This window comes from Hibiscus syriacus, unplaced genomic scaffold (genome assembly GCF_006381635.1).
Source record: "Hibiscus syriacus cultivar Baekdansim isolate YM2019G1 unplaced genomic scaffold, ASM638163v2 tig00111635_pilon, whole genome shotgun sequence".
In the NCBI taxonomy this organism is placed as follows: Eukaryota; Viridiplantae; Streptophyta; class Magnoliopsida; order Malvales; family Malvaceae; genus Hibiscus; species Hibiscus syriacus.
In genome coordinates, this window is record NW_024063141.1 from 288,978 (window position 1) to 361,066 (window position 72,089).

Sequence of the window (72,089 nt, forward strand, 5' to 3'; positions counted from 1 at the left end):
ATGCATTTGTCTTGTTAGATGACTATTCTAGATATACTTGGGTTCTATTCTTAAGTACTAAAGATGAAGCATTAGAAAAATTCATCACATTTTCAAAAGTAATCCAAAACAAAAAAGGTTACTCTATAACTAGTGTTAGGAGTGATCATGGAACTGAATTTGAAAATCTTGGATTTACTGATTTTCGTAATTCTAATGGTATTAGCCATATTTTTCAGTACCTAGAACCCCTCAACAAAATGGAGTTGTTGAGAGGAAAAATCGAACTTTAGAAGAAATGGCTAGAACCATGCTTTGTGAAAAAAATTTGCCAAAATATTTTGGGCGGAAGCCACAAATACCGCTTGTTATGTTGTAAATCGAGTAATGATTAGGCCAATCTTAAATAAAACTCAATATGAAATTTTCAAAAATAAAAGCCTAACATTAGTTATTTTCATCATTTTGGATGTAAATGTTTTGTTTTAAACAACGGTAAAGACAATCTTGGCAAATTTGATACTAAAAGTGATGAAGGAATTTTTCTGGGTTATTCATTAAATTCTAAAGCTTAACGAGTATTTAATAAAAGAACTTTAGTTGTAGAAGAGTTTATACATGTTGTTTTCGATGATAATCCTCTTCCGAGGAAGGATTCTTATTTATATGATGATATAGGTATTATAAATATAAATGACATTGAACATGACGTTGGAGAACCATCATCAAAGGAAGAAACGAAAAATGAGGAAACTCAAGATCCTCTCGAGAATCCAACCATTGAAGAAATGGAAGTATCTTACCCAAGAGAGAACAACTATGTCAAGGATGGTGAGATTATAGGTGATCCATCAAAAGGGGTAGCAACTCGATCTTCTCTTAGAAATATTTGTAATTATGTTGCATTTATCTCATGCATAGAGCCTAAGAATATTAAAGAAATAATAAAAGATGAACATTGGATTATGGCTATGGAAGAAGAGTTAAATCAAATTGAGAGAAGTAAAGTATGGACATTAGTTTAAAGGCCTAATAATAAATCTACTGTAGGTACTAGATGGGTATTTAGGAATAAACTTGATGAGAGTGGTAATATAGTGAGAAACAAGGCTATACTCAAGAAAAAAGGCATAGACTATGATGAAACATACGCTCCCATAGCTAGGATGGAATCAATTAGAATGTTATTAGCATTTACATGTTTTCATGAATTTAAATTATATCAAATGGATGTTAAAAGTGTATTTTTAAATGGTTTTATAAATGAAGAAGTGTATGTGGAACAACCTCCTGGCTTTGAGGATTTAAAATTTCCAAATCATGTTCTTAAGTTGACAAAAACACTTTATGGTTTAAAACAAGCTTCTAGAGCTTGGTATGAAAGATTGTCAAACTTTTTAATTGAGAAAGGTTTTTCCAAAGGGAAGGTTGATACTACATTGTTTTTAAAGCATAAAGGTAAAGATTTATTAGTAGTTCAAATTTATGTTGATGATATAATATTTGGTTCTACTAATGATGTTCTTTTCCAAGAATTTTCTAAGCTAATGCAAAGTGAATTCGAGATGAGCATGATGGGGGAGCTCTCATTTTTCTTGGGACTCCAAATCAAGCAAAGAAAAGATGGCATCTTCATCAATCAAGCTAAGTACGTCAAAGATATGCTCAAGAAGTTTGGACTGAAAAATGGGAAGCCACATAACACTCCAATGAGCTCATCGACAAAGCTTGACATAGATGAAGGAGGTAAATGTGTGGATGTTAAATTATATAGGTCAATGATTGGTTCTTTGTTTTATCTAACTGCAAGCAGACCGGACATTATGTTTAGTGTTTGCTTATGTGCTAGATTTCAATCATGCCCCCCTAAGGAATCACATTTACTAGCTCTTAAGAGGATCTTTAGATACCTTAAGGACACTCCTAGTTTAGGACTTTGGTATCCTAGAGATTCTAGCTTTAGCTTGCATGCCTTCTCTGATGCGGATTATGTAGGATGCAAATTCGATAGGAAAAGCACCTCCGGTACTTGCCAATTCCTTGAAAATATGTTGATTTCTTGGTTTTCAAAGAAACAAAATTGTGTTGCATTATCTACCACTGAAGCGGAATACATTTCAGCCGGTAGTTGTTGTGCACAAGTTTTATGGATGAAACAACAACTTTTTGATTATGGAATTGAAGTAGGTACCATTCCTATCAAGTATGACAATACTAGTGATATTTGTCTCACTAAAAATCACATCCAACACTCTAGAACTAAGCATATTGAAATTAGACATCACTTCATTAGAGACCATGTCGCTAAGGAAGATATAGTTCTAGAATTTGTTGATACTTTGCACCAATTAGCGGATATCTTTACAAAACCTTTAGACAAGAAAAGATTTTGGACACCTATGAGAGAATTATGTTTAACTGACCTATCTTCACTTAGTGTTTAAAATAATTTTATCACTTTAAGTATAAATGAAAAATGCTTATAATAATAATTTTTGATTGCATTCTTTGCTATTAGGTAGGGGGAGTTTATGTTGCTTGATGAAAATTAATTTTATGTTCAAAAGTAGTTTAAGGATTAATTTGATTGATTGAACATGATTAAAATATATGAGTTGCCAATGCCACTAGAGCCAATTAATTTAGCATTTTGAGTGTTTAAAACAAATTTTTGACATTTTTGTGCTTCATGCAACGATACACCTAACAGTGCATCGATGCATCCTTGAATGTGCATCGATACACCATGAAGATGCACCGATGCACGCCTTGAATATGCATCGATGCACAAGGCCATGCATCGATGCATCTATTGGGTTTTGGTGAAAAACCCTGATTCTTTTCTTTGTTTCAAAACCCTCAAAAACACTCCCTTACCGCCTCTCTTTCTCTAAATCTCCTTTTGCTCAAAATCATCAAAAATTTATCGAAATCTTCGAGCTTTACATCTCTATATCCCGCTACTATCATTAAATCGTGCAACACAACATCTCATTCCTCTCAAATCCAAAATTTTCAAGGTATTTTTCTAAAAACCTCTATTTTATCATATTCTAATTTTAAGACTAGTTTTAATTAGTTCTATGATAAACATTTTATCAGGCGTTGATTGTTTGATGATAACAAACTAGATTTTACAACCAATTTCATCAAAACCTCACAAATTTTCAAAGAAAATTTTGAATTTTCGAAATAAAAAAATTGAAAATTTGAATTTAAGTTTTAAATTTGATGTTTTTTATTTAATTATGTTGTTTTCATAAAAACTATACATATTATGATTTTACAAAAATTATTTTCAAATAGTTTTCAAAACCTTGCCCATTAGGATTCGGTTTAGAGAACCTTGAATTATTGAGGACTTAATTGAATTTTGGGATTGATTATTGTGCACACATGTGTTTCAAATTGCAGGTTACATTCCTTTTTCCGAATCTTTAAAACATGTCAAATCCCAAATGCCCTAGGACTTCATCGATTCGTTCTCGTTCAAACCAACCTCCTAATCCTGTTCCTCCTCCACCTACATCTCTATTAGGATCTTGTTTTAACATGCCTGAGCGTCGTAGAGACGAATTGTACTCTAGGTACAAAAATTCTTTTCATTCTTATAGAATCCAGGAAGAGCGTATTCCTTCTCTTCAAGCTATGATATATATTGACTTTGAATACCTTCCGATTCTTAAAGCTTGGAAGTTTGATAAAATGTTTCAGCTCAAACCTATCGTTTATCAACAGTTAGTCCGCATTTTCTATTCCAATGTGGTATGTATTCAAAACGAAACTCAATGTGGGACTATAGCCATTAGATCCTATCTTTTAGGCCAATATATTAATATTGACCCCAAGACTATAGCTTTCCGTTTTGGGTTAGATGATGATGGGTTATATAATGAGAATGAAAATGTGGAATATCCCTATGTTCCAAATTCTAGTGTTAGTACTCTACGATCTCATCACGATCATTTTCTTCATTTGATGATCTCTTGGTGGTTTAGAGCATCCGGATGTAGGTACTACACTCTTCGTGCTAGGGATTTATGGTGGATGCACTGTATTAAAAATAAGATCAAAAAAATATGCCCCACATTATTTTTAGTCAACTAGTGGATATCATAAACATTGTTCCTTCAAAACACGTTGAAACATTGATTTATGGATGTCTTCTGAGTAACTTCTTTATCAAACTCGGTCTAAATGTCTCTCTCGACAATCCTATCCCACTCTAAAATCAAATCAATCTTACTTCCTTGAAGAAATCGGATTGGAAACAAGACGAGGAAACCGGTCTTTGGGTATTTCGACCCGGTAAGCAAACTCCGGGAGCTAGTTCTTCACGAGCTGCTCCTAACTCTTCTCGTGCTCCTCCTCCGGCACCGGCTACTGACGATGATCCTGAGTTTCAACAACTTATTCAAGATATCGACGATCACGTTCCAGACGATGAGCCTGCACCGGAACCGGCACGGCAAGAAGATCAAATGCCACTATATTTTCGATCCTTCTTAGAGTCGTTTGATCTGAGGTTTGCCTCCATGGAGTCTCAGATTACCGAGTTTCGGCGGGAGATGCGTGAACGTATAGACGCGCTCACTCTTGAAGTTCGAGCTCATTATCCTCCTCCTCCCGACCCTCTGATGGATTAGACCTTTTCTCCATGCTTTCTTATTATTTTAAACTTGGATTGTTTTTTATGTTTTTAGATTGTTTGTTTTGGATTGTTAAATGCTTGAATTTGTTATGGTTTGGATGATTGGATTTTGAACATAATATATATATATATATATATATATTTGGTTTGGTTGAATTTTCTTATTTTTGCATCATTAGATATATATGACCAATTATGCCATTTCACATTTGTTTTTGAATATTGATTATCACTAGTAGAAAAACCCCTTTAATGACGCACATTACGCGTCATCTATGGGTGCGGATGACACACATTTGCCTGTTGTTAAAGCCACTGATATGAATTTAAGATGACGCGCAATTGTGCGTCATAAATTTATGACGCGTATTTATGACACTCATTTATGACGCGCATTTATGACTTACATTGTGTGTCATTGAAGCCCCCGTCATAAAAGAAGATGACACACATTTGTGTGTCATAAATTTATGACACGTATTTATGACTTACATTGTGTGTCATTAAAGCCCCCGTCATGATTGTATTTCGTGAATTATATATATATTATTTATATATATATTGTAGATTGACAAATAATCAAACTAAATCATATTTAATGCCTCATAATACTAAATATATATCATATTATATATAAGCAATCCATTTGTGTACAACATATTCACATTAAGTTATCAAAAATATTGTAATCATATGTCGATACAAAATATCACGGCATAATAAAGTTTGCCACATAAGATACCCATTCTTTGCGAATATTATCAATGTCATCATCCGTGTATTCTTTGCGGTGTCCCTTCTCATGTTGCTATAAGTGGCTTTCTTGTAATAGCATCCATGTAGAGTAAACATCTTTCATTTTCTTCATGTAACCTCATATGCATCAAAACACACAAATAGTTACATAAACTTACACAAAAATTGTAGAGGGATAAACATTCAAATTCCATATATATGGAATAATGTGACAAATTTAACATTCTTTTTAGAAGGATAAAACATGCACAATTCAAAATACAGAGTAACAATCACTGCTAACTGAGAAAGTGAAATATGAAGAGGTATCTCTACATGCTTCAAGTAATCTGGAACATCTGATTGTTGCATGTATTTCATTTTTCAGCTGCATAAAACTCGGATGTGCACTCCAGGAAAGGCTTCTCAAAACTTTCTGAGTAAATGCCCAAAGCAGTAAACATCTTCAAAATGACTAATTTTACATATGCATTCTTTGATAATCCAAAATCTCCGATCTGTAGAAACAACACGCAGTAGCCATACTTCAAGTTAAGAGCCAACGAAAACCTTTCAGAGACATAAGTCGTCCTAGTTCCTAACATGATAACTTGATAAGTTACAACATATAGAATAATTTGGTACAATGTTATCCTGAACATACCTATATATCATAACATCATCAGTAATAAATTTAGAAACACCCAACCAATAACGTAAGTAGGAAAAAGCTAAAGGAAGCTTACGTTGGCAGATTAACGCGGAAGCGGACATACTGATCTCCATGATATAGTAGAAAACCATGCTTTGGCAATCCTGCAGGAACTCACAAAGAAAGCGCATTTGTAGCAGGAATGGCAATATAAAATATATTCAAGCAACATAAAGAAATAGAGAGATGTGGTACAGTAGGGGAATGATTACTGATTAGACATACATTTGCCTCTTAGAACAAGAAGTTCTCCATGTTGGCATCCTTTTGGTATATGAGAACGCCATAATTTCAATACACAAAATGGTTTTTGTCGAATACAATGATACATGTAGATTGTTAAAAGTTAATAAATGAAAAATGAATCTATATATGGTGGACCAAAAAGAAAATGTTAGATTATCTTATATCAAATGACAAATTCAAGTCAGGTTTTACACATTAACAGGCCCAACTCTTGACAAGACTGAGGCTCATGTCCAATGACATTCAAAGATTTAGTACTTACATTTGCATAACTAGACAACCTCCTCTAATAAAGAAATATTTACACACTTTTTTTTCTTTTTTCTTTTCTTTTTTTCCTTTCAGTAACTCTCACCAAAGTGCAATGCACAAATAAATAAAAGAGTTGCATAAAACCAATAGAATTACTTTCACTTGAACCTTCCCTGATAATGTAGGCACCTCAACTTCAACACCAAGAATTGCCTGTAAGAGATCCAAACATTCATTACAGATAGAAATATTTGGATTCTGTTAGCTAATCTATAAGATTATTTGGCAACGAAAAGCTATATTCAAAAGGAAGCAGGCTTGGACACTCAGAAATCAACGAAGATATCTCCACTAAAAGGGATAATATACAGTAAAAGCCAAATAAATGACCAGGGTGAGACAAATGGCATCATGAAACAAAGAACAAATAGAAGTAAAGAGAAAATAAGATTCTAGCATCAAATGTTTTGAATGTAGGTGAAATATCAGATCTGGTCCAACTATATGGAACATAGTCAAGTGCAATAATTATTTTGCATAGCCCAGATTCTTCCCTGAGTAAGGCTAATATTAGAATTGACATAAACATCTGCACCATCTCTAGCAAAGACAGGATCATCTGTAACCTAGATTATAAAAGCAAAGTTCAGAAGCAAGGATGATATATAACTCGACCATCAAATAGTAATTAGTTATTTACCTCTCTGCTACCCAATTTAGCAACCTCAAATCAAGTTTCAAAACTGATCATATTCTAGTTTCATGAAAAGGTATTATGTATCCCAGCTCAAAGAAAAAGTAGAGCAACAAAACTGATAAGCAAAAATTTTCAAAACCAGAAATGAATCTACAGTTGCACATAACCTACTTTCAGTAATGCGCTTCTTAAAGATACAAGGCAATAGAAGGAATTGCATCTTTATCCTAATAAACAAGTTACCAGGTTGATTTCCCTGTCACTTAATATTACCAGCTTCTGGTATACGTATTGTATCTCCAGAATCCACACCTAATCATTTTATAGAAAATACAAAGGAGTCAATAAAATTAATGCTGCAATCTTAAGCTACATATTCTTTGTGACAGTCAAGTAGCCACCTATGCAGACAAAGGTTACATCTTAGAACTAGTTTGATATTTCATGCATCCATGCAAAATGCAGAAACTAAAAGTAATACTTTCATAAATATGGGTAAATTACCTAAAATTGTATTACTAACGAAGCATTGCAATAAAAAAATTAGGAAAAGGAAACGGGAAAATAAAAAAATTGAAAAAGAGAGAGAAATAACACTCTAAGATCTGAAAAACCAACCATAGGATGGGAGAGAAAAAAAAGAGCTACAAATTTGATCTCAAGGCTATATGATAAACCATATGAGGAATTCCTGTGAAACCCTTTCTTTATATGAACTGCTAAGAATCAAAGCTACGTCTCAAATCTTCTAAACATGAAAAATCTTTCGTCAAAGAAAAGCATCTAATATATACCTGCAGGTATTGTAACTTTAACTTCCTTAACACCTTCAACAACCCCGGATCCTTGGCATGATATACAGTATTCTTGAATCATATATGTAAAACCATGTTAATTGTTAATATGATATACAAGTAAAAGAAAATTATGGTTTTATTGAAAATGAAACCAGACCTTGATTATTCGTCCCAATCCGTTACAAGTGTTGCATGTTGATGTAAAAGGAGGAATTGTAACCTTGTTAAGAGTTAAAGAGTCAATAAAGTATAATAAATAAAAGGTAACATGTATTCTCTTCAAAAAGTGAACCCGTTTAGGAGGATTTATAAACTCACAGTCCCTTTGCCTCTGCAAATTGGACAAACTTTAACTTTGGCATTTGGTGGATAGCCACACTCATCTGCATTAAGAAATAAACAAGGCATGAGAAAACTACATATATAAAAACCGGAGGAAGAAATCCTTCACAAAAATGGAAAGATTAGAGAAATACATTTAACATAATGCTATAAAATATTAGCAGCAATAATACATAACAATTTTGGACAAACATAAATTAAGAAGTAGAAGGGTATTAACGCATGTAATTTACTATATTTGTGCTTGTAAGATTCTTAAATGTTTCATAATTCAAGAAATCTTTTTACTCTACTTACCATAAGAATCACAAGGAACAAATGCATCAAAACATAGATCCTTTGTGCATCCTTTAGCAGCTTCAGAAAAAGAGAGCAAGAGCCCTGTCTAAAAAATTCTAGACAGAACATATTATAACTTGAAGAAGTAAAGCATGAAACTAATAGAAAATTCAGGAGAGAAAATGTGTTGACCTGAATATCTGTTGAAGTCTGATCATTTCTCATCATTTCTGCCATTGAAACGAATGGTGCCAAAAGATTACAAATCACAGAAGCTAAGGTACAAAGGGAAGCAACGAAGAGACAAAACTTCATATAAAAGTTACAAATCACATAAGCTAAAACATGTTGGGGAGAAGAGCATAAAAGCACCTGTCTAGATCTTCCTCCATCTAGTTTCTGTCGTTTGAATGCTTAATTTTCTAGAGCAACAAAGGGAAGCGAGAAATGATGAAAATAATGGGGGGGAAATTAAAATACGACTTTTACAGATGACACACAATTAAAAGTGTACTCCGTGTTTTTACAAATTTTTTGGATTTTGACTATTAAATATGACACACATTATTGTAAGTCATAAATCGTTCATATTTTAAGAAACATGACATTTTTTTATGACACGCCTATTTTGCAAGTCATAAATTAGAGTGTGTCATCGTTCGTGTGTCATTAAAGGTATATTTTCTTGTAGTGTATGGAACTAATGGCTAATCTCTCTTTTGATTGTGATCTTAGCAGCTTAAGCTATATATATATTTAAAATCAATTGGCTAAGCTTTTCAAAACCTTGTTTAAAACATTTTAATGTCTTTTTGATTTAACAAAAAGGGGGGAGAAATGTAAAAGTGTTAAAGGGGAGAAGTGTTGTAGTAAGGGGGAGTAATTTTTCAAAATTGATTTCAAAATTTTAGAAAATCTTAAAATAACACAAATGTTTTGTTATATCAAAAAGGGGGAGATTTTCGAAAAGATTTTTGTGTTTCTATATAACAAATTAAGTTTAAATGAATTTTAAGATTTTACAAATGATTTTCTAAGTATATTCGATTTAATTAATCGAATATCAAATTATTACTCCAAGTCTTTCAAGTTCAAATTATTACTCCAAGTCTTTCAAGTTAAAATTCAAACCTTACTAAATGTGTAAAATTGTGTTTTATACTTAAAATATTTTTGAAACAATTTTCATAAAGTATTTTGAACCAAAATCAAGCCTAAAATCAATTTATCAAAGTGATGCACCGATGCACCAATCCATGCATCGAATAAAACCATGAATTAAATTGAACATCGAATGCATTTCATGCATCGATGCACCAGCCATGCATCGATGCACTCTGACTATTTTGAAACATCGAATGCACTTAATGCATCGATGCACTCTTAGTGCATCGATGCACTAAGGGTCCAACGGTCAAAATATTTTAATTTTACACTGATGCACCACGGTTATGCATCGATGCACTGATACTCCCAACTGCTTTAATTAATTGTTTTCACACTTAAACGGCTCTATTGACTCCACTAAGCATCCCCAACATTCAGAATTATTTGAAGGTGTATTTAAACAAGCTTAGAAGCCATTAATCAATAACAAGAAATAAAAATCAACAAGAATCAAGAGAGAATCAAAGAGAAAGCATCAAACCTCAAGTTTAAGCATTTCAAGCCTATTTTTCATTCAATATTCATTTTTCTTTCAAGAACACTACTTGTACTCAATTGTATTCATTTTTTAGTATTCTTTTCTTTGTTCTAGAATTGTGCAAACAATCTACCTTGTGAGGATTTCCTTGTAAGTTTGCAAATTTGTAATCTTCTCTTTGAGAAAGAGTGTTCTCAAGAATTGGGGTATATTCTTGAAGGAGCTGTAAGGTTATCTCTTTGGCCTCAAAAGAAAGAACAAATTAGTGAATTTGTTGGAAAATCCTTAGTGTGGATAGTTAAGGTAGTGGACGTAGACTTTGATTGAGAAAGTCGAACCACTCTAAATCGCTGTGCAATTACTTTTAATTTTCTGTAAAAGCTTCCACCAAAATTTTAATTGCCAATTCACCCCCTTCTTAGCCGATTTCGTCGATCGATTAACTCAACAGATACCCTCATCTTAAGTAGGGTCTCATCTCTAGTATCTTATTTTGTGGATTCAAGGTACTTTAAACTCCATAAATAAGATTTTAAGTGAGAATAACACTAATGTTTTAATAACACTTAGAAACGTTATAAATTAGGCAGTCATAAAACTTGTCTTGTTTGATGCTCGGGAAACAACAAGGACAACTGGTTACTCTAGTAGTAGGAAGGTTGTTTTTATGTTAGGAAAAGTTTCAGTTAGTGCACAAGGCACTTCAATGTTGATGGGTATAGATGCCCCAAGTACTCGTATGGAGTAGGTTGGTCGGGTGGATGTTTTTTGACGTAGAAATTCTGGATCCCACCCTAGGTAGGCTAGATGTGTGTGTGTCTCTAATATATAGTGAAACTCTCCGAACACACTATGATACCTACCTCTATATGTATGTTTATATTTCATTCTTGTATGCTAATATTTATGTTGCAAGCATGATCATATAATGGACACATGTAGTATGGTTTGGTTATTAGTGTGGTATTTAGCTTGTGAGCTTAGCGTTCATAACTTGTTTCTCTGCGTAGATTTGTAGGATGAGCATTTGAGGAGCTTATCCTGTAGTCTGCATTCCATACCAACATGAGTGTTTGAGTACGTCTTGGATATTCATAGAGGGCATGTATTGTATATGAACCTAATTGTATTCGAGTCATAATTGTATTTTGAAATATTTTTTTAAAATAATATGGATGTATTTTGGGGGTTCTTGTAATTGTAAACTTAAATACTATTATTCTTATTTTATATAATCATGATGAATGCTTTTAAATTGATCTTTATAATTGTTTTTAAAAAGAACTTTTTCGGTTTAGCCACCTTAGTGGTTCCATGTAGCGTACTAATCTATCGATCTTCGGATCATAGTAGATTAGGACGTTGCATAACTTATGTAACTTAAGATCAAATATGAGCAATAAGTATCATGATTATCCTGGAAGAGTCTTTTTTATGAAACCCAAGAGAAAGTCTCTACAAAATTAATGTTTTATTTATGAGTATATCCTTTAAATACAAGACATGTCTTATACCTATCAATGTCACCATTTGCATCCATCTTGGTTTTAAATATGCATTTGAAACCAATAAGTTTTGCACATTCAGGTAATGAGATAAGTTCTCAAACTTTATTATCTTGTATAGAACTTATTCTTTTCTTATGAGGCATTAATCCACTTTTGAGAGCCAGAAATTTTATCGCATGAAAAAAGTTGATTACATCATCTTCCATCATTCCAATGTCATCCTTATTTCTTCTAGAAACACAATAATCTAAAATAATATTTCTATTATCTTGTGGATCTTCTGAATGACACTAATTCTTTGAGGTTGTTCTTCCAGAATAATTTCTCATCTTAAATAGAAAATTGTTCAAAATAATCTTGTTGAGATTTTATATTCACTTCTTGATTAACAACGTGTATGATCATATGGATATCATCAAAAGTGACAATATGAATTGAGATATAATTCAATTTCTCCTAAAAATCAATTCTTCAAACCTTATTTCTCTCTCCAAACTCAACAGCCTAAAAAATAATGTTATAGATCTCACCTTAAAAATATTCCTAATTGTGTATCATAAAACTTATAACCCCTAATTGCTCAGAATAACTAAAGTTGTTGCTGACTATTGTAAAATTCAATTTCTCCTTATATATTCTAACTTATCTCAAAAGAGAATAACCATTTGTAACATATCGTTGTCTCTTTTGACCTAAACCCTTAACAACTACATTCTAATTTTATTTTTGTCATTATCTTTATATGCATTTTTCAAATAAGTACTAAAAAAAGTATTATGCTTCAACCTTTCTTCCTCTTGAACACAATGAAAAATGAGCTCATTTAGAGTTCATTTCTCCATTTAAGTTCACTACAAGAAAATATACCTTTAATGACACACGAACGATGACACACGCTAATTTATGACTTGCAAAAAATGTGTATCATAAAAAAATGTCATGTTTTTTAAAATCTGAACGATTTATGACTTACAATAATGTGTGTCATATTTAATAGTCATAATCCAAAAAATTTGTAAAAACATGAAGTACACTTTTAATTGTGTGTCATTTGTAAAAGTCGTCTTTTAATTTCCCCCCCCCCATTATTTTCATCTTTTCTCGCTTATTCCCCCCTCGATAATAAGTTCAAGCCGCGTGCTTCCCCCCTTTTTCTCTTGTTTCTTATTTCTGAATAGGACTTTTGGTGTTTCTAAACAATGGTGCTATTCAGGGCATACTTGAAACAGATTTTTTCACTGGATATGGAGAGAGAAGTCAATATCAAATTCATGAGATTATTGGGAAAGGAAGTTATGGGGTTGTTGCATTTACGATTGACAACCACACGGGTGAAAAGGTCAATGCTTTTCAGAATATTTTCCTAACCTCACCTCTTAGTTGTATTTGCTGAGTTTTTTTCCTTTCTATTGTTGCAGCAAATGTATTCCATCGAGATTTAAAACCAAAGAACATCCTTGCTAATGTTGACTGTAAGTTGAAGATATGTGATTTTGGGCTTGCCCGAGTGTCATTTAATGATGCCCCATCAGTGATTTTTTGGACTGTATGTTGTTCTTTCATTAAATATTGAAGCTTTCGCTTTCATGCTTCCTTAGTATTTCTCAAATGGCTTAATTTTCTTTTAAACGCTTCCCTCATTACATTGGGCAAGCCTCCAAAAAGGTTGTGCTAACTAATCTAACTTATTTAATCCATCTAGGACTATGTTGCAACCCGTTGGTATCGTGCTCCTGAACTCTGTGGATCCTTTTTCTCCAAAGTAAGTTCTTTTTAGTCTTCTATATATTAGGCTTTTCATCTTGATATTCTTATTTCCAATTGCTGAGATCACTAAAAAAGTAGGAGAAATATTTTTTGTTTCGGTAACCTAGTCATTATATGTGTATACATATATTGCTTTAATTTCTCAAAATATTTTGACTCCCCTAGTGTTCCCCTTATACTTTCTATGGAACAGTTAGTTGTTGGTATTTATCCAGAGTAGTACTTGTTTGGACTGCTGCTCATTTACTTAGGTGTAAAACCACAATAGGTATTTTTGTTTAGTTTTTGATGGATGTGAATTTGATGTTGTCAGTTGCACGTTTAAGTAAGTTCTTGGAATGGTTTAAAATGAACTTTTCATCTTTGAAGTAGTCCATACTAGATTCCTTTGCACATGTCAGTTAATAGTTCTCCTTATGTAGAATTTAAGTTTTTTATTATGTAACTTGGCTATCGGCCATTTCTGTAATCACCATATAATATTTCTTTTCTACATCATTTTCTAGAGGAAATTCTTGAAGCTTATCTTGCAGCTTTAAGAATGTGTATTGTTGTTACTGCGATTTGGAATAAGGAAGTTAATACCTGGAAATTGTTAAAGGTCATTAATCATTTTGATCAATATGTTTACTCTCTGTGTGCTCAAATCAAATCTCTTCTAATTAAGCTCATGGAATTGATCGTATTAGCAAAGTCTAAGTGCTAAAGAAAAAATTTTATGCGCTTTTCATTAGTTTCATCTGTATTCAGATATGGTTTTATATCATGCTTTGTTATCATGAATATTTAGCCACTTTTAATGTTATTGGTGCACCTATCATTATTTCTATGTGCCTTATTGTTAATCACTTGTTTTTATATATCTTTTGAACATGAGAAGTGCAGCATCTGAACTTTCATTTGCGTTTTGATGTATAATAATTATATGAAGTATGTTTTATTAGACTATAATTGTAATTTCTGAGTCTTTAATCCTTTTGTAGTACACTCCTGCAATTGATATGTGGAGTATAGGATGCGTATTTGTTGAGATAGTTACAGGAAAACCACTTTTTCCTGGAAAAAATGTGGTGCACCAATTGGATCTTCTGGCTGATATGCTTGGCACTCCCCCTCTGAATCTATATCAAGGGTTAGTTATCTTGTTTCTTATATTTCACTTGATTTATTTGCACTTCAACCTGACACTGATTTCAAGCTTTGTTACTGAGATTCTAATTGAGAGATTAGATATTGATCACTCACTACTTAATTTATCATTACCTGGCAGATTAGAAATGAAAAGGCAATGAGGTACCTTAGTAGCATGCGTAAAAAGCCACTGGTTCCTTTCTCACAGAAGTTCCCTAATGTGGATCCCGGGGCTCTTCGCCTACTTGAGCGCTTACTTGCATTTGATCCAAAAGATCATCCCACAGCTGATGAAGTAAGATTGAGAATTCTTAGTATTTAATTTTTTTCTTTCAAAAGCACTAAAAAGGAAACAAGGTATGCATACAATAGATAACCCTAAAATTTACAAAAAATGAGGTTTCTTGCTAACATATTTTTATATTCAGAAAACATAAAGGATATGCTTCCTATAGAATTGAAATCCATGAATGGGTGATATTGAATGCTACAAATTTTGATTTGATGTTTTGTCAGCATCATTTCATCAAAGATATGATAATTATTCTCATCATTGGCATTAAATCAACTACAAATTATAAATCTGACAGTTAGATCATGACTTACAAGCTTCTGATATTCCTAATGGTGTTGTTCTACGCTGGCAGGCATTAGCTGATCCATACTTTTACGGTTTAGCAAATATGGATCGTGAACCATCCACTCAACCTATTTCGAAATTAGAATTTGAGTTTGAGAGAAGGAAATTGGCAAAATATGATGTTAGAGAGCTAATTTATAAAGAGGTACTCCACATTTGTTGCTTAATGTCCTTTAAAAAATCCTCTTGTTTCTTAATATGATGTCCAAGATTGTCCTTATATAGTTTAGATACAACTTAGTAAAGTAATACTTTTTGAGTGGTTTTGTAGATCGAATCCTCATTTCAAGTTATGTAGTGCTTAAGCGAAATATAGGGGGGTGGGGGTCTGCAAATTCTAAATTCCAGTTGATAACATTTGCTTCTAGCATTGCAAATAACGGTATTCTTTTTCTTTTTTCAATCAAATAGTGACGTTGAACGATTCAAACGACAATTTGCACATTTGGAGGAGCATTATGGTAAAGGTGAAAGAAGTACTCCACTTCTAAGACATCATGCTTCTTTGCCTAGGTATGCTTTGTAAAATTTTAGGAATCATGTTAGTTCCATAATTTCTCCCCCAAACTTAGTTTGTCTAGTTCATGTGTCATATTTCAATTTGCTTGAATATCGTCTTTACAGAAAGCGAGTTCCTGCTCCCAAGGATGAGAATGATCAAGTTGATGGTGAGAATAACGCTGCTTCAATGACACAATATGGTTCAGAAAGTGCTACTACTTAAATGACACAATATGGTTCTGAAATACAAGTTACAGAAGCACTGGAAGCTTGGATATGGTATCTGGCTACTGTTTGATCATTACCGCACTCCATTAGATCAGATATGCAGAAGGTATGAATTGAAACTTGGAAGAATTGTATTGCACTTAGTAGTTTTCTAACTTATCAAAGTTCTGCAGAATCTTAACTAGTTAACAGACTTAATAGTATGCAATGAATCTTCCAAGTTATGTTCTTTTTGCTAGGTAGACAAGGTGTGAATTTGTCTGTTGTCCGCTTCATACCACATAAGATTTACAAGTATGGAGCAAATGGTGAAACTGATGATATGTTGGAATACCATGCTACTTTTGATTTTTCACAAAACACCCCTTTAGTAGAACTTGATGATGTTTTTTTGTGTACACGCCCGGATGGTGAAGGCATATTAGTAGAACTTTATTATGCCGTGATATTTTGTATCGGCATATGATTACAATATTTTTGATAACTTAATGTGAATATATTGTATGCAAATGGATTGCTTATATATAATATTATATATATATATATATTTAGTATTATGAGGCATTAAATGTGATTTAGTTTGATTATTTGTCAATCTACAATATATATATATATATATATATATAATTTATGAAATACAATCACGACACACGAATATGTGTCATCTTTTTTAATGACGTGTGCTTCAATGACACGCAATGTAAGTTATACATGCGTGTCATAAATTTATGACACACAAATGTGTGTCATATTCATTTATGACGGGGGCTTCAATGACGCTCAATGCGCGTCATAAATGTGTGTCATAAATGCGCGTCATAGATTTATGACACACAATTGCGCGTCATCTGATATTTATGTCGGTGGCTTCAATGATGCGAATTTTTGTGTCATCTGCACCTATAGATGACGCGCAATGCGCATCATTAAAGGGTTTTTTCTAGTAGTGGTTGATTAAACTCAATAGAAAGCGATACTGAAATTATAAGAACAAGTAATTCTTCAGAGAAAAAAAAAACTCGATCTTAAGTGGCTTAAGTCTTGAAGCAATATGAAACATATTCATAATGTACTCCCTCACATTTCCTTAACCCATATACTTTATAAACATCAAAGAAATCAAAAGTGATGTCATTTAAACTTTATAGTTTTTGAAAAAAAATATTTCTCATATTCGTTATAGAAATCATTGACCTAAGTAATCTTTTCAGCTCATGTGTCCCTAAAGGCTTCTAAAATGTTGTGCTTCATGACCATTAAACTTATGCAATTTGAACATATTTCACCTATCAAAATCTCTTATACCAATTAAGGATATTATCCCCATGAGAGGTGGAAATTGTTCTTTCCTTAGTGCAAAGTCCATGTTCATACAATCAAAACCTTATGTAAGCGCAATATGAGATTTGTTTTCTTAAGCATAAGTAGAAAATGTATAATAGCATATATTCTTATAACAATAAATAAATAATTAGCTGAATATCGAACAAAATATAAATAAAACTGAAGCTCGCATCTTAAGTAAGCAAATAAATTCAAAATAATGACTAATTCTCACACAAGATACCAAACACTACATCAATATTAAGTCTTTGGACAATAATATTAACAGTAAATGGTACTCTTGTTGTAGTAATCAAACATTGACTATAAGTTATGTCGAATAATAGACTAATATTTGGACTACTGTAATGTTCACATAAAGTACCTCATAATTGTCACATATTATTACCACAAGTATCGCTTGAAATTCGGCCAAATATTAACTTTTCTTTGGGCCAATCGATAAACGTATGAATCACAAGAAATACATAATCATACAGTCTACACAAAATGTCACTTTGACGACATTTTGTTTCAACTAATCCATCAAAATATTAGACTTATTCAAAATATGAATTAATTTGTTTCATATATATATATATATATATATATTCTAATAACCAACAATCAAAACTAAAAAGTCAAATTGAATATATACATATATTGCATTAACAATATAAATAAAATCATATAAATATTGTCAACCAATCAATTTCTCTTAATTTTATCTTTCAAGTAAACCGAAAGATAATCAAAATAATAATAAATTTGAATACGTTTAAACCTTATCTTAAGATATCAAATACTACATTAATATTTCATCTTTAGACAAAAATATTTATCTCAAGTGATATCTAATTCGATAATCAAACATTGATAATAAGAACATATTAAGCAAAAATATTCATTTGGGCCGATTTATCAATCACACATCAAACCAAATAATTATCACATGCTTATTATCAAAGTTGTACATATGATTATGTCAATTATTAATCTTCCTTTAGGCCAAACAATACTAACATATCTTAAGTTACATTATATAACCTTTATAAAATATTTTTCATAGCCGGTGACACTTTAATAACTTATTACCTTAATCAAGTCATCTCAAAATAAGTATTAATATTAAGATTTAATATTTCTATAACAATCAAAGGTCAAAATTGAAATTTATGATTGCATTACAATATCTGAATTAACCATAATAAGGTTACCTAAATGGTGTTATTAAAAATCGAAAACTCAAGTCTTTGATTGTTTATGATGAATCCTTAAACATGCAATCAATTTAGAACTTCTTAAATTACCAAAGACATGCCGAATTCAAAACAATCAACATTTAACCAAAATTCAAGATCAAAGTAAATACTAGTGAATTAAATCTTTAATCAAATTGAATCGAATATATCAGTACAAAATATATATTCTAAAATTCATAACATTTAAAAATCAATATTGAATTTTCTAATCACATCGTGATTTTCAAAGTAACTCATAATAAGGTTGTTTAAACAACGTTATTAGAAACTTAAAAACTTAAATCTTTGATTTTTCCTGGATTCACAAAATTAAACCCATGCACCATACAATAAATCAAAACCAAATAATCACAAATTGAAACAATAGCATGCCCAGATAAAAGCTAAAGTTAAAATCAAAATACCTAATAAGTAATATATGCTTTTTCAAAACCAAACGAAAACGAAATGCATAATCCATGATCTATGGCATTAGATATATATTCAAAAACTTAACCCGAACTTATATGGTTAATACTATATATTATTAATCTAATTTTATAATGTACATAAAATTATGTATGCTTCGTAATTCGTGGTTCTTAATCCATCTATAATCCAAACGATTTAACAATAGAATCTTATGGCATGTTATGAAACATAACGATTTTTCTTTCATAAAAAAAAGAAGAAGAAGAAGAAAAACTCAATAAATAACTCTTCATAAAATCATTCCAACAGGTGAAAGAAAGTTTCAATCTCTTATATAAAAAAAGGTTTCGAAACCCTAACTCTAGTATTGAACTTCAAAGTTCCAATAATCACATAATATGATGAGACGATGATATCAAACAAACTAAAAAAATCAATTGATTTTTAATGATCCAATATGATTAATTGGTAAATGAATGAATTTCAAATGTACGAATGAATATAAAAAAATCAATTAATTTTTAATGATCCAATATGATTAATTGATAAATGAATCTAAAAAATCAATTAATTTTTAATGATCCAATATGATGAGATGATGATACCAAACAAAATAGGATTAAATAATGTCAAATCATCAAAAATAAAAAATATTAGATTTGCGGAAGCATACCTAGATTGATTAATAGGTTAAAATTTTTAAGTTTTTTTTTTTTTTGTGATCTTCCAAAAAGATACAGTTCGCTTAAGTATAAATTCTCTAACGAGATAAGAGTAAATACGAGATGATTTATTTATTGGAGACAATAACCCTAAATGATTTAAGAATTAATTATTATCTACACCTATAACTTTGTCTCTCATTGAATATAAATACAACTTTAATAATATCTATACATTTTTACGATATTTTTAATATCGTATTACTCTTTTGAAGATTGAATCCTTAGCAAGTAGGTTTATTTTGTTATTATTGTTGATTCTACAACTATTTTTATGGAATAAACATGGTTTTTTTTAACCCCAAAGGCTCTGAATTGATGCCTTTATAACAACTTGGTATTTGGTGAATTGTCTGATATTGAAAAATTAAAGCCTATAGAGTTAGGTATTGCATCAAGACTTCAAAAGAGGAAGAATGTAATTTAGCTTTGATAGCAGCTTTGGTATTAGCTGAATTGTCGTTGACCAATAAAAGAATATTGAATTAGATATTACATTATTTACCTTTAAAGAGAAAGAATGTAATTAGCTTTACCCTAATGCTTGGTGGGTACTGGAGGCACTTAGTATATATACTTGCTGTAAATATAGACCAAGGAAAAATATGCAGGCTTTATTAGGTGGATATTCTGTGAGTTTCTGATTACCCACAAACGACCAATAAAATCATTAAGGATCTTATATAGTTTTAAACAAATGGAGGTGTTCCACTGACAAAAAATCAAATAATTTGCTCTAATTGCGGTTTGTGGGTCAATATTCTTAAATTTGTTTCAGTGGATATATATGGATGATATTTTGTCTACTTAACTGGTTTGCATAAGCCCCAATTAAGGATTATAAATATTCACACATATATTTCACCTACACTATTTTGGTTGTGTTGTGAGTTAAAAAAAACTCTAAGTTAGTTTAATTGATTGTCACATGTTTGTTTAAGTATGAATAAACAAGTTGACGGTACATTATTAAGGTAAAATGTATGCTTAAATGGACACGTGCCAATCAGTTAAAACACTCTTGTTGAGTTTTTTTCTTTTACTAAACTCTTGTAGAGTTTTTAAACTTTACTTCTCGTGTATAATATAATAGATTACAGTTATATATTTACTGCTTATTTACTTTTTGATCCTCCTAATGGGGAAAGAATAATAATTCATTTTTTAGAGTATATAGACTTTTATCCAAGTCATTGAGGATTGTGGGGTGCAAGAGGTCGGGTCTTGTGAGAACATCCTTATGGTATAGAACCTTTATATTTCAACTTTGTGATTTCGTGTTTTTCTGTTGTCAATATTTGTGTACCGTATTCTTTTTTTTTTTTTTTTGTTAGACAAAGTTAATTTTTTGATACCCATGTTAGGAGTATGTCTCATAATTTGCATCTTCCAGGTACTGGTTTATTCTTTAGATTGTCAATATGAATGTTAACATGCTGCATATTGAATATTTTTGGGTTGTAAAATCACAAGTTATCAATTTCCTTACTGTTGTAGGTTGGAGACTCAGAATTTAAGGGTCGTGAACGTGTGTGGTACACTAAGGACCAGGTCCTACAGCTTAGGAAGGTAATTGAGCAAACTTTTGCTTAGTAGTACGTTTAGCCTCTGCATCAGCAAACTATTGCTTCATTTTACTTCCAAAACAATCCAGAAAAGAACAAATCTATTCTTTTTATCTGCTTACTAGTTGTTCAAAGCTGTTAGCATCCTGTTTCAATTGTAGTGAGATGATCATGGAAATAAGTAGTTCAATGTTCATACCCCTTTTCATATATATATATATATATTGTGTTGAAATTAAACGTGATTATGCTTCTTTCTTTCTCTTTAGGCTATAGAAGTTGCTAAAGAGATTATTAAAATAAAACGAGATATTGAAGGACAAATCTTCAATGAAGATTTGGGCTTGTGGAGAAAGCAATGTGCTATCTAACTGCTCATTTGCATCTTACTTCTTAATATGTTAATAGCAATTAAGTTCCTTGATGAAGTTCTTGTATTTTCAATTAATTTTGCCAAGCATACATTCTTTGTTAACGCCTGTTACTTCATACTCTTTACTTTTGCGGTCCAGCAAGTTATACGCAGAAGTGTTACTCTGAGCCCGACTACCGTGATTGGTTTAGATGTTCGGCACAGATTCCTCCTGCTGTAGAGGGAAGGTCCTGGGAATCTCTTCGGGATAGAGATTTGGGGAACCAATTTGATTCCAGACAGCCAAAAGCATATAAACTAAATCGCCATGATCTATTCAACCCTCGGAACTCTGTAATTAATAGGGCTTCGCATTGGCTTTGTATTTATGGGGGGTGTTCATCATCATATAGGGATGTCAAATGGGTACAATTTCGTGGATTCTGCACCGTACCCGCTTCAATTGGGGCGGGGATGGGTATAAATTTAGTGGGTAGTAGGCGGGTGTGGATTTAGAAAGTGGTATCAGTCGCGGGTAGTAGGCGGCTGATGGGTTTGAGACCTTATCCGCCCCATATCCGCCCGCCCACTAAATACCCATTAAATTTTGGATCATTATGAATTTGGGTATAATTTTAGAGATTAATTTATACAGGTGGAAGAGTAATTGGTCCTTATCGTAGTCGATTACTTCCGAAGACGATTGAAGCATTAATGTGTGCTCAAAATTGGCTTTGGGCCGATATTAAAGGTAATATTATTATTTAGTCTATGGTAGTTGTCAAATTGTGCTTAATTATCTTATTAAAGTTTAGTTACTAACTTATATTAGTTTTGCTTTCTATTATATATAGAGGTAGTAGTGAATTTAAATTGGAGCGCTCTCAATTGGAGGAAATAGAGAATGATGATTGTAATACTGGGTAACAGATGCCACAAGTATTGCCTGAAATTTGAAAATGTTGTGTCAAATAACAAAAATATTATGTGTTTGTCATTTATGTTTCTAGGCTTAAATTATGCCTTTTATTATGGTGTTTTATGTACTTTAAGATCTATGTTAACACTTAACTCGGATAATCCTTTGTTTATTTTATTATCCTTCTTAATGGACGTGTTTGTTTTATGTTTGTTGCTTATGTATAACTTAAGGTTGTTGTCAGACGGGTCTAGTCGGGTATGTGTAACATCCTCAATACCGGGTTAGTGACTAAATTGTAAAACTTCAAAATTGAGTGATTAAAGTAGAATAGTTGAATAGCTCAATGACTTATTTGGAAATAAGTTATGAAGAGTTGTTAGCAATTATTAAAGGAATTAAAGGGCAAAATGGTCATTTGACTTGTAAATGGATAAGATAAGGATATATACGGGATAAGGTTGAGAGATTTCTCCAGAAATATCTTCCTTCTTCTTTTTTCTCTCCACCGTGAATTCAAGGGAGCAAAGGTGAGTTTTTTGATTTGTTGATTTTAAGTTTGAGTTTTGATCATTAGGTGATACATATGCTTAAGGAAAGCTTAAGTTGTCTTATAATCAAAAGATGAAGAAGTTATGAGAGATTAAAGAGAAAAGGTTTTTAAATGAATTTCTGGAAAAGAGTTGATAAGTTGAATTCGAGATTAAATTTGACTTGTCATCAACTTAATTAAGAGATACGAAGTGATAGAATTGGATTTAGAACATCTTGAAAATTTGATATGATTATTGATTTCTATATGGAGAATAGGATTTTGAGGTTTAAGATGTGATAAATGAGTATAAATTGGTTTAAGAATATGTATGTGAGTTAGGAACCTGAAAATGGAGGAAACATGAAGTGTTGAAGCTAAAAATAGTAAATTTTCGTGCTTAAAATACAATTTCTGGGCAAGGTGTATCGGTACACATGCAATATGTACTGATGCACTCTTAAATAAATAAACATCGAATGCAATGAGTGTATCAATACACAGGTAGTGTATCGATGCACCACCTTAAGATGAAAACATCGAATGTAATTTGTGTACCGATGCATAGGTAGTGTATCGATGCACACGTTAAGGAAATGTACCGATACACTATAGAGTGTACCCATACACGTCAAAGGGAAAATGGAAATAGATCTTTCTTATAGCTTAAGAAATCAAGTATCAAATCATAGTATTTGAAATACTGATACTATATACATGATTGTGTAGATGTCGATCGAAAGCAACGACCGGACAAGTTTACAATTGATAGTCATCGAGAAGAGATAAGGGATTGGTAGTGACTTGTGAGGTCATGTGAGTGCAAATTTAATTTGTACCTATGTTATAGAATAAACATTGGCTTGCGATGAGCCTGTGACGGGTCACTTCTTACGTTACTATGGTAAGAAGTAACTCCTAAAATGTTATTTGATTATGACGCTGCATAACATTATATATGGACGTTTTACATCATTGGGTAGGATTTGCGATAAGTCTATTTCCCATGTTGGAATACATGATTTCATAAGTACAAGCATGTGATTGATATGATGCTTATGTGTACATGAGTACATGGAAATGATTTACATAAATATGAAAATGATATCAGTTGTGTGATATATGACATGTTATTCTATGTGATATGATACATCTACATGATTACATGCAAATATGATATATGTGAAATGATATACGTGATTACATGCACTTGTAACATATGTTATATGACATGGACCTATGTTACTACATGAGAAAGAATATAAGTTATGCGACTATATGAACATGTGAATATATGTCTATGAGAAGACATAGCCATGTGAATATACTTGAATAATACATATTATATGATATGAGATATATGTTTACACATACATGGGGTATGTGACAGAAGAGAATGAACATATGATTATAAGAGAAATGATATGAATACATGAATTTATGCAACATAATGATAATGTCCATGTTATGTGATATGAGAGCTAGTGGTATAGTTGGCATGTCAAGAGTCGAGGGTTACCTATGTTCTGCAGGACATATGGACTGTTTACCTATGTTTTTCGGGACATATGGACTGTTTACCTATGTTTTTCGAGACATATGGACTGTTTACCTATGTTCTTCGGGACATATGGACTGTTTACCTATGTTTTTCGGGACATATGAACTGATTACCTATGTTCTTCGGAACATATGGATTGGTTCTTCGGGACATTTATACGAGCTGTGGTGACAGCATAATTGTGCACAACCTCAATGTACTCACATACCTTAAGTTCTCATAAGTGTACATGGGCTTTAAAGAGAGTAAATAAATCAATTGGTGTGATACTATGTGTGCTCTGTTGTGAAATGACATATGTGTTCTATGGGGTGTATAGAAATGTTCAATATATGCTTAAATGATAAAAAAGAATTAATGGTAATAATATAAGTACTGATAAGCATGTTAATGATATATGCATATGTGTATATTGGTTATATGAAAGGATCTATGCTTTTATCTGATATGATGGTATTAATTATTTATGCATTGATATGAGTAGAGTTATATTACATGTTTTACATGTCTCACTAATTCATAGACTTAGCGTGTGAGTGTTTCACACGTATGTTCCGGAAAGCTAGAAGAGAAGCGAAGTGGAGCAAGACAGGCCAACAACTCCTTTACGAAGTTCAGATCATAAAAGAAATGGAAATGATTATGTATTTTGTTATATTGAATATAGTTGGCATGTACTATAAAATTGAGTTGAATACACTCTGATATGTTTTGAAAAACCAATTTGGTTTTTAAATGAATGAAAAGCAACCATTTTATTGAACTGTGAATTTACTTTTAGTCATTTTATAAAGAAAAATGTTTAAAAAGTCAATGTGACACCTCGGATTCGGATCCGGGTTGGGTGTTATAGTACGTCTCTAGTTGGGTAGTGGGTGTGGGGATAGATTTGAGAATGTACCCGCGTGGGCGGGTGTGGATTTAAAAAATTTTTACCCATCATGGTGGTAGGCGAGTGGTGGATTTAAAAATATTAGGTAGGTATGGGGTAGGGGAGGGGGTATCCGCACCCGACCCGCCCGTTTGCCATCCCTATCATCATATATGTATTTCTGCTATCTATTCACAAACCATAAAAGAAACCTTGCATGACGCATTATGTTGCTCTAATAGTTATGTAACAGACCCATGGAGCAGGAACAACTTTTTTCTTATTAAATTAAACGGATGCAAGGCATTTCTGTGGTAAAAGATGCAAATGTATCAGCTGATCCCCTTATTAGCCATGACTTTTTTGTTAACTTGCAAACATGCCAAGCGGTTTCATTTTCAAGTAGGCTTGATAGGAAGAGGCAATCCTTTCCTTTGTTGGATAGTGAAATTACTGGTTATTCTCAATGTGTACGTTCTCTGTCTAGGATATTGAACAAACTGACTCTGGGGAAGTATGATCTTTTGAAGTGCCAACTAATTCATTCCATCACGTCGGCTGATATCTTGAAGGTTATTATTTCTAAATTTGTGCTATTCTTTTTTACATTGCCGCATATTTTCTTCTTTATTTATTTCTATGTATGTATATGTGTGTACATATATCCACACACATGTACATTTCACGTATGCTGTTGTATGTATGTATATGTGTTTATATCCACAGACATGCACATAGTAACTGCAGGTTAAATCACTGATGGTTTCAATGCTGCCTTTACAGGGGGTCGTTTGTCTAATATTTGAGAAGGCTGTGCTGGAACCCATGTTTTGCCCTATGTGTTTCTCTTATGTTCTGATCTTAATCATAAGCTTCCCTCATTCCCATCTGATGAACCTGGCGGAAAAGATATCACATTTAAGCGAGTCCTCCTGAATAACTGCCAGGAGGCATTCGAGGGAGCTGACAAGCTCAGAGAAGAAATGCGGCTGATGACTTCCCCTGCGCGAGACATGGAGCATGGGAACAAAGAAAGGATGATCAAGCTCCGCACTCTGGGTAATATTCATTTAATTGGTGAGCTTCTGAAGCAAAAAATGGTACCTGAGAAGATAGGCTATCACATTGTGCAGGTTATTGCTGATACTTTGCGATTAACGGATTTTGGAATTTTTGTAAGTTATGCCGAATCACTTTCTTTCCTTTGTGTCAAACAGGAACTTTTGGGCCGTGACAGTGGAGGATGCCCTGCAGAGGAGAATGTTGGAGCCCTTTGTCTGTTATTAATCCCTTTTAGTAAACAGCTTGATGGACAATCACAGTGCATAATGATGTTTGCTTCAGATTGACTACAAATTCTCAGCTTGCTCCAAGATTGAGAAGTATGGTTCGCCATGTTCTCAATCTTTGGGCAAACTTCAGCAGATTTAAGGAATTGATTACAAGTCCTCAGCTTGCTCTGAGATTGGGATTTATTGTTTGTGATCTTGATGTTCAGGCAAGTAAATGGGTTCCCAGACGTGAGGATGTAGCTTATAAGTTCCATCAAATTTTATGGGTTAGATTAGACAGATGTTGGAATGCCGTGTGAATGGGCTTTTATTGATGACTCTTTTTTTTCCGATATGAATTTCTGCAGGGAAAGACAACAATTACTGCAAGTATTAGAAACAGTAATGTTGTTTCTGTTGATCCTATGAGTCCTGGTCGTGGGGGTTTTCCGATCCCATGCCCTGGTACAGGAGATTTGATGCCTGGAATGCCGGGAACTCGAGATTTGATGCCGGGAATGCCGGGAATGTACAATGATGACTGGGGAACTCATAGGACTCGGTCAATGCCAAGGGGTGATGCACAAGGCATGCAGCTTGAATTTGATGGACTGTACGACATTTTGGTAGATGATACACCAGAGAAGTCTAAAGACATTTCTCCACCATCTAAGTCTGTGAAACCGAGTTCCCCGAACAGCAAGCGAGTTTCACCTCAAGCTCTTCACTAGCACTAAGAAATGGCCGTAAGTTCATGCAAAAAGCTGCGCCTTCAAAAGGTAACCGTAATGAGAGTAGAAGAAATTCTCAAGACATAGTAGCAACCATTAATGAGCAATTTTAATGGGGCCTTTATGAGGTGAGCTTTGTGGTCTAATACAGGTTTTTTGCTACATGATTCTGCATGCATACTATCTGCATTTTCGTGTTAGACTGTTTGCTTCTGTGAAATGTATAAAAGTAAAAACCCTAAAATCAGTTAAGACTTAAATTATAAATGAAAATTACAAACAAGAAAAGTTCTTGATAACAAGGTTCTTTTATTCTAGAATTTCTTTGCTTGCATTCAAATGCGTAAATGCGGTTCACAGTTCTGTATCTTATTGGGAAGTTGGCAACAGACTAAGCTCAATCAACAATTCAATTCAAAAACTGGCACAGATGAATGTTTAACCAGCCAAAATTAGGAAAAGGTGAAATTCATGGTGCAGTTCTGATATCGGAATACCATTCAACATGCAGTAACTACGAAATACGACTCAAAAACCCTCAAGGAATGGTTCGCTGATAGAGAGGCAATGCTCCCAATGCTTCACGCTCTGCATTCTCCTTCTTCACCTGCAAGATACAATCAAAAACTTCTTAATACATATACTCCAACTCTGTCCATTCATTTCATTTCACATTGACTTTCAACCTTTGCTTCAGTCGAAACACAAACATAACAGCTTAAAAATTCTAACACTTCACCATAAACAAAGTGAAACACAAACAGAAAATTTGCCAGCGAACATGATGAAGAACAATATGACTTATATGTCAAAAATTTGACACGCGCCATCAAGGTGTTGCACCTTGGCACCAGACAACAAAAGCAACATAGACCCTTCGGAACGAAGTGCATTTGATCAGGCACACGGTTTGTGCCCTTAGGTGCATTTTTTTGTAAGACTGTTTAAAATAAAATCACGGTCGATTCATCAACAGAATTTGTACTGTACAAGAACTTACAAGAGCAAGCATGTCTTGAAGATAGCTCCTAAATGGTGTCTGCATTTTCTGCAAAGGAACGATAAAATCCAATGACTTATGATTAATCTCAAAGCACAATAATGAAGCAAAGATGCATGTTCAAAAAAAAAAGTGAAAAGGGCGACTAACAAGCATGGATAATTATAAACATAAACATATCTACTAATGTTGACAAAAGTAGTCTTAATCTTAATGATAAAAATTCTAAAATATTAGTTCCTCATCCCCAAAGAGTTTTTTCGATCCTTAGACAGGGATTGAGCTTTTTATGTCAAAACAATTTGTTCGGCGTTGCAACTTCCATTCTACTGGTATTTACCTATAGATTTAGGAAGCAAAAAACAACTAACAGCAGAAACAGATCATAGCAAAGAAATCAAGATAATTATTCTACCTTTCTTTGAAAGACTATATTCATACGTACTCTTATCAACTTTTCTTCTTCTTTTTAATGATGCCATACAAATTTAAAGGTAATTGGATTTATAATAGGATTCATATACGGTTTCTGACATTTAAAAGCTGTTCCTTATTCACAATTACGCAAAAAGAAAATCAATCCTCCAAAATTAAATACTCAAATAAGATTCTCCAAAATCATCACTCAAAACTAAAAAAAAAATAGAAAGAAACCTGAAGATCTTGAGGGAGATACTCGTGCTTCATGGAGAGGTCAATTGCACGCTTAAGGCGTTGGTTACGGGCATCGACGATCTCACGAGGCAGCCTGTTCAACGCTTCCTTGATATCCAAATCGTAGTAAGGATCGTACAGATCGTCGTAACGAAGGCCTGAACACATTATCCAACAAATTTAATTGGGGGAAAAGTTTAGGGTTAAGATATTGAGGAAAATCGTACCGTATTTGCTGAGGCGGTTGGTAAGGGTTTTCATATGCAGGGATGCCAACCAGCTCTTTTTCGGATCCAAAAGTGACTGCAAAAGCGACGACATTTTGCTGCTTTCCCTTCCTCGGCTGAATCCCGAGCCTTTGAATGTAGATTAAGGGTTTGTTATTTGTTACAATTTTGTAGCAATATAGCTACCGGGTTACGAGACTCCCATGAGATATTAAATAGTATTATTTTTAGGGAAACAATGCATTTAGTAATTAAAGTATTAGTTTTGATCATTTTAGTATCTAAACTTTTATTTTTTAAATCATATATAATGTTTAGTTTTTATTTCATTTTAGTATTGCTATTAAAAACTTAATGGACGATCTGACTAATCTGAACGATGGACTACGAGAGAATGATGAGTCGACCAATATAGTCCAGTTTTAGGTCTATCGGGCGGTTGATGACGAAGATCAGAGGATAAAGAAGTCAAAGAGTCCATCTATTTGAGAAGATTGAGACATTTTTCGATAAAATAGAGGTCATAATCATGTTCAGGAGGTCGAAAAAGGTATGGATTTGAAGGTTTGGGCTTCATCGATCGATAGATGTGACAATCAATGACTATAAGTATGGCGATCGACGAGCTCGTCCGTTAAATTTTTAACAGCATAGTACTAAAATGAAATTAAAATTAAACGTTAGGTATGATTTAAAAAAATGAAAGTTTAGGTATTAAAATGAATTAAAACTGATAGTTTAGGTACTAGACGCATAATTTACCCTTTATTTTAACCAATAGTGATTTAATGTAATTATTTTTTACGTGATAAATAAGAGAGGTCTGGTATAATGCATATGTTAGCTCAGTGTTTCTTTGTTTACTTCTCGATCCAAAGGTACAGATTCTTGCTATCATATCGGACGGTAAGGATTATCGCTATTTTTATTTGGGCGTAACCTAATAATAACCTACGATCTCATTTCAGCTGTAGCGAGAGAGGAGATTCACTCCAGCCAAATGAGAGGAACCATCGACAGAACCCTGTCTAACCCTAACAATCAATACCTTGCTTCTCTTACCAAACGCACCTCTTTCCTCCTCCAATACTCCGGCTCCGGCGGCGGCCGTGGCCGTGGCCGAGGCCTTGCCGGGGGGAAACTCTCCTTTTGGTTGGTTCACTCCAGCCACCGGAAAATCTGAATCAGAGGGCAAAAGGTCCGACTCAAATGAATCACCTTCCGTCGGATTAGGTCACGGTCGTGGAAGAGGAACTCCCTTATCATCCGAATCCAAACTCCCCCTTTCTCTTCTCCTGTTTCCCGATATGGTTCCGGTTGAGGCCGAGGCACCAATGAGCCAGTGCCGCCTCCGAGGCAACCGAAAGTGCCGATATTTGTAATGAAACAGGATGAAATTGAAGCTGATTCCTCGGCCAAGCCGGCCACCGACTCGGTTCAGTCGATGGAGCCACGGCTTCCATCTAGTATACCCTCCGTTGCATCATTCTCGGGTGCTGGGCGTGGCAAGCCCTCTAAGCAACCGGAGCCTGCCTTGCGGATGAAGGACGAAAATAGGCATATCCGAGCGCAGCAGCAGCAACAACGGCAACAACTACCTCCATTGCCGCAGATGTGCAAGGGAGATTCTTTCGAGGAGAAACGAGGGCGATAAAAGGGAGGATATGGGTATGAGTGGAGGTAGAGGATAAGGAAGAGGTAGGCAGTCGGACAGGGGTAGGGGTAGGGGAAGAGGAAGAGGGCGGGGAGGATACTCAAGGAAAGAGGAAGAAGATGCTAAAGAGCTTGAAGACGATCTTTATTTACGAGATGATGGGAACTGGGAGAAATTTGCACGAACTATTGGAGCTGAAAATAAGGCTAAGTTGGTTGAAGGGAAGAGCTTTCCAGTAGAGCCATGCCTTCTCCTCTGGACGATGCTTACTTGGAAGCTATGCATACCAAATTTATGGTGAGTTGTGTTCTTTTCTTCGTATGCTATCAGCTGAAAGAGAATTGGTCTGGTGATTTGTTTTTAGCATAGAAAAAGTATAAATGAAAACTTGGGTTGGAGCAAACTGTTCTAACTTTCGCTAAACACCATTACGTTGAACAAGAACGTAAATTGGTTCTAGGGGTGACAATTACAATAATAGGCTTTAATCTGAAAGATGTGGCTCAGTGAATGGTGTATTTTAAATCTGCAAGGCTGATAAGTGGTAATACTGGTAATTGGTTGGTGTGTAAAATTATATTCACATTGCAGTCCTTGCATCCTCTGGTTAGCTTGACATAATTTAATGTGTTTTTGCTGATTTTAATGATTCATTTGTTCCACTGTTTGTAAAGGCTTATGTAAAACATTGCTAACAAATAGGATTATGTTGTTGTTGTGGTGGTGGATAAAACTGATAATGCACTTGTAAAAGAAGAACATGTGAAACAATATTGAACTAATTCAATCATTTCCTTAATTATTTTTACTTGTCAACAAGATTAGGCATGGGTTATATTGCCAGACTAGGATTTATTTGGGTTAATCTGGATCTCAAACCATTTATCTACTTGTTTGGCTTGCAGATAGAGTTTAAACCTGAATATTTGATGGCAGATTTTGAGAGTAACCTAGATATTGATGAGAAACCACCCATGTCTCTTAGAGATGCACTTGAGAAGGTGAAACCTTTCCTCATGTCATATGAAGGAATTCAAAATCAAGAAGAGTGGGAGGTATGTTCTATTGCTTTGAATATGGTTCATGGTTGTTTTTCTCATTGCTTTTAACTGGATGTATATCTTCCATATGAATGACATGGAGAACTAAAAATATTTATCCTTAGTCCTTACTGATAGATTCTTATTCAAATATTTAGAGGACATCCTGCTTCAAGTTAATCCTATAGTTGAACTTGGACAAGGCTGAAGTTACATTAATGGAGATGAAATCCATTTAGTTTCTAAGCCACAAAATCACCGTAAGGAATTAAGGCCATGGTGAAATTGTTTGAGCACACAAAATTTTTCTTAAAGAAATTGAATAGTTAACCTGTGAAATCCACATTATTTTGTGGTGTTAACATTTTCTGAAAAAGGACCCTAATTTTTTTTCTTGATAGTCTTTTTTAGATGACTTCTTCATGTGAATATCTTTAAACTATGTTTTCCACAATCTTAACTTTTTAGGAAGCCATCAAAGAAACAATGGAAAATGAACGTCTACTGAAAGGGATCATTGATCACTACAGTGGACCTGACAGAGTAAGTGCAAAGAAACAGCAAGAAGAGTTGGAAAGAGTTGCAAAAACTCTTCCCAAAAGTGCACCTGCTTCTGTGAAGAACCTTGCAAACCGTGCAGTTCCTTCTCTTCAGGTTACTATTTATACTCGACTAATTTTTCTTTCATGCACAATTGCGTCTGAGGATGATACTTTCTGGTGATGTACAATTGTGAGATATCGGTTTTTGAACTTTAGCTTCCTTGCATTCTTTTTGGACTTGTATGATAGATTTGACACATTATGAGACAACTTGTCTTCCATGGATATGAGAGGCCAAAGTACTGAAGTTTGTTGTGTTTTACTGGGAATGTTCAAAAGTATTTTATGTGTTATGCTACGATTGTCTAATTCAATTCCAATCCATTTTGACTCCCAACTTCATGTGTATTTGGAGATATGAGGAAAGAATAAGCTGAGATTGAGTCAAAATGATTCGGAGTTGAGTGATTAGATGAAAATTCCGTATTGCCGGATAGACCAATATTTATGTGTGATTTTGGGACTCGAAATATTCTTTTACTAGTATAAATATAGTGAAATAAAAGTTGTACATATAAAAACGACCACTAAAATATGAAACAAGCATCGGTATTTGGCAACTAAGTGGGACTGAAATTAGGGTTATAAATGAGACGAGACAGATCGTGAGTTATTAAAGATTGACTTGATAAATATTCGACGTGAGTTATTCAAGATTGACTTGAAAAATATTCGATTCGAATGGAGTCGACTCGAGTTCTTAACGAGCTGAAAAGAATTACTTTATACTTAACTTGTAAAGTTTGTGAGCAACTTGAAAGTATAATATATTAAGATTTTATTTTTTTTAAAACTAAATTATTAATAATATTAATAGTTATGTGTTGATTTTTTTAAAAATACAGTAGAAAATTTTTCTGTTTAGGTTCGAGTTTGAGTTTCAATTGAGTTAAGTTTAAGATTTTTTTTCATTTGGAACTTTTACGAGTTTTAATTCATGGTTTTAAGCTCGAGTTGAATTTGAAAATTTTAGGCTCACGAGTTTTTAAGTCTAGTTGAATTCCATTTTGACTCGGCTAGTTTATAGTCCTAACCGGAGCTGGGACTGGCCTAATTCAACTGGAAGTTTTCTTCTTACCACTGCCACTTCTTTTGGCAACTCTATCTCTCTCTCTCATCTAACTGTTGTTAAAAGTCAAGAACGAGAATTCAATATCACTATGACCGTTAAGAAAAACATCTTTTATATTATCATTTTGATAGTCTTATACGATTGTAATTAAGAAATAAAGCTATTCTATTATCTAAAACATATAGGGAGAGAAAATGGAAGAGGTCCGTACATATTAATTAATTTAATTGACAAATTTAAAGGAATGTGAAAATATATTACATCGTACGAGAGTTCAAGTATTAAGATCCTCAGAAGTTTCTTATTACGGACTAAGATGGGACTAGCCCACTCGACCAGGTTATGTTCTCGGCTAGGCCTGCTCTTGTCCATTGCTTTTCTTCCGGGGAGCTTCTCAAGTAACACTTCTCCAAATCCGTAAACATCACTTCTTGCCGTTAAATGGCCTGCTCATGTCAATACTGCAACTTGGTTAGCCTTTATCATTTCTAGAACCGGCAGTCCAGCATACCTAAATATTATGAGTAGCTTTGGAAAGGATAAAACAAAACAAGAGCATCACAGAACTGTTCTATAACACATTCTATCCGGCAATTGAAACGATTTGGTTGGGAAAATAAAGTTGAAATGGTTCCAAAATTACTGCAGAATTTTGTCATCTGATTTCATTTTTGGAATATCCCAGATGCATATACCACCAAAACACCAGGAACATGTTCTACAAAGACATGAGAAAGGGAACAAAGAAAATTGCTACTTCCAAATTCCACTGAACTGAACAAAAAGTTAAGAGAATATGATTCCATCCAATGCCAGGGGAATTTCGAACTCCGTTAGCAGGATAACAGGATGACATATATCGGGTAGACTAAAAATAATTATAGATTAATATAAAAAATTATCAGTCTTTTAACCGCGTTTGTATAAGAGAATACCTACTACTAATTGATTAAGATGAGCCTATCATTAAGACTTAAAATATTCCCCATTTTTGGCGAAGATGAAGATTTTCAGTTCCATTGTAACAGAATAATTAATAACAAACCAGTAATCACATATTCAGAAGCAGCATATCCATATGTGCCCATCACTCGTGTTGACACATGGGTCTTGTCTCCCATTGGTCCTTCCTTCGCAAGGCCAAAATCTGAGAGCTTTGCATTGAAGACCTACAGTTTAGATGCATATTTAGAAATAAAGTCCACAACTTCCTGAAAAGAAAACATGGAAACTTAGACTACGTTTCAATTGAACTCTAGATATGGATAATATTTGTCAGAAGGAAACTTCCACTGATTTAATCATTTGTAAGATTTTTTTACTTTTAGGAGCTATAATAAACTAAATTTCTGATTGTAGAAATTTCTTTAAAAAAGAAAATTGATCTCAGAAAAGGTCATATACAAGCTTATTAGTCTTCCCATTTTTAAAGATTCCATAAAATAATACAAACTTGAATACTTGATTAATGTGCATCCAACTGACGAATAACAAATAAGTGATGACTAACCGCATCCAGCAAGATGTTTGATGTCTTGAAGTCACGGTACATGATAGGTCTTTCTGCATCATGGAGAAAAGCAAGCCCTTTTGCAGCATCTAAAGCAATCTTCATTCTTTTTGACCAAGTCAAACAACAACCAACCAAGAACAAATAGGGTCAGTAAAAAAATTTCTTCTATTCTTTCTAGAGTGGAAAATAGATACCTCATTCCTTGATATGCATGCTCAATGCAGATTCTTTTACTAGTGCTCTTTATCTCCTAAACATATACCTAAAATTACTTCTTTTTTCCAACCACTTACTGCGGAAAAGATTTTTTCAAGGCTCCCACTTGCCATGTATTCATAGACAAGCAGCCGATTGATCATCTCCACAGCAATATCCAATGAGCTTCACGAGATTTGGATGGCTGAGTTGTCCTAGATAATTGACTTCAGCCTGCAATACAAGGATTGAGGTACAAACAGAAGCACATATATTTTGTCTTGATTTTTTTATTCTAAATAAAAAAGGAAAGAAAGGCACACAATAATCTAACATATCAACTTGAAAACACTTTTGTTCAGGTACCATTTACTGGTGGACAAGATGCAGTTGAATCTTGTAACCATCCATAAAATGAGAAATAGCAACAAAAATAGCTCTTTCTAGATGAAATAATCTCAAATATAAAATAATATGGAAAACCATATCAACATTTTAAAATCATTTGCTCAATTATATATGCCTAAAAGTATATGTATACCTATCGAAGATATTCATGTAATGATTAAATTATACTTCTCTATCTAACCCAAGGTAGCATAACAACTATATTAATAAGATAATAGGGTGTATTCCTTTAAAGTGGATTCTCATAATAGTTATACTATAACAGAATCTACCATATACTGAGCAGTCTTTCCCCAGCTAGATAAACTTGGCAAAGTTTGTATCCATAAGTTTGTACCACTGTTTGGCAATGGTATGACAAATTATGAATCCGTAAATGTACGTATGGCGCAAATAAAATCATAACACCTCAAGTTAAAGGAATTACATAGAAGATGCCAATTAAACAATACAAGGAGATTACCAGCCATTCTCTGTCACCTTGGAACCCGTCAGGATTAAGCTCCTTAACGGCAACAGCTGTAGATTTGTAACCAGGCCTCACATTTTCATCTGACTCCTTTATAAACAACCCCAAAGCCACCATCACCAAAAATATAGTCTGGCCACAATTGCTTTGTAGCCAACCTCATCTCCTCATACGTGAATACTGAATACATCAACGTTACTGTATCCGGGATTCTGCCGTAGATCTTTGACATCCTTTACTGTCAAAGCAATAAAGCTTGGGCTTCTGATTTTGAGTGAGTATAGGTTTTCTTGTTCTTTTGAGGATGCCATGGTTTTAAGTCCTCCATCTGAAGTTGTTCATAACAAAGAAAGATTTACAAGAATGGAACATTAACACCCATCTTATTTAATAGTCCTATTATGCGGTTTAGAAAATATTGGTTACACAAGGCACAAATGGAAAGCATTCAGAGTTCAACCTATAGCAGGTTGTTCAAATTCAACGCAAACAATTACTGTCATGATTCTCTTGTCTGCAATAAATTTTACGCTAGTTTATCAAAATGTACAGCATACAACAAGTTGTATACTTTTAATTTACTAAAAACATACCCGCATCATCTTGATTAAAATTTCTCATACTACAACTCTTCAGTTGAGCAACATTTTACAAATTCCAACCAAAAAACGAATCACAACCATAATCAAGAACAAAGTCTGAACAATGTCAAAACCTAATAAACTTCTAGCAATCAATACACAGAGTTTCAAATAGAACACCGAAAGCTGGAAGAGTAAGTAAAACAGGAAACTGACCAGAAACTTAAAAACCAAAGAAATTAAAAAGACAAAAATTCACAAGAAAAACTAAAAGAAAATGAAAAATAATCTGGGGCCTTCGTGTGAGATCGGTGCGACTGTTCTTCAATAATAGAACAAATCCCCATTAATCCGTCGGCCCACACTCTGAAAATGACTCTGGACTCAGATTTTTATCTACTCATTGCTCTATATCACATTATACTTAGTAGGAGGATCTTATCTCAGTCTAAATGAACAAATCTTAGTCGACGTTGTAAAAAGAAGAAATGGGATCAGCTCTATGACTCAGTCTCAACGAAGAAATGCAGCGATCAAACTCGGTTAACAAGGGAAAGGGACTGCGAAGAAGGAGAGTAAAAAACACGCAAAAACTATTAAAAAAGGTGGAAGAGCGAGATAATGTTTTACTCGGAGTTTCTTCTCTACGATTATTCTTTTTCATTATTCAGAAGCCGCGAAAAACGATTTAGAAAAATGAAACCCATATTAGATTTAAATTCAAATTCAAATAATCAATAATGCAAAAGGTTTAAATATTATATTTAAATCTTAATATAAAAACAAGTGCTCAAATTGTATCTCTTTTTTATTTTATTCATATGTTTAAATTATTTTTCCATTAATTCAAGTGTTTAGGGTTAAAAGTTATCATTTTAAGTGTTTTAACTATAATTATAATTGTCCTTAAAAAAAATTTATTGAGCGATATATGTCATGTTCTGATATTTTTGAATATTTTATTAAAATACAATTTTTAAAATATATTCTCCTTTTAAAAAAATCAAAGTTTTCAAAATTTTAAAAAATAAATTTTGAAAACATTTATTTTAATCTTTATATCAACGTCAGTCATTGCGTTTATTGTCGTTATTATCGACTGAACCTTCATCCGAACAAACTTTCACCATTGAAACATAAATTCGATGATACATTTATCGTCATTAAATTTTTCGATCGTCGTCATCAAATGTTAATCTTAGATGAAAGGATAGGGAGATGATAAGAAAGTATTGAGGGTTGAAGGGGGATGAGAGGGAGAGAGTGGATGGGGGAGGGAATGAGAGGATATGTCATTTTAATTATAATATTGGTTTAAGTATACAAATAGGGATGTCAAACGGTCGAGTCGGGTGTGGATACCCCTCCCCTATCCTCATACCCACCTAATAATTTTAAATCCACCACCCGCCCACCATCTATGATGAGTAAAATTTTTCAAATCTACACCCGCCCACGGGGTACATTCTCAAATCCATCCCCACATCCACTATCCAACTGGAGACGTACCCGGCTAAACCCTCCTAGACCCGCCTGACAGCAACCTTAAGTTATACATAAACAACAAACCTAAAACAAACACATCCATTAAGAAACATAATAATATAAACCAAGGATTATCTGAGTTAAGTGTTAACATAGATCTTAAAGTACATAAAACACCATAATAAAAAAAACATAATTAAAGCATAGAAACATAAATGATAAACACATAATATTTTTGTTCTTTAGCACACATAAATGACAAACCCTAAAATTATACATAAATTTATAATGGTCCAAAATTTAATGGTTATTTAGTGGGTGAACGGATGTGGGGCGGGCGGATGCGGGACGGGTAAGGTCTCAAATCCATCACCTGCCCACTACCCGCGATGGGTACCACTTTCTAAATCCACACCCGCCCACTACCCACTAAAATTATACTCATCCCCGCCCCAATTGGAGCGGGTACGATGTGAAATCCACGAAATTATACTCGTTTGTCATCCCTATATATAAAAGGTGTTCAACCTATGTACGTTTTTCTAGTTTAATGTCTATCGTTTATTTCGTTTCAGTTTGGTGCCTAACGTTTCATTCCGTTACTCAAAATGGGTCACACCGTGACGGACCGTTAAGTTTGGTCGTTAACCCATTAAAAATGTCACATTGTGTAACGCCCATAACTAATATATGTATCGAAATGCGAGTCATAAATATCACATCAACTCAACAAACGTTCATTGAGCATAAATACTTAAAATTTTGTTTCTTTTTACAATACTCCTATTTTAAACATTAAATCTATTTCCTTAAAAACATATAATTATAAATTAATAGTTTGTCGTAAGAAAACAAATTCATTTTTCATGCATAGATTAGACATTTTAGTTTATTTTCGTAAATCATTTGGAACTGTCTGAATTCTGCTAACTATTCTACTCATGTATAATACTTATAACACCAGTCTAGACAAAATAAAGTAATCCTAGTTTACTATTATAGATCATTTAAAAGCAAATTCGATCAATAAAACTACTAACATAATTATGCATGCCACTAAAAGTCAAAAGTAACATCGTAGATGTCTTACTGATATTGATAATAGTTATGACTTCTAATAAGATGCTCGGAAGGCTCCTCACTGCACGCTCGTATCTCTATTAAAACGTACACATGAAAATCATCACGCGCTAAATAAAACTTAGTGAGGTATTAATAAGCTAAGGTGAGATAAAATATGAAAATATCATAAATATAAATAAAATAATTTAAATAAAACATTAAACTTGCAAACTGATTTATTCGAGACAATTTCTTCATCGTAAACTGAAATTTCATCTTAATTCATAATTTCATAAAGATTATGATAAATAATATCAAATAAATAATCATATCATACTTTATGTTGACGTAATTCATAACTTTCATATTCATTTTCGTAGCCCAATACATTTTTATGAGAATACAATGTACGTGAGTAGAACATAGGGTGCGCACTGGGCACATCACGGTGCCAATTATAACTGAAACATATAATGCACTCCAAATGCAATCATAACATAAGCACCAATTGTACGGGTCATAGTGTACACGAATGTACCATAACTAAATTGGAAAATACTCAACTTTAATGACATGTCAAATGCACCTACAACTCTCAACGTCTAATAATTGTAAACGTTTAAAATTTATCTTCATAAATATCGTACATGGACATTTCATACCCTAAATCATTTAAAAAACTTAATGAAAAATATTATGGAAAAATCATAATTAAAATTTATAAATCATACTTGAAAATAAAATGAAGTTGATTTATCGCAAGTCGTCATCGATAATTAAATAAATAAATTGTATCCACATTTATCTCACTACTGAACCTTTATATACTAATTCTTTACTCGCGTGCTTTTTCCTTTTCTTTCGGATCGCTAGGTTTATTGTGATCTGACAACGTCATATAATAACATAAAATATTTGAACTACATGTTAATATCGTACTAACATAAACTAACTTTAATATTATAAAAATCTATAAAAATGAAATCGATACTTAATCGATATCAAACTAAACTATATCTCCATTATAATTTCAAACTCCTCAAAATATTCATTCAAATCCACAAATATTTATTTTCATTCTTAACCCTTCATCTTTTACTAATTACACAAATAAGTTACTAATTGTGAATTCTTTTTAGAATTCACCCCAACTTTTTCATAAAATTCATAATGATCTTTCATCATTATGATCGTTGCACCTTAACTACAAAAATTCCAGTACTTTAATAAAATAGCCAAATCAACATTTCAACCTTCAAAATATTGCAATTTCAGTCCTAAACTTTGTTAAACTTTCAATTTCAACCCCCAACTTTATAAATTTGTAATTTGCTCGCAGCTCAAAAACCAACATATCAAGAATATTTCCAGCATTTAAAATTTCCTGTTCAGAATGGTACCAACACCTTTTCAAAATTATAAAAAGTCCCTAAAGTTATGGGAGCTTTCGAATTCCACCATTACATTTTAACCAAATTGCAATTTAGTTCCAACAAACTTTCCAACTTAAAATTTCCAGCATATACTTATTAAAAATCAACATTAGGTACCTCAATTTTCACATTTACACATTTAAGTCCCACAATTCTCATAACTCGCAAATTAACCCTTTTCTAATTCAAGCTTCCAAATTGATCTAAATTGATCTTCAACTCACATAGAACCCTTCTAATATTAATTCTAACCCATTAGGAAATTTCAAGATTTTTCCCTTGATTTCCTTCATGTGGCCGAACCTACCTAGTACAATAGGACAATGATTTCATTTAATTCCACGCATGAATTCAACTTCTTGTGATCAAATTTATGCATCTCCAATCATTCCAATACCAAAATTCAAACTAAAATCAATCAACTTTCACAAATCCTAGTGTGGACGAATGGTTCTACGCAAGTCTAAGTAATTTGATCATTACACATGCTTGAAAATTAATCTACAACATCAATAGAATAAAATTCAACCTTTAAATCATCAAACTCACAAATTTCTCCATAAACCCTAATCACCAATCTCTTCATATAATCATGCTCAGCATGTAATATTTATGCCAAATGATATGATAAAAAATTCATGTAGGTTAATTTTTTATCCAATAGCTTGGTCCAAAAATCAATCATAAGACTTTAAAAATCAAAATGAAATTCTCACCTTAGAGAGCAATGGAATTTCAGCCATGGAGAAGATGGAAGCTGAAAACGAGCTGATTTTCTTGAATATTCTAACATTAAGTAACCTTGACACATGGCTTAATACTAATATAATTGAATTTTTAATTCAATTATTGAGAAATTCCATTTTTGCCATTACTTAAACTTAAAAATTACCAAATGTCATTGCATTATCCTCTAATAAAATATTCCATAGTCAAATATGAATCAACTTGGCTTTGAATTTCTACTTTGGCCATGGAATTTTTGAAAAATGCATTTTAGTCACTAAAATTCTATTGTTCGAACAAATCTGAAAAATTACATGGATATGAGCTAAATTTATCTGATCTAAAATATGAAAATAATATTTCCAACCATTTTCTAACATCCTTCAATTTTTGTAAAATTCCAGTTCTATCCGATTATCCAATTTCAATATCGAACTTTATCGTTTTATAGTTTTTAACACAAATCTCGTACCGAAAATATGATTAACACAAAAATTCTTATTTTAGGCCAACACATTCATTTACGGGCTAAAATATATAACTTTTCAAAATTATATTTTTGGTTCCTAAACTTTTACAATGTTTATACTCTAGCCATTAAACTTTCAAAACTTACATTTTAATCACTAGCCAAAATTTGGGGTATTCCACCTATCATGGGTTGAAGGAGGAGGAGGAGGAGGTTAACGGGAGACCAAATTGCATATTTTACCAATTACAATTTCACCATTATACTAACTTAAATTTTATAATTTTATAAGGATTTAAACTGCAGTTTATCCACAACTTTTTCCTCTTTTTAGGGTCGAGTAAAACTCGATATGAAAAAATTCGACTCGAATTGACTTTAAATTGCAACTCAACTCGAAAAAATTTCAAGTTTAATTCGACTTGTAAAATACAACTTGAATAATTCAAAATTTACACTAATTATTGTATTGATTTTCAAGTTTGAGTCGAGTCATTCGACTCTGTATGATATATGCATATCACATATGAAAAAATATGAAAAAAATATATTTGTATTGTATATATTTATAAAAAATCATTTAAACTGAAATCAAATGATATCATTATATTACACATATTTACAATTAAATGTAAACATAAACTTGAAAATTTGATTCAAATAAATTCGACTCGAAAAAATTTAAAGTAAACTTTAAAATATAAAATATGACTCATTAATTTAAATAATTTTAAAAAAATTTAATTAGACTTAATTCAAATAACCCGATCAAATGATGACGTGTACCTCCTCTAACTAATAAGACCGTGAGAGTTAGTGTTGCTAAAAAGTCCATACAGTATTTCGAGTCGATCCTTAGCATCACCATCGTCCACAGGCACAGCCACTGGAGCCATTAATTTCTGAAAAATAATTATACTTTCGGCTACAGCGGTGCCCAGTCAGTAGCAGAAAAGTGGGTCATTATTCACCTTTCCAGACCAACTTTACCTAGGGATGAGCATGATACATGAATTGAATTTTGATTTGATTTGATCTTTTTAAATTTTTAAAATAAAAAATTTAAGATTGTGTCAGATCAATTTTTTTTTTGATATTATAAGTCTAGTTAGATTTAGGTCTAAGATAAAAAAAAATACTCTACTTGACAAAAATTACAAATTTTACATTATAAACTTATGAATAATTACAATAATATTATTCTTTATATTATTTTTTCAAGTAAATTTTTATTTTTATCGAATAAAAATAATATTTTTTTAGTAAATAGAGTCATATTTGAATTTTATCTATAAAAAAAGATTAAATTTGGATTGAGTGAAATGTGTTTTTTTTTTAAATGAATGGAAGTATAATTTTCAAGTCACTTAGCTGTAACCTTCTCTCTTCTGTCGCCCTCATTTTGTTCATTAAGAACCAACAGAGGAGAGTAAGCCAGTTTGGATTTAGGAAAAATGGTCGCTCCACTTTCCGTTTGGCCGTGGCAAAACTTGGGTCATTTCAAGGTACATCAAACTGTTGTTCTCTTTCTGTTTGCGTATATGTCTCAGTGTGTGTGTGTGTGTGTTTTGCTTCCACTTAATTCTTTTTCCTGTATCTATTTCCACAGTATACGCTTTACGGCCCTTTAGCTGCAAAGTTTTTGTACACATGGATCTATGAGGATACCCTTAAGGATCTCTGGTGTCTTCATATACTCCTCATATGTGCTCTCCGAGGATTCGTTTATCAGCTATGGAGCTCTTACAATAACATGCTCTTCTTAACTCGCAACCGTCGGATTAAGCAGCAGGGAGTTGATTTCAAGCAGATTGACAGCGAATGGGACTGGTATTATACATAAATACATACATACAGACATACAGACATACAGACATACAGACATACATACATACATATATCTATATTATCTTTGGTGAGAATGTGTATATTTTATGGCCTTGCAGGGACAATTTCATAATACTTCAAGCTCTGTTAGCTTCCATGGCTTGTTTGATGTTCCCATCCTTGAAAGCCCTTCCTGTGTTGAACTCAAAAGGGTTTTTTACTTTAATGTTACTGCATGTTACTGTTTCAGAGCCTTTGTATTATTGGGCACATAGATTATTCCATGGTACTTACCTTTTCAGCCATTATCATTCGCTTCACCATTCATCTCCAGTTCCCCACCCTTTTACAGGTAAAAAGTTCACAGACAACTGAAAAGTAACGTGTATCTCACTATCTTCCTTTAATTAACTAGTTTTTTGTTCATTGCAGCCGGACACGCAACGCCGTTAGAACACCTCGTGTTATGCGTCGTGATCGGAATTCCGATGACGGGGTCGATCCTGACGGGTTATGGATCGATAAGCATGGTTTATTCCTATGTCTTGGCTTTCGATTTCCTCAGATGTCTTGGACACTCCAACGCTGAAATTATTCCCCCCGGAATTTTCAACAAATTACCTTTCCTTAGATATTTCCTCTATACCCCAACGTAAGTAAATTGAGAAACAAGGACATTAATGGAGTTAGATCATTTCATAGATAGTTATGAATTAATCCTAAACGCTAATGGTAAAAAAAATTAGTTGGTTCCTTGAATGAGATGGTTTTAATGTTACATAACTAAGCATATCTGAAATTAAAATGGAAGCTTATAGTCCTTGTTGATATTTCTTAAACAGGGGGACCATTTCTTAGTTGGCACCATTAATTAGCAATCAATGTATGTTTTGTCAGGTATCATAGCCTCCACCACACAGAGATGGAGACCAATTTCTGTCTCTTCATGCCATTGTTCGATGCACTAGGCAATACATTTAACACCAACTCATGGCTACTACACAACCAGATTACTTCAGATTCAGGTAAAATTTACTTGTCAGTGCATTAAATATCAAATTTTGCGTATAATGACGGTTTGTATACGCGAATGTGACAGGAAAAAAAGGGAGGGTACCGGATTTCGTGTTCCTAGCACATGTGGTGGACATAACGGCAGCGATGCACGTCCCGTTCGCATTACGATCGTTTGCATCGACGCCGTTCTCAATTAGGTTGTTTCTGTTTCCGTTTTGGCCACTTACGTTTGTGATAATGCTAATAATGTGGATTTGGTCTAAGACCTTCCTCGTCAGTTTCTACAATCTTAGAGGCAGCTTGCATCAAACATGGTCCGTTCCTAGGTTCGGTTTTCAGGTTAATTTCGTTACTTACCTATTAACTTCATTTACTTTTGATACAATAATTATGTTATCCATATATCTCTTCATTAATTAATCATATATAAATTTTGCAGTATTTCTTACCATTTGCAACCACGGGCATCAACAAGCACATAGAGGAGGCCATTCTAAGGGCTGATAGGATGGGGGTCAAGGTCATTAGCCTCGCTGCATTGAATAAGGCCAGTGTATTTACACGCACAAATATAATATCTATATACACATTCTATCGTATTTGTTATGCTATTTAGTTGTTAAACATATCGTATTTAAATTTTTGTGTTTATGTATCATGTTTATGTTGTTTGTCAACAAACTTATGAATTTAAAGAATTTATATACGTACAACCTCTAAACTCGGTGTGCATGCATGCAGAATGAGGCTCTGAATGGAGGAGGAACACTGTTTGTGGACAAGCATCCGGAGCTCAAAGTGAGAGTGGTTCATGGCAATACCTTGACGGCTGCAGTGATTCTGAATGAATTTCGTAAGGACGTTAAAGAGGTGTTTCTAACGGGAGCCACTTCCAAGCTCGGTAGAGCAACCGCTCTCTACCTGTGTCGGAGAAGAGTCCGCGTCCTTGTAAGTCCACGATCGTAGTAACTTAATGTCTAACAATCGGTTCATACGATCATTTAAGATATTATCGATATGGTTGCATTGTTGGATACAAATTTAATTCTAAGTACATTGTTCAACTTGTTGAGTACTTATCAGTGCCTTAAATTGAGATGGTGTCCCTTCACCCAACTTTGCATGTGAAAAGATGATTATAAATTAAATGCTTATGGCTTAAACATATACATACATAAAATGTGCAGATGTTGACGTCATCGACCGAAAGATTTCAGAAAATACAAAAGGAGGCCCCTGCGGATTGCCAACAATACCTAGTGCAGGTGACCAAGTACCAAGCTGCTCAAAATTGTAAGGTATGAGAATGCATGCATGCATGAGTGTATGTATACATTATATATAATAGCTTAATCAATGAATGGTGATTGAAATTTGTTGTAATGAAATGATATAAACAGACGTGGATCGTGGGCAAGTGGATAACACCATGGGAACAAAACTGGGCTCCACCAGGGACCCATTTTCATCAATTTGTGGTCCCACCCATTATGGCCTTCAGAAGAGACTGCACCTACGGTGATCTGGCTGCCATGAGATTGCCACATGATGTTCAAGGCCTTGGATCTTGTGAGGTACGTGTGCTTGCATGCAACAATGCCATTGGTGTTGGTAGGACCGTAAACGAGTCGAGCCGAGTTTGAGTATTGTTGAGTTTAAATTAATTTGAAAACTCTAAAATTGAGTTCAATCTTGACTTAGAAACTCGAGAGCTTAAAGTTTTCAAGTTCGACTCGAACTCAAAAAATCATGAATTGAAGCTCATTAAAGATCGAAAAAAAATCTTAAACTTAACTAGATTAAAACCTCAAACTTAAATTCGAACCTAAACCTTAAATACATAAAAACTTTATACTGTATTTTTTTTAAAAACGACATAAATGTTAATATTATTAATAATTTATTTTAAAAAATAAAATCTCAATATATTATATTTTCGAGCAGGGATAGATGCGTGATTTTTTGTTGGGGGAAATAAAATTTCAGAGGGGGCAAAATAGGTTTTCAATAGAAAATACATAGAAAATTTTTAAATATATGGTAATTTTAAATTTTTGGGGGTCGGTCCATCTCTGTTTTTGAGCTGCTTGCGAGCTTTTCGAGTAGAGCATCAAGTAGTTCGTTTTGACTCGTTAAGAACTCGAGTTAAGTCTATTCTAGTCGAATATTTTTATCAAATTTTGATTGAATCGATCTTGAGTAACTCACGGTCTATCTATTCTCGTTTACGTCTTGTTTTATGTATTGGTATTTGATGCACGGGCAGTATACAATGGAGAGAGGAGTGGTGCACGCGTGCCATGCAGGAGGCGTAGTTCATCAGCTGGAAGGCTGGACTCACCACGAAGTTGGGGCAATCGACGTCGATAGAATCGACCTTGTCTGGGAAGCTGCTCTCAAGCATGGTTTAAGGCCCGTCTCATCTGTAAACCTCCATTGTAAAGACTCTCCGTGATCAACACAGGGTCTGAGAAGAAGAAGAAGATGATGATCAAGTGTAGACCATAAACCTATGCCATTGTATGTAATATTGTTTGTTTCTCTTAATTTATTATAAATAATCTTTATTTTTAAATAAAAAAATTACATTCTTTAGTAACATATATAATTTAAATGCTAAATTGAATCGGATGATATAAAATCTATAAAAAAATAAAAATGAAAAACGAAGGGGTAAATTATGTATTTAGTATTTAAACTATCAGTTTTGATATGTTTTAATACTTAAACTTTTAACTTTTCTAATATCGTATTTAACATTTAATTTTTATTTCATTTTAGTACTTCACAGGTAAAACTTAACGATACCACATTTTTCATGAATAAATTATATCATTCATCACACAATTATCTTCTTACTCCTATTTTGGTACTAAAATTTAAAAATTTTCAATTTAACTACTTAACTTTTAAATTGTTTTATTTTAATAACTATATTTTATTTTATTAATAATTTTTGTGACATGATTTTTTATTATTATTTTATTAATATATAATTAAAAATAATAAATAAATAAATTTGAAAGTTAGATTGATTGAATTAAGATTAATTTGAAAATTAAGTAATCAAATTAAGAAAATTTAATCTTTAATGATTAAAATAGGAGTGAGAATATAATTGGGTGATAAATGATGTAATTTTTCTATAAAAAAATGTCACGTGCAAATTACTCGTTAAATATTTAACGACGAGGTACTAAAACGAAACAAAAACTAAATGTTAAATATTCTTATAAAAAATAAAAATTTAAATATCAAAATAGATTATAATTGATTATTTAGATACTACACATGTAATTTACCCAAAACGAAAGAGGCAAAAGGGCAATACTAACCGCCATGTATTAACCAGTTCTTCTTGAAAAACCAAAAGATTCGAAAGACACGTAGCATCATTATTCAGAAACGCAACGGTGTACAACTCTAACCGCCATGCATTAACCAGTTCTTCTTGAAAAACCAAAACCGAAAACAGTTCTTCTTGAAAAACCCTTGCTCTGTTCCTTGCATCTGCAAAAACAGGAAAAAAATGGAGAAATCAAAAAGCCGGCCATTAGGAGTTCAAAAGAAGCAAATTACCAAGAAGAAGAAACTATTCAGCAATGTTTTGAACTACTTGAAGTCCGACTCTTACATGTTTGCTCCTCTCCTTTCTCCACTCTCTGGTACTACCCTTTCTCAACTCTACTTGCTCTTTCATTTTCTTTTCTTTTTCCCATTAATGGTTTCTTTCGGTTTTCAGGACCGAAATCGAAAGAACACATTAAAGAAAACAAGAAGATGAAGATGAAGATGGTTGGCGAGTACATGTACTCGCCATTGCTTTCTTCTAGTTCTAAGCCAACGGCTTCTCTCCCCTCAGGTATTTTTGCTTTTGTAGAGGCTAATTAATCACTTGGGATATTAATTTATGTTTTCTGCCTTTATTTTGTTCAGAACAAATCCAGTGCAGTAGGGAAGTCACGGCGGAGAAGCAGCCATGCAAAGACGCGCCTCCGGCGGCGCTAGGGCGTGGAGAAACGGTGAAGCACGTGGTTTACCACCAGCGCCGCCGTTGCTTGACACCCGTGTCTGCTGAAGGTGGCATTCTTGAACCACTTCGAATGCTTCATTGCTTGCTTTTCTCGTTCATCATTGTGTCTCGAATGCGTGTTTTGTTACTTGTTGCAGGAAAGGCAATGGCGGATATGCAGCTGAGGAAGCTTGCTGTCGAGTAAAATCTATATCAATAGATAATTGTAAAACATTAGTCTACAAAGATGGTATTTACATATATGTATTATTTTTTTTTGGGGTAAGATATTTCTATCTATTAGTGGCGGATCAAGAAATTTAAGAATGAGGTCTAAAATTTTAATTTTATTTTTTTAAAAATAATGTGTATACAAAAATTATAATTGTTTTCTTTTTTTCTTAACACATTAAGTTAAATTTAACTATATTTCTAAAATAATGAGATGCACTTGGCCCTTATGGGAGTGTAGTGCATCTGTCACTGCTATCTATAAAGAGAGAGGAATGACAACAGGTCAAGTTTTGGATCTACCCAACCCAACCCAAAAATAGTTATCCTCTACCTAAATCCGACCCAACTTAAAAAAATTATATCTTCGTTTCGACCGATCGTAAATATATCATCCAACTTATATATTCGATCCGATTGTTTAGAGTATAAATCCGACCTGACATGGTAAAAAATAAGGATTTAATTAAAAATAATAATTTTTAAGGAAATTATATTATTATACTCGGGTCGAATCGAAATTTTTTAACCTCCACCCGAATTCGATCCGACTTTACTTCTTAAAAAATCTGACACGATCAGATTGGGTTGGAGCTTGTCATATTCGAATAAAATTGTCATCCTATACATATAGGATACTTATACATTTAGGGTCCTGAATATATATGTTATTTCTATATTGAATTTAAATCTTAGTCAATATGTTAATGCTTAACTTAAACTATCATCAATTAAAAAAAACGAATTAAAAAAACAATTTTGAAACACAATGAATAATTATAACTTTAATAGTTGGGACATAAAAAAAACATATGATTAGAAGATTATTTTATAATTTTTAATATTCAAATGATTTAATAAAATAATAGATGGATTATGATTGATTATTTGTGTTGGAAGATCCATCTACTTGTTTAACGAACCTAAACAAAACATAAGATAAATTAGTCATAATAAATTTAAGTTAGAGTTATATTGTGTTTATCGTGATTATATAATAATAATTTGTGTATTTTAGATAATATCAATATCATCATATAACAGTCATAGTTTAAATCTTTATTAACGGTGAGGTACTAAAATGAAAAAAAAATTAAACATTAAATATAATTTAAAAGTTAAAAATTTAGATATTAAACAATTCAAAACTGATATTTTATTTATTAAATACCCAGTTTACCCTAACTAATTTAAGCATATGTTTGTCATTTTGTTTTTGTGTTAAGAAAGTGTCCGACGTGATAACCTACTGTAATTCATTTATTAAATACTATTATTGAAATTATAGAATTTTCTTATAGTGAAAATAAAATAATATTAAAAAATTAAGAACATCTGGTCAAAGCTAGCCTTTCGTTAAGACTTTAGATTGAAGAAAATGGGATTCGTGGAGCCGACACGTTAATAAATAAATAAATAAATAAATAAAACAATACTATATAAATCGAAGATATTTTTAATATTTAAAAGAAAAGGAAGGGTCTAATTAGTTCAAAGAAAGATGGAGGATCTTTTCGAATGAGAAATTTATTTTTATTTAATTAATTTAATAGAAGAAAATTATGTATATATACACACACATATATAGTCTGGTACAGCTCTTTGTCAGAAATCCGTGGTACAGAAGCAAAAAAGAAAATTGAAAAAAAAAAACAAAAGGGAAAAGAAAGAACAAAGGAGGAGGAGAAAGAAAAGGAGGAGACACGAACACTACGGAAACCAAAAGTAAAAGAAAAAAAGGGGGTAAAGATTCGTTCTATCATCTTCTCATATCCCAATTCCTATGATATTTGGGTAAGATTCAGATTTGTGAATTGTTCCAACAAATCCAGCTTATGATCCTTCATTTCTGCGTGTATTTGGAATTTAAATGCATTTCGAGTCCTATAACACATTTTTATAATATTTGTTATAATTGTTTCCGAGTTTCGGATTCGCTCTGATTTATTTTGTGCAAAAGTAGGAAAATATGTGCGATGATTTCCTTTGAGGTCTATGATTTTCGTCCGAAGTTAGATCAAAAGGTCCGGAAATTGTAGACGTGTGAAATTTTGTGTTTTCTGAGAAAAGCTCCTGGTATTGTTGTTTTGCAGGTTTTGTGTCTCCTCGAATTTGAAGAGAAATGACAATGGAATATGAGACTAACAATTGGATTTGGGATTGGTTGTATAGCTCTACGCATCTGTTTGGCGGTTTAATGGTAACAGCTGCCTTGCTTGGGTTTTCCACTTCTTATTTTGGTGGGATTGGAGTTTTTCCTTCTTACGGTTTGTCGAATTTTGGGATCTTTCTCAAGAAGAAACGTGAGAGGAAGCGCATACGGGTTTACATGGATGGATGCTTTGATCTCATGCATTATGGACATGCTAATGCTTTGAGGCAAGCTAAAGCTTTAGGGGATGAATTAGTTGTGGGTATTGTGAGTGACGAGGAGATTGTTACAAATAAAGGCCCTCCTGTTCTATCCATGGAAGAGAGGTATTCATGAGGCACTTCTTTTTTTTTCTTTTTTTTTCCTGGGTGTCTGTGGGGTTTTAGTTTGGTATTTTGATTTCACAATCTCTATTTCATTTGTGGTTTGTTCTATTTTCCTTTTATGTATGAAATTTCGATCATCATCAACTATGTTTAAGTTGTAATAACATTGAAAGCCATCAACTATGTTTAAGTTGTAATAACATAGAAAGCATTCTTAATATCTAGGTTTGTATTTGTCCAAAAAAATATCTTGTTTTGACGATTGAAATAAGTACAGCACAAGAGGCTATGGCGTCCATAATATGTGAGAAAATTAATTGAAAGAAAAAAGTAGGAAAATAATATGTAATGTATCCAGAGCTGAAGTGCAAAATGGAAGAAGCCAAAGCAATAATTACAGATTTCTTTGTAGAATCGAATCCTCACAACTTCATGTATGCTTGTTTCGTTAGTTCATGAACAAGATGGATTGTAGAGGCTAGTTAACTGGTGCGACAATTTTGTTTACAATACTGTATGTGTTAGAAGGTTTTATATCTTAGATATGTTATTTGCATCAAACTTATCAGGCTGCCCTGGTGCTGGTGTTACCTTTGATGGTTTGTTTGTTGTGCTGGCTCCTCTCTTTTAATTGATTTAGTTGATGGTTCTACGTATCTTAATTGAAGTTCTCTCCAGGCTGGCACTTGTCAGTGGATTGAAGTGGGTGGATCAAGTAATAGCAAATGCCCCCTATGCAATTACTGAGAAGTTCATGAACACTCTGTTCAATGAGCATAAGATTGACTACATAATACATGGTGATGATCCTTGCCTTCTCCCAGACGGAACTGATGCTTATGCCTTAGCAAAGAAAGCTGGCCACTACAAGCAGATTAAGCGCACTGAAGGTGTCTCCAGCACGGATATTGTAGGTACTGGAATTTCCTTGAGACATGCTTAACATTCCTTTGATTGGGGCTTGTCATTTACTAGCTTCTGTAAATTATGTGCTAAGTGTAACATTGTTTTTAATTATTTCACAACTTATATGTACGTAGGAAGAATACTTTCTTCTATGAAGGATAATAAAAGCTCTGAGGGAGATTCAGGCAAAAGACAACAATCACAGAGGAGTCAGCTTTCTCAATTTCTACCAACATCCCGGCGGATTGTGCAATTCTCAAATGGAAAGGTACTAATACTATTTTTTTTCACTTAGTTACCAGCCTCAAAAGAGTAAGTAATGAAAAAAATGACTGCCACTTGGAAAAGCTTGGATGATGTATGTTTCTAACACATGGCTTCACCCCCCCCCCCCCAAAAAAAAGACACCATGCACTAGGTGGAAGAAAAGGTAATTTAATTTTATATCGCTTTAAAATAGAAAAAAGTGAACTAATCCTATTTTCCTATATGTATAGTCTTTCACAGAAGGTAATTTACCTTCCTAATAGAAAAAGGATCATCCAATGCCTTGTGAAAAAAATATCATTTGGACGTCTTTTGTAGATTGAGAGGAGGAGAAACTAAGCTTTATATTAAGGATCTTACACGAGTTCCTTCAAGATTTGCCCTCAATAACAAATTATAATTTTAGGCAATGTGAACATGGAATAAAGGGAAGAAAGTGTAAAATCTTTAAGATCTTTCAACAAAAAGTGTTAGTGCGAAACACTTGTCTCTCACCAAGTTTGCTCGGTGAAAGCATACAAAGTCATATTTTCTTTTCTTTGGAAGATGATTTTATGACATTTTTCTTTGAATTAGGCCGACAAAATTCATCATTTTCTATAGTATTTGTCTTGACATAACCAAATTGACCTCCTGCCACTGTGACACATAATCCCCTCACCATCTATTTCATTAAAGATATGTTGCATAAATACAATCAAGTTTCTATGGAGGGGTAACCATCATGAACATAAAATCCAAATAACTTGCATGCTGGATGGTTAATAGATTATTATACATGCATATGTATGTATATATGTGTGCACATAAATCATTTGCATGAAAGATCATTTTTGGAGAGCTGGTCTAAAAAAATTTGTTGGCAAACTTGAAAATATGAATGTGGATCGATAGGCAACAGCCTGTTGCATCTGGTGGCATGCAAACATTTTTGTGCAAGTGCTAAGAGCTATTTTCTTATTTATCCTAGTTGAGGAAGAGTGACAAGGGTACGAGAGGCGGTGGTCCCGGCGGAGCAGATTCTGCTCTTCTTTCGCTTTCTTTCTCCCTTTATGCTTTTTTTTCTCCCTTAATGGTAGACTTTTGTGTAATGCCTGGGTCTCTGTCCCTGTCAATCTCATTCAGTTTTTCCTCAGGGTCCTGGACCAAATGCTCGTATTGTCTACATTGATGGGGCATTCGATCTCTTTCATGCAGGGCATGTGGAGGTATTATTCACTTGTTTATACTTACTCCTTGACTTATTTTCTTGTTGGTTATGTTATTATGATGGCATAAACATGCGACATATTGACAATTTGGTGATTGCTCTTCATCTCACCAAGTTTTCTTACTATATGTTGCTGTAAGATAGACCAATGCTCTTCTTCTTACCAAGTTTTGTTACTCTAGTATTAGAAAAATAGTACCTCATATTATCACAGATACCCATTTTCTTTGTTGAAGTGCATTGCGCTATCTTTTCTCTTAGTCCTAATCATATTATTTTAGAGGTTTTACTATAATTTGAGACCCTTAATTTATGCTAAATGGCTCTTGATTTTCTAGTAAGAGGAACTTTTCAACTCATTCCATTTTGTCCATGTCCGTAAGCCAACTTTTATGTCTACTCAGATCCTCAAGAAGGCAAGGCAGCTTGGAGACTTTTTGCTAGTTGGTATCCATGCTGACCATATTGTGAGGTACCGTATCCATGTCATGTTTTTTTTTCTTCTGTCTCTAGTTTATTACCATTTAAATATTGTTGGGACAATTGAGTTATAGGAAGGATGAAACTAATATTTGTTCTCCTTTCTTGCAAGAAATAATTTATGAATCTCCTTTCTTGCAGTGAGCAAAGGGGAATACCCTATCCGATTATGCATTTACTTGAGCGCACTCTTAGTGTAATAGCTTGTCGTTATGTCGATGAAGTAATCATTGGTGCACCGTGGGGAGTTACAAAGGACATGGTATGTAATTTTCTTCTCTTAAGTTTATAATCGGTAATATGCCTATGCAAAATTGTCCCCTAAGAAACCTTGATTGATTCTACTCCTAATTATTATGGTCCATTTTATTAATTTCTTTAGAAAAGAATGCATCTAACCTTATAAACCAAAATTTGAGCTGTGATAATTCTTTTGGTTCCAGGTAAATGCATCCTAGCTTTTAACCAAACCACTTTATTTGCCCAAGCATGTCCATTCATTAGATACTTGTACCATACCATTTGATTTGGTTTTCATCAGTATAGCAAATCGCATATATATATATATATATCATTGTTCATTTCTGTATTCTATCAAAAAAAAAATTGTTCATTTCTGTTATTCTGTAGTCTCTACAGCTATGCTATTGGCAACTTGTATTATTTGCCTACTACTGCTGCTATATTTTTCTCTTTTAAAATGAGAGAGGCATTTTCAAGCTACTTTATTTTGAACAGATTACAACATTCAACATTTCATTGGTAGTGCACGGGACAATTTCAGAGAGTAACACTTTGTTGCCTGTAGGTTTTCAGATTTAAGTTAACCTCTGATTTTTTTTCTATTTGTTATGACCCCTTATGTCTATCGATTTAAAATACCTTGCTTCCTACAGGGTGAAACCGATCCATATGCAGTTCCCAAAGGCACGGGAATTTTTCGGATACTTGAAAGCCCTAAAAGTATAACCACAAGTTCGGTAGCCCAAAGGATAGTTGCCAATCACGAGGCTTACTTGGTATGTACTTACACTGCATGGTTTTTGGTGTTCGCGTTTATCACTTTATTGTTAATAACTAGTAATGCAACTTGATTGGGAGTTGTTCACCTTGTTTCGGAATAACATTACTTGCTAGGTGCTTGCTTTCTGGATGTTATTAGCCGACTCCGGATATCGTTGAACATTTCGGCATGAGATATAAATCTGAATGAGGGTGTTTATAGACGTGCATCCTAACTTTTTGCGTTTATTACGCCATGATACATGATGTTTAACACTGAATCTGTTGGTATGCTTGATATTCCTCTAATTCCCGGTGCTCGCTTCAATGTAGAAACGCAACGCGAAGAAGACGCAGAGTGAAAAAAAATACTACGAAGAGAAAGCTTATGTTGTGGGAGACTAGGATATGGAGTACTATTGTTAGGTGGTAGCAAATTTGATTCAGCTCTTCATGCAGCCTTGACCATGTCGAATATGATGATAAGAAGACCCGACATTGGAAGACATCGTTACCAGAAACTTCCAAACAAAGTTTTTTTGATCTTTTATTATTTATTATTACCATCATCATTATTAATTTTGCATCTTTTTTTGGGTCTGAAATGTAGATGAATCTTATAATTATTTCTTTTTGAGTATCTTCTCAAGGATTAATAAGGGTGTATTTACTTAAAATTTTAACTTGTTATGTTCCGTTGCCAATCCTATACAATATTCACTTAATTTTTTTTTGAATTGATTTTATAAAATTTGAGTGAAATTGAATTATATATATTTGTTTGAATTATAAATTGAATTGAATTTTAATTATGCATAATTTAATGATATTTGTCATAACAATTTTTAGGTAAAATAATTAAATATTATTTAAAAAAATAATTATGACTTTATTTTGAAAAAAATTGGGCGATTTTGGATTAATTTGAATTAAATTGAATAGAGTCGCTATCGACCTTTGGATTAGGTAAGTCGAATAGTTAAAAAACGTTTTCTAAAACAATTTTAAGTAAAAATCATTTTTAAGACAAAAATGGCATGCGTTTACCAGAAATCGTATTAAAACGAGTTCGGGAGTCGGTTACGCGTGGAGAAGGATTAACACCCCACAGCGCCCAAAAACTGCTACTGGATCGCTTACATGTTGTCGTAAATGGCGGAACTTATAAATCGAATATGAAATTAAAATGTGATCCATTTATTGAACATTGATTAATTTGATTCGAATTAAATAAATAGAGAAAATTCTTTAACTCGAAAAGAAATATCAAAATTAGCAATCCTCCGTCGGAAAAGCTAACTCTAATATTTCGTATCATTATTAGAATATTCCCTTCTCATTGATATTAAAAAAAACATGAATCAAATATAAAATGAAAATCGATCTTTGCATAAAATAAATTGCTATTTAAAAACATACATTACATTGTTCAACATGAAATAAAATGAATTAATTGACTAAAATGAAATCCATTCATTTCAAAACCCATTTCGTTAGAACATCGTGTCGGATTGTACCACTTCGATCAAGTGATACTTTCCACGCCCGTTCTACAAATTCGCATTCTTGAAAATATTCGAGTAAATATGAAATAAAATTTAATTAATAAATAAGCATTTATAATAACCAACAAATACATACATAAATATGTAAGGTTAATTAACATAATATATATTCATGCATACATATTAGAGACATAAGTAATAATTTGCAAACATCATGATTTAGAATACAAAATAATAAAAACTGAACAAACCAAGTTAATATATGAATACAAAACAATTTAGCTTAATTTAAATCTGTAAAAAATACATATATAATTACAATGAAAATGGAACACAAACAATTCATACAATAATTTCAAGGATTAAAACTAACCGAAACATAACAACAAGGCCCTAATGGATGATAAACCTCAAACTTTAAACACTAAACCATAGATACTGACCAAAATAAATACAAGGCTAAACATAGAATTAAAAGCATGAATAGATTCATTTCCACCTATAACAGAGTTATGGACTAAAATGAAATGTAATATAAAGTAGTAGACATGCAAGAGCATTAATCCTAAAGTCAAAGGTAAGCAAACAGTGGCCAAAATGAAAAGAATAATGAGTTTCACACTCAAAAATCATATATCAACAAAAATTGGAATGATAACAAGGCAATGACTAAAATATAAATACTACAAAATGAGTGGCTCGAAATAAAATGATCCGGAATTGCGTTCAGTGATCAAAATGAAAGAATTATGAAATTTAAAACTCAAAACATGAAATTGAAACTTGCATTCGTGACTAAAATGGAACCTTTATAAACATCATTACCAGAGTCAAATATTAAAAACAATGGAATAACATATAAAATGGTGACTAAAATATAATATTTATGAATTTTAAAACCATACTCAAACAGTCACAGAAACATGTATAATGTACAAGATCAGTGACTATAATGAACGTGCAAGAAAAGTATTCTACATAAGTATGAACAAACTAAAGTACAATGATCCAAACTCAAATATAAACACAAGAGTATTTAAAGGCAATAAAGTACTAAATTATAAAAAAAATGAAATCAGAGCTCAAAATAAAAATAAAAAAACTTCATTGATAAAAGATAATCCAACATTACAAAATGCGGAGTGACCTAAACAGGGATTTACCCCAAATATGAAAACACGCTGGGTGAGTTTACAAAGCCACAGGGATTAAAAGTGTAGTTATACCCTTCTTCGGACGCGCAGGACGCCCTTGTTCAAACGACGCCGTTTCGCTTGTAGGTTATAAGACTCAATAAGGATTTTGAAACCCTATTTCTCATTTATTTTCCTCTCTCATCCGCTCTCATCTCTCCCTTTATACTCTCCCCTTTCCCTCTTGCTTCCTCGCCACCGAGGAGAACAGAGCACCAAGGGCTCCCTGGCCACCGTAGATCGGTGGCCACAGGGATTAAACAAACCCCCAAAGACCCCCAGTTCCTCACCCTCTGTTACCCATGGTTCAACCGAGCCTCATAAGGCTCGAAGAACACCGCAACCACCTCCTTGAGCCATGAAACATCCCCTCAACCTAAACTCAACAGTTAGGGACTCCAATAAAGACCCTAGAAAGGTAAAATCTCCTCCATTTATCTATTTTTTGTCTCGAATATATGTTTTTTTTTCTCTATTTTTTTATTTTTCCCCGAATGGGTTCCTCACCAAATGCTTCCTTTTCTCTTTTTTATTTTATTTTGATGCATGAGATGACTTGGTGATTGATGGATTTGAGCCTCTGTTTTAGCCCGATTTCATCGGGATATCCTTGTGATTTGGTGAGATTTTCCTTCTCTGTTTTTGTTTTTTTTACTGATGGGAGTAGAATAGGTCACTGTTTGATGGATGTTATCACTGTTAGTGCAGGAAAGGACGATGGCGGCGTCAGAAGCTATCAGGGTGAAGCTCAGCTAGAAGTCCAAACGGCGGCGACGGTTAGAGATTAGTTTAGGGTTTAAAACCCTAATTTGTTTTAGGGTTAGGGTTATCTACTGGATTGGGCTAGTGATTTGGGTTCCAGTGGGCTTTTGGTTTGGTCCTCGGGATTGGCCTGCTGGGCCTACAAAATTTGTAATAATAATATTAATAAAATAATAATAATAATAATAATAAATTAAAATAAAATTATATAGAAAAGACCCGGACAAAAATGGGTGTCTACAGCTGCCCCTCTTTGCACATTATTGTGTTAACAAGAATATGGCAAAGACGAAAAGACATCAAGTTTTTGTCTGGTTCTCTCCCTTTCAAACTTAGAAATTGAATAATGTTGGTTGTTGGGGATGACACTGCTCATACGTGATGAAGAGTTCGGGTCGACTAAGGGTGACACGGTTCCTACGTGATGAGGAAATCTGGTCGAGGGATGACATTGCTCATACGTGATGAAGAGTTATGGCCATCTTTAGGAAGGGTGATAACTCGGTTCCTACGTGATGAGGACGGCTGGTTATCTAGGCGTGACACGGCTCATACGCGATGAAGAGATCTGGTCGGGGGATGACACAGCTCATACGTGATGAGGACGGCTTGTTATCTATGGTTGACACGGCTCCTACGTGATGAGGAGATCTGGTCAGGAGATGACACGGCTCATACGTGATGAAGAGTTCTGGCCATCTTTAGGGATAATGATTTCAAAAGAAACCGACTCAAAGATGATGTTTCAAAAGAAACAGTCTCAAAGATTGTAAATTTTGTTTCCAAAGAAACAGACTCAAGGGTTTTTCTCAAAAGAAACAATCTCAAAGGTTTGTTTTTTCATTAAAAATTGTCTCAAGAGACAAAATTTGTTTTTAAAGAAATAGAATCACATATGATTTTGTTAAGAGACACAATCTCAAAGATTTTTCAAAAGGAACAGACTCAAAGATTTTTCTCAAGAAAAACTGTCTCAAGAGAGACAAAACTTTGTTTCAAAAGAAACAAACTCAAAAATTTTGGTTTCAAAAGAAATGACTCAAAGATTTTTTCACGAAATTGTCTTAAGAGAAACAAAACTTTGGTTCAAAAGAAACAACTCAAAGATTTTTTATTTCAAAAGAAACAACTCACATATTTTTATTTCAAAAGAGAAAACTCAAAGATAGGTTTTGTTTCAAGGGAAACAATCTCAAAGATGTTTGTTTAATAGAAATTGTCTTAAAAGAGACAAACCTTTGTTTTCATAAAAACAGATTTAAAGATTTTTCTTCAAAAGGAACTGTCTCAAAAGTGACAAAATTTTGTTTCCAAAGAAACATACTCAATGATTCTTTCAAAAGAAACTTTCTCAAAAGAGACAAAATTTTGTTATCAAAGAAACATACTCAAAGATTTTTCATTTTGTTATAAGTGAAACAAACTCAAAGATTTTTCAAGAAAATCTGTCTCAAGAGAGACAAAGTTTTGTTTCAAAAGAAATAAACTCAAAGATCATTTGTTTCAAAAGAAACGACTCAAAGATGATGTTTGTTTCTAGTGAAACAAATTCATAATTTGGAAAATTGTCTCAAGTGAGACAACATTTGTTTTTAGAGAAATTGTCTCAAACGACACAAAATTTATTTTTAGAGAAATTGTCTCAAGCGAGACAACGTTTGTTTTTGAGAAAACGATCTCAAGTGAGATCAACTTTGTTTAATATGAAAACAAATTTGAAATTTGTATTCTCAAAGGAAAAATGTCTCAAACGAGACGAAATTTGTTTTGAAAAGAATAACAATCTCAAGTGAGATTAATTTTTGTTTAAAGTGAATCAAATTCGAAATTTGTATATCAAAGGAAAAAAATGTCTCAAGCAAGACGAAGTTTGTTTTAAGAAAATACGATCTCAAATGAGATCAACTTTGTTTAATGTGAAACAAATTCAAATTTTGTATCTCAAAGGAAAAATGTCTCAAATGAGACGAAATTTGTTTTGAAAGAAATTGTCTCAAGCGAGACAAAATTTGTTTTTTAAAAAAATCTAAAAATTTGGAAAAATGTCTCATATTAGACTGAATTTTACTTCAATAAAAAACCTCAAAGGTGATAGATAGTCTTCTTGTTCCTGTATGTTGAGGAAATGTCTTGATTGTTAACTTCAAGAAGTCAAATCCTTGTTTCTTCAAGTTAGAGATATCTGGTCATTTCTGAGCTTTGATTTCCTGAGAGATCAAAATGATGTATTTTTGACTGACTATCTTGGATGTTATGATGGATGTCAAGATGAAATTTATTTGATTTTTTTTTATTGAATTTGTCCTCAAGTGATGAGATAAATGTCTTTAATGCACATGGTGATAATGTTTGATACAACGATGCAAACTCATGTAATATGTATATATGTGTTGATGTATGTATGCATTGATATATGCTTTCTCGATTTGGAATGAGAATAGTTGCGAGAGCAGTCTTCACTCTATCTTTGATTTATTTTGTCTTCATTTCCACCAGGTGTACTCTTGAAAACCTCAAACTGAGACAATTTGTTTTCATTGCCCCATCAAAATTTCCCCAAAAATTTGTCTTTTCTTGCCCCAGCTTCAATCTTGAGCTTCAGAGGGATCTTCATTGAATTCCAATATATGCCTCCAGAGAGATTATCTTGTTTGAAAAACGTTTTTCTTCTTCTTGTATTTTCAAAAGTATGAAAATATCTATCAAAAGAGTTTTAAAAATGTTTAATCAAAGATTTTGAAAATATTACCCCTTTCAAGGTTTCACAATTGACAAATCATAAAACAAGAGTTCATTGTATATCAAAGAATTAATTACACTATTAATTCTTCAATAAATTATAGCTATTTGACAAATGTCAAGATCAATGCTATCTTTGAGGAATGGTTTAAGTGAGAAGAGGATAAAATGTCTCAGGTTGTTATTTTTAGTCAAAGGTATGGTGTTCTCCTTTATTTTTTGTTCACTAATCTGATAGAGTAGCTTCTGTACTCATTTATTGGTCCGACTCCCAGTTCTCGTGTTCTTATTCGGGTTGTGTGATGCCTTATCAAGAGATTTATGCGATCGCCTTCTATGCAATAGTTGCACCATCTTCGTATTCGAGCCGCCTTTTCAGGTTTTCAACTCGAATCCTCATTTGGTTTCAAGACGTTCTTTAGAATTTACGTCTTGAACCCCCTTTGTTATTTTTCTCTATCATACATTAAATATTTTAGAAAACCTTTTTTTATAAATAAAAGATTAATCCTGATGGGCGGGATGATATCTGAAGATAGTCTTTTCTGTTTAGAAATTCATGTATGATTAGAATGGACTTTTAAGGAACGTAATGTAGGCCATGGTTCACGGTTATGAAAGAAATGGATAAATATGTCCAAATAAGTGTTTAAGGGTAATTGAACCAATGATCAATTTGTTATGATGCCTTCAATATTGTCTTGCTCAATTTGAATCTACTCGTATGAGTTCTTTATTTTCTCTTGATATTCCATTATCTTCGAGTGAAGTGATTCTGGAGTGATTATGCTTGATCAATCTCACGGTTTGAAGCTCGATGTATCATTTGAGTCGATAGACTCTTTGTTTGTGCTAGTTGTCCTCTTTTTATTCTTTGCTTTTTCTTTTCTTTTTCTCTTTGTTTTGATTTGATCTTCGCACTTGGCATTTAGTTCACTTTCGGTATATCATCTGAATCGATGTCTTCACTCATGTGAGCAGACTTCCTCCACCTTGCCCCCCCAGTGTGGTGTGGAGGGTGATCCTTGGTTAGGGTTGAATCAGAAGAAAACATAATTTAGGCTCAAAGGGGACACAAGGGATATATTTTCTCATTTTGTGAAAGGATAAAGAAAGAATGACATTCATCATCTCATACACAGAAGTCCTTGCAGAAGAGGTATCCCCAGGGGGATAGATTTTCAGGAATAATTTTTATTCACATGAAAAAATGTAATTAATGCATGACAACATTATTTTGAATTAATTTTCTTATTCTACTTCTTGCTCTCAGCATGTCTCAATTGCTCACTCGTCCTCAGAAGATCGCTTCGAGATGTCCCACATTATTTCTTCTTGTAGGAAATTTCATGTTCAAGTGAACATCTTGTACTCAATGTCTGTAGGTCTTATTGGTAGAAAAAGTTGGTTTGACGTCTAAGAAGACGATGGTGTGAATTTATTAGCTCAACAAAATGCATGGGTATGATTTTTGTATATCGAAAGGATATATACAATGTTTCAAATTTGAAAAGAATGTTTCAAGGTCTTAAAGAGAGGGAATGTAAAAAAAATGGTTCTTTGGTGGTGATCATGAATTATTTAGGGTAAAAAAAATCAAGAGATTTAATTTTTGGTTTAGACATAATAATAAAGGGTCTAATCTTTTCTTATATCAAAAATCTATAATTCTTGAAGAATTAAGAGAATATTTAATTCATTCGATATTCAAAGAACTAAAGATTAAAACTTGTTCAATTTTCCACCTTAGAAGGCATCATAAGTTCAAACATTAAGATTAAAAATACTTAAGAAAATATTAAAGGTAAAACAAAACTAGTTCAAACAAAATAATCTCTATGGATGCAAATGGTAGATGTAATGCCCCCATCCTTCTTCGATTGTCCATGCCCCTGAATCCATCAGGTTCTAGATTTTGATCTTCAGTGCCTTACAATTCTCAGCGGAATGACTGGAGCTTCCTATGTGATATCAACATCATAGACCTCAAGAAACGGAGACTCTTTTCTCAGATTGTCCTGGTAGACTTAACCATGCAACCAGCCGAACAAGCTTCCATCGTGTTGATTTCAACTTGCTTTTATTTTCAATGTGGTTAGGACCACTTCCTCAAACCCTCCATGAATTAGCTCCATGTTTTTTATGAAAATCCTTAAAAATGAAATGCATATACCAAATGCAAAGATGCAAATGCAGATGCAAAAATGTTGATCCCAACGATGAATATCATAGAATAATTTTCACCAGAAATAAAAGGTTTCACATTACAAAACAGTCTACTTTACAGACATGCCTTCGCCTAGATGACTGAGTCTGAAGTGGATCACTACTTCATCTCGGATCTTCATCCTAAAAAATGATGCCTCTCAATGCTCTGTAATCTAACTCGGTTGATGCCCCTGCGGTGTTGAAGTCAGTGTGTCACTCTTTGGTGGTTTGCGTTGGTAGGATCGTAGATAAGAATCTACTGTTGGATGACTCATCGAATCAATAGATCATCATTTCAGTCTGGAATATTGCACGATCTTCGAGCTCACTGCTTCGTCTCAGATCTTTGTATTTGGAACTGATGCCCCTCAATGATCTTTGGATTACTCTTCGGATCAGTGGATCGTCATCTTGAATGCTGCACGGTCTTCGAGCATATCTCATTCTGGTACTCTGGCCTTCTTTTTAGCCCTCAGTTCATGTCTGTGTATGTGACTGCTTGATTGAAATTTTTTATCTCTTCTTGTGAAAAGTTTCTCATGAATATCCCCTTACGGATCAACATTCTTGCATTATATCATGACGATGCAATGCAATGCAAAGAAGGATGAAAAATGACACAAACAAAATAAATAAGTTAGTGTATACAAACAAAAGAAAAGAAATTAGTTAGTACTGGTAAGATAATTGATACATATAAAAATGTTATTCAGAGATGAATATAACACCTACCCCATCATGATATCTACCCGAACATGCTTTAATTAAATAACATTCCTACCCGGACATTCTTTCTACCCACAATGATTAATTCAAGAAAATAATTCTAACCGCATGGTATCTAGTTCGCATGTTATTATTCAACATAATTTAAAGCAAAAAGGAAAGGTTCAGAAACGTTCCTCCTTTGTGTACACCTATTTTGGGTACCTAATGACAGACAGAGGTTCGATATGCCTATCCCTAAGGTGACCGTTCTACGGTTCACTATATGCATGGTTTAGGCTCTAACAAGAAAATGGGACTCAAATTGTCCTTAATGTCGGTGCCCCCTTGGGCTGCCAGACCCTCGATCCTCACCCATTACAGGTTTCGAACGGAACAAGTTCAATTCGAGGGGATTCAATGCCTTATACCCATACGAGGAATAAATCCCTACGAAGGTATAAGGTATGTATCCCATGGGTTAATTGCTAAAACTCATACGAAGAATAAATTCTTACGAGAGTAAAGCAATCACCCTAAATAATTTGGATCGAAGCTCGTGTCTAGAGCTTATGTTATGCAAATGTATGTGAGGAGGAGCATACCTACCTTTGACTCAAAACGAAAAAGATATAAAACTCGACAAAAACTTGGATCGATCTGAAAACAAAAATTCAAACGTTAGTATGACAGTTAAAAAGTGAAGCAATTAAAAATTTCAATAAACAGATCATAAATTAACTAAAGACTCAAACTCAAAATTTCGACCACAACGACAATGTGTAAGCGACTTTACAACTTGACTCTCATAAAAAAAAGGTCCCCAGCAGAGTCGCCAAGTTGTCATAACCAATTTTAGGTAAAACAATTAAATATTATTTAAAAAAATGATTATGACTTTATTTTGGAAAAAAATGGGCAATTTTTGGATTAATTTTAATTAAATTGAATAGAGTCGCCATCGACCTTTGGATTAGGTAAGTCGAATACCTAAAAAATGTTTTTTAAAACAATTTTAAGTAAAAATCATTTTTAAGACAAAGATGGCATGCGTTTACCAGAAATCGTATTAAAACGGGTTCGGGAGTCGGTTACGCGTGGGGAAGGATTAGCACCCCACAGCGCCCAAAAACTGGTACTGGATCGCTTACACGTTGTCGTAAATGGCGGAACTTATAAATCGAATATGAAATTAAAATGTGATCCATTTATTGAACATTGATTAATTTGATTCGAATTAAATAAATAGAGAAAATTCTTTAACTCGAAAAGAAATATCAAAATTAGCAATCCTCCATCGGAAAAGCTAACTCTAATATTTCTTATCATTATTAGAATATTCCCTTCTCATTGATATTAAAAAAACATGAATCAAATATAAAATGAAAATCGATCTTTGCATAAAATAAATCGCTATTTAAAAACATACATTACATTGTTCAACATGAAATAAAATGAATTAATTGACTAAAATGAAATCCATTCATTTCAGGAACCCATTTCGTTAGAACATCGTGTCGGATTGTACCACTTCGATCAAGTGATACTTTCCACGCCCATTCTACAAATTCGCATTCTTGAAAATATTCAAGTAAATATGAAATAAAATTTAATTAATAAATAAGCATTTATAATAACCAACAAATACATACATAAATATGTAAGGTTAAAAATTAACATAATATATACTCATGCATACATATTTGAGACATAAGTAATAATTTGCAAACATGATGATTTAGAATACAAAATAATAAAAATTGAACAAACCAAGTTAATATATGAATACAAAACAATTTAACTTAATTTAAATCTATAAAAAATACATATATAATTACAATGAAAATGGAACACAAACAATTCATACAATAATTTGAAGGATTAAAACTAACCGAAACATAACAACAAGGCCCTAATGGATGATAAACCCCAAACTTTAAACACTAAACCATAGATACTGACCAAAATAAATACAAGGCTAAACATAGAATTAAAAGCATGAATAGATTCATTTCCACCTATAACAGAGTTATGGACTAACATGAAATGTAATATAAAGTAGTAGACATGCAAGAGCATTAATCCTAAAGTCAATGGTAAGCAAACAGTGGCCAAAATGAAAAGAATAATTAGTTTCACACTCAAAATCATATATCAACAAAAATTGGAATGATAACAAGGCAATGACTAAAATATAAATACTGCAAAATGAGTGGCTCGAAATAAAATGATCCGGAATTGCGTTCAGTGATCAAAATGAAAGAATTATGAAATTTAAAACTCAAAACATGAAATCGAAACTTGCATTCGTAACTAAAATGGAACCTTTATAAACATCATTACCAGAGTCAAATATTAAAAACAATGGAATAACATATAAAATGGTGACTAAAATATAATATTTACGAATTTTAAAACCATACTCAAACAGTCACAGAAACGTGTATAATGTACAAGATCAGTGACTATAATGAACTTGCAAGAAAAGTATTCTACATAAGTATGAACAAACTAAAGTACAATGATCTAAACTCAAATATAAACACAAGAGTATTTAAAGGCAATAAAGTACTAAATTATAAAAAAATGAAATCAGAGCTCAAAATAAAAATAAAAAAAACTTCATTGATAAAAGATAATCCAACATTACAAAATGCGGAGGGACCTAAACAGGGATTTACCCCAAATATGAAAACACGCTGGGTGAGTTTACAAAGCCACAGGGATTAAAAGTGTAGTTATACCCTTCTTCGGACGCGCAGACCCCTTGATCAAACGACGCCGTTTCGCTTGTAGGTTATAAGACCCAATAAGGATTTTGAAACCCTATTTCTCATTTATTTCCTCTCTCAGCCGCTCTCATCTCTCCCTTTATACTCTCCCCTTTCCCTCTTGCTTCCTCGCCACCGAGGAGAACAGAGCACCAAGGGCTCCCTGGCCACCGTAGATCGGTGGCCACAGGGATTAAATAAACCCCCAAAGACCCCCAGTTCCTCACCCTCTGTTACCCATGGTTCAACCGAGCCTCATAAGGCTCGAAGAACACCGCAACCACCTCCTTGAGCCATGAAACATCCTCTCAATCTAAACTCAACATTAGGGACTCCAATGAAGACCCTAGAAAGGTAAAATCTCCTCCCTTTATCTATTTTTTGTCTCGAATATATGTTTTTTTTCTCTGTTTTTTTTTTTCCCCGAATGGGTTCCTCACCAAATGCTTCCTTTTCTCCTTTATTTTTATTTTGATGCATGAGATGACTTGGTGATTGATGGATTTGAGCCTCTGTTTTAGCCCGATTTCATCGGGATATCCTTGTGATTTGGTGAGATTTTCCTTATATGTTTTTGTTTTTTTACTGATGGGAGTAGAATAGGTCACTGTTGGATGGATGTTATCACTGTTAGTGCAGGGAAGGACGGCGACGGCGTCAGAAGCTGTCAGGGTGAAGCTCGGCTGGAAGTCCAAACGGCGGTGGTGGCTGGAGATTAGTTTAGGGTTTAAAACCCTAATTTGTTTTAGGGTTAGGGTTATTGCTGGATTGGGCCAGTGATTTGGGTTCCAGTGGGCTTCTGGTTTGGGCCTCGGGATTGGCCTACTGGGCCTACAAAATTTGTAATAATAATATTAATAAAATAATAATAATATATAATAATAATAATAATAAATTAAAATAAAATTATATAGAAAAGACCCGGACAAAAACGGTGTCTATAATATTGATTAGTTTTAATTTAAACAATTATTTCTAATTTATATGATATATAACATATATATCTTCATATTATTTTCTTATGTATTACAATGATTTATAATAATTTATTCATCTAAAAATATAGAATGTATTTGTACTTTTAAAGAACGAGTTTTAAGATTAAATATTGATGAATATAAAATAAAATTAAGAAATTAATATGCATAAAGATTTTACATAAAATTTTAATAAAATATCAAATTGAATAAAAAATAAAATTTTAAATAATAAAATTGTTTAAAATTAATCATTATAAGTTATTTTAGTAATATGTAGTTAAAATGTAATAAAAATAATTTAATATAACCAATGATAGTTGGTTTAAGTGGTAAGTAATTTTACTTCAAAAAAAGTGATAAGTAACTTGATATTGTTTAAGGGCATAATGCAAAAAATACCCTTAATGTTTGACAGTATTATCAAATTTGTCCGTATTGTTTTTTTGGAACATTAGATCCCCAAATGTTTCATTATAGGTCAAAAAGAATCTTCCTTGGATGGAAACTGTTAGTCAACTAACGATCAACACATGATACTGACCAAACAATAACACGTGGACCCAGATGTTGATGTGGCGTGTCCAGATCATAATAAATGATGATGTGGCACTCACGATAGATTTTTAAATAAAAATTAAAATATTATTCTTAATATTTATATTTTCATTTAATATTTTTTATCCAATAAGATGATGACACATGCCAACACCATTTTGGTTTAAATATTTAAACCAAACAAAACATGCTTTTATGAGGAATTGAACCTAGGGCCAAATACTTGAAATTCTATCATCTAACCACCAAGCCAAATATTTCATTTGGTTATTTTTTGTATTAAAAATATTTAACATATATGTTATGTCTCTCACACATTTTATCAAACACCTTCTTCATCCCCTATTCACATACTTATTAATGTTGGTGAATGCCTACATAAAAATTACACCAAAATAAATTCAACATCTAACAACAACAGACAAAAGTATTAACTGATTAATTATAAATCTAACATGCTTCTGCTGGCTCCATTCTTCCTCCAAGTGGAAATGGATGATGGTTTCGGAAGTGGAAAGCGCAAATGCTCCAGGATTAAAATGTTCGAAGACTTGTGGAAAAAAAGAGCCAGAAATAAAACTCTGAGCCTCTGAAATACTTCCGAATATCGTTTTCTTATGGCAGCTCATTATTGTTTCGAAATGGTTGCGTACTATTTCAATTTTAGTTGATCATGTGTTTCTGTTGTTGCAGCAAGTCTGGATGTCGTATCTCATGCTCAGCAGGTAGTATTGCTCCTGCAAAGTTATGTAAAACCACTAAGGATGATGATCTTTATTATGTTCTGGTGGTATGGGGACACATGTTACTTAAGGGGCGTTTCTTGAAGCAACTTGTACAAGGTTCCATCCTCTATGTTTCATTCCTTTTAGATTTGGCTATGTTTCATTTATGTTGCAGAGTCTTTTCATACATTCAAAAATTATGCGGTATATTCGAATGCATCTGGACACATGTATATAATGGGAAACTGAAAGTAAAGATCCAGATTAAGCAAATACAAGCATTAAATATAAAACTAACGATTAACATCTGACAATATGCTACTCAGGCAGAAGCAACAAACAATACAAATTATTGCAATGTTATAGAAAACTGAAAGACAAAATGTACCTAAAACTTGCCCAACAAAGTACATGAACCATTCTCTACACCAAATAATCAACGCCTAAGCATCTTGAGACTTGTTAAATTCCAACATTAATTTGGCTTGTTCCCTTACCAACTCATTCCTCTCCAAAAATAACTCCAACTCAGCAACTTGCAATTTCTTCCATTTCTCTAAAGAAGCTCACTTTTCTTCCCCAGCCATATGCAATCCATGCTTCAAAAATTTCATCTTTCAAACTGCCCACGCCAGATTTCTTATCGAACAAGCTAGCCGAACTCTTGGACGACTTGATGTCATTCCTCCATCAGTTCCCCATTATCTACTTTCTCATCAGCTGAAGCAATCGGCTCTGTTTTCAATGTATTCGATGCCTTGTCGTTTCTCTTTGCTTTTGCAGCAGAAGTGTTAGGATTTGAAGAGGCTCAAATTAACAACCGAAAGAGTTGCAAAAGGGGTGAATTGATAAAAATGTGTTTATGGAGTAAGGAGAGCAAAAGATAAGACAATGAACACAAATATTTATAGTGATTCGACTTATCAACCAAGTCTACTTCCATTACCTAAGCTTCTCACTTAGGATTTTCTAACAAATTCACTAATTTGTTCTTTCTTTTTCAAGGACCAAGAGTAACCTTTACAAACTCCCTATCTTTTTACTTGGCTAAGATAGAACCAATCCCCTTTTACAAAAGGTAAAAATAAGTAAACAATAAAACCTCTCAAAGGTAGGGTGTTTACAAATTTAGCTCACTAGAACAAAAATATTTACAAGAGAAAGTAAAATAGGAATGAAAAACTCTTCTCTTGTGTTTGATTGCTTGGATAGATGTTCTCATTCTTTTTCAAGTGTCCTCAACTTGTATTATATGTTGGAATGTTGTTGTGATCTTTTCTAGCCTTTGGGAGTGTTTTGGAATCGTTAGAGATCAATTTTTGTGCAAAATTAAACTGCCCAAAACAGAGGGTATCAGTACTCCTAAAGGGAATATGTGTACTACCTTTGTTATATTTAAATCAACTAGCTGTTACTAGCCGTTGGGGCCTAATGGTATTGATACTATGCCTATGATATCGATATTACTATGTAGAGTAGTATCGGTACCCCTTTGGGTATCAATACCATTTTTGCATTTTGGAATTTGAGAAATGCTGGTAGTATCGGTACTACCTAGTGAGTATCGATATTTCCCTTACCTTTGGTATCGGTACCATATGAACAATATCAGTACTGTTCATTAGGTATCGATACTGTAAGAACATTATCAGTACTACTTGTCTAGAAAAACGTTTTGTGCTCAATTCCAAGCTTTAAGGACTTTGAATTATTTTTGAAAAACTTTGAAAACTTTGAATAAATTCAATTCAAGTCAAAAAACATTTTGCCTTAATTGTTATAGCAAAATATAGTTCAACAATCTCCTCTTTTTGATATAACAAAACATTTGAAAAATTATTTTTGGCAAAAGCTCCCCCTTAATAAAATGTTTAATGAAAAAGATATCAATTGTTGGAAAATATGTGAAAATGTTCACTCCCCATTTTTCATTAAGAAATTGAATTTTTCAAACTCATACTACTCCCCCTTTTTGTTATATAAAAAATAATTCAACTTTAAAGTTTTAAAATAACTTTGGAGAGTAAGTGTTAAATTTTATCATAAAATCATTTGAAAAATCAAAAGCCCCCCCTAAAAAAGTGCATTCCAAAAAAAAATTAACTTTAAAATCTTGACACTTACAAAATTGAATTTCAAAAAAGAGTAACAAACATGTTAGTAGCACATGAAATTCAATATATCAAAGTCTAAAATACTTTATGCAATACCAAAAATTGAAATTAAGTACATGTGCATAAAGCTTTCAAAAATGTTATGCATTTGAAGAATTTGATATCAATTGTTAGAGAGATAT

The 72,089-nt window shown here is 33.1% G+C and overlaps 5 protein-coding genes, 1 non-coding gene and 2 pseudogenes across 7 annotated transcripts; 6 read left to right on the plus strand and 2 right to left on the minus strand.

Annotated features, from left to right (window-relative positions):
• Positions 1-11,855: 11,855 nt before the first annotated feature.
• On the plus strand, positions 11,856-15,630 carry LOC120166350 (mitogen-activated protein kinase 9-like). Its single transcript, XM_039175620.1, has 8 exons — positions 11,856-11,922; positions 13,022-13,135; positions 13,238-13,389; positions 13,546-13,605; positions 14,594-14,742; positions 14,886-15,036; positions 15,389-15,526; positions 15,607-15,630. Exons 1-8 carry the CDS (start codon positions 11,856-11,858, stop codon positions 15,628-15,630), a joined length of 855 nt encoding a protein of 284 aa, XP_039031551.1.
• A 4,760-nt stretch (positions 15,631-20,390) lies between these two features.
• Positions 20,391-20,497, plus strand: LOC120166356. Its single transcript, XR_005519923.1, has one exon. It is a non-coding gene; the product is annotated as a small nucleolar RNA snoR103 (small nucleolar RNA).
• A 688-nt stretch (positions 20,498-21,185) lies between these two features.
• On the plus strand, positions 21,186-27,630 carry LOC120166351 (annotated as a pseudogene).
• A 289-nt stretch (positions 27,631-27,919) lies between these two features.
• LOC120166338 (cytochrome b-c1 complex subunit 7-2, mitochondrial-like) lies at positions 27,920-29,678 on the minus strand. The gene is made up of 4 exons (XM_039175611.1): positions 29,512-29,678; positions 29,285-29,442; positions 28,631-28,678; positions 27,920-28,237 (listed from the first exon to the last, which is right to left on the minus strand). Exons 1-4 carry the CDS (start codon positions 29,603-29,605, stop codon positions 28,169-28,171), a joined length of 369 nt encoding a protein of 122 aa, XP_039031542.1. The 5' UTR covers positions 29,606-29,678; the 3' UTR covers positions 27,920-28,168.
• Positions 29,679-30,122: 444 nt separating this feature from the next.
• LOC120166352 lies at positions 30,123-33,050 on the plus strand (annotated as a pseudogene).
• Positions 33,051-34,889: 1,839 nt separating this feature from the next.
• LOC120166353 (probable serine/threonine-protein kinase PBL16) lies at positions 34,890-35,542 on the minus strand. Its single transcript, XM_039175621.1, has 2 exons — positions 35,390-35,542; positions 34,890-35,048 (listed from the first exon to the last, which is right to left on the minus strand). The coding sequence occupies exons 1-2, from the start codon at positions 35,492-35,494 to the stop codon at positions 34,890-34,892; spliced, it is 264 nt and encodes an 87-aa protein (XP_039031552.1). The 5' UTR covers positions 35,495-35,542.
• Positions 35,543-43,633: 8,091 nt separating this feature from the next.
• Positions 43,634-47,534, plus strand: LOC120166341 (very-long-chain aldehyde decarbonylase CER3-like). Its single transcript, XM_039175614.1, has 11 exons — positions 43,634-43,725; positions 43,830-44,050; positions 44,167-44,399; positions 44,480-44,699; positions 44,945-45,072; positions 45,147-45,403; positions 45,504-45,611; positions 45,806-46,012; positions 46,252-46,362; positions 46,465-46,638; positions 47,331-47,534. Exons 1-11 carry the CDS (start codon positions 43,675-43,677, stop codon positions 47,517-47,519), a joined length of 1,899 nt encoding a protein of 632 aa, XP_039031545.1. The 5' UTR covers positions 43,634-43,674; the 3' UTR covers positions 47,520-47,534.
• Positions 47,535-50,890: 3,356 nt separating this feature from the next.
• On the plus strand, positions 50,891-56,245 carry LOC120166339 (ethanolamine-phosphate cytidylyltransferase-like). Of its 2 annotated transcripts, none has more exons than XM_039175613.1 (10): positions 50,891-51,050; positions 51,401-51,785; positions 52,464-52,699; positions 52,826-52,959; positions 54,095-54,166; positions 54,573-54,640; positions 54,790-54,910; positions 55,387-55,452; positions 55,545-55,667; positions 55,984-56,245. In XM_039175613.1, the coding sequence occupies exons 2-10, from the start codon at positions 51,430-51,432 to the stop codon at positions 56,053-56,055; spliced, it is 1,248 nt and encodes a 415-aa protein (XP_039031544.1). In that variant the 5' UTR covers positions 50,891-51,050; positions 51,401-51,429; the 3' UTR covers positions 56,056-56,245. The 2 variants fall into 2 exon arrangements, with proteins under 2 accessions (XP_039031544.1, XP_039031543.1); XM_039175612.1 differs by having other exon boundaries at positions 50,905-51,101.
• Positions 56,246-72,089: the final 15,844 nt, after the last annotated feature.

What these genes read in the sequence shown, in the direction of transcription:
- LOC120166339 (XM_039175613.1), top strand. Translation starts at nt 51,430, where the DNA reads ATGACAATGGAATATGAGACTAACAATTGGATTTGGGATTGGTTGTAT. An exon ending in GTTCTATCCATGGAAGAGAG is followed by an intron (nt 51,786 to 52,463) that starts GTATTCATGAGG and finishes AGTTCTCTCCAG; the next exon opens with GCTGGCACTTGTCAGTGGAT. An exon ending in TTCATGCAGGGCATGTGGAG is followed by an intron (nt 54,167 to 54,572) that starts GTATTATTCACT and finishes ATGTCTACTCAG; the next exon opens with ATCCTCAAGAAGGCAAGGCA.
- LOC120166341 (XM_039175614.1), top strand. Translation starts at nt 43,675, where the DNA reads ATGGTCGCTCCACTTTCCGTTTGGCCGTGGCAAAACTTGGGTCATTTC. An exon ending in AGTTCCCCACCCTTTTACAG is followed by an intron (nt 44,400 to 44,479) that starts GTAAAAAGTTCA and finishes TGTTCATTGCAG; the next exon opens with CCGGACACGCAACGCCGTTA. An exon ending in TATTTCCTCTATACCCCAAC is followed by an intron (nt 44,700 to 44,944) that starts GTAAGTAAATTG and finishes ATGTTTTGTCAG; the next exon opens with GTATCATAGCCTCCACCACA.
- LOC120166350 (XM_039175620.1), top strand. Translation starts at nt 11,856, where the DNA reads ATGTCACCATTTGCATCCATCTTGGTTTTAAATATGCATTTGAAACCA. An exon ending in AATAAGTTTTGCACATTCAG is followed by an intron (nt 11,923 to 13,021) that starts GTAATGAGATAA and finishes ATTTCTGAATAG; the next exon opens with GACTTTTGGTGTTTCTAAAC. An exon ending in GTGGATCCTTTTTCTCCAAA is followed by an intron (nt 13,606 to 14,593) that starts GTAAGTTCTTTT and finishes ATCCTTTTGTAG; the next exon opens with TACACTCCTGCAATTGATAT.
- LOC120166338 (XM_039175611.1), bottom strand. Translation starts at nt 29,605, where the DNA reads ATGTCGTCGCTTTTGCAGTCACTTTTGGATCCGAAAAAGAGCTGGTTG. An exon ending in ATCTCCCTCAAGATCTTCAG is followed by an intron (nt 28,679 to 29,284) that starts GTTTCTTTCTAT and finishes GTTCCTTTGCAG; the next exon opens with AAAATGCAGACACCATTTAG. An exon ending in TTCAAGACATGCTTGCTCTT is followed by an intron (nt 28,238 to 28,630) that starts GTAAGTTCTTGT and finishes TGTATCTTGCAG; the next exon opens with GTGAAGAAGGAGAATGCAGA.
- LOC120166353 (XM_039175621.1), bottom strand. Translation starts at nt 35,494, where the DNA reads ATGAAGATTGCTTTAGATGCTGCAAAAGGGCTTGCTTTTCTCCATGAT. An exon ending in CAAACATCTTGCTGGATGCG is followed by an intron (nt 35,049 to 35,389) that starts GTTAGTCATCAC and finishes TCTAAACTGTAG; the next exon opens with GTCTTCAATGCAAAGCTCTC.